At 37.8% G+C, this 71,527-nt stretch overlaps 6 protein-coding genes across 11 annotated transcripts; 3 read left to right on the top strand and 3 right to left on the bottom strand.

Annotated features, from left to right (window-relative positions):
* Window positions 1–2,941: 2,941 nt before the first annotated feature.
* LOC108871217 (uncharacterized mitochondrial protein AtMg00310-like) lies at window positions 2,942–3,580 on the bottom strand. The gene has a single exon (XM_018657428.1). The coding sequence runs from the start codon at window positions 3,578–3,580 to the stop codon at window positions 2,942–2,944; it is 639 nt and encodes a 212-aa protein (XP_018512944.1).
* A 2,636-nt stretch (window positions 3,581–6,216) lies between these two features.
* LOC103862709 lies at window positions 6,217–7,266 on the bottom strand. The gene has a single exon (XM_009140384.1). The coding sequence runs from the start codon at window positions 7,264–7,266 to the stop codon at window positions 6,217–6,219; it is 1,050 nt and encodes a 349-aa protein (XP_009138632.1).
* Window positions 7,267–20,543: 13,277 nt separating this feature from the next.
* On the bottom strand, window positions 20,544–22,160 carry LOC117132677. Its single transcript, XM_033287490.1, has 2 exons — window positions 21,666–22,160; window positions 20,544–21,368 (listed from the first exon to the last, which is right to left on the bottom strand). The coding sequence occupies exons 1-2, from the start codon at window positions 22,158–22,160 to the stop codon at window positions 20,544–20,546; spliced, it is 1,320 nt and encodes a 439-aa protein (XP_033143381.1).
* A 9,342-nt stretch (window positions 22,161–31,502) lies between these two features.
* On the top strand, window positions 31,503–41,589 carry LOC108871216 (protein ALP1-like). Its single transcript, XM_033286098.1, has one exon. The coding sequence runs from the start codon at window positions 36,022–36,024 to the stop codon at window positions 37,231–37,233; it is 1,212 nt and encodes a 403-aa protein (XP_033141989.1). The 5' UTR covers window positions 31,503–36,021; the 3' UTR covers window positions 37,234–41,589.
* A 110-nt stretch (window positions 41,590–41,699) lies between these two features.
* LOC103862636 (dynamin-2B) lies at window positions 41,700–49,305 on the top strand. Of its 2 annotated transcripts, none has more exons than XM_009140326.3 (22): window positions 41,700–42,068; window positions 42,438–42,488; window positions 42,596–42,716; window positions 42,830–42,922; window positions 43,240–43,301; window positions 43,464–43,581; window positions 43,716–44,052; window positions 44,452–44,599; window positions 44,930–45,031; window positions 45,121–45,240; window positions 45,497–45,580; window positions 45,659–45,786; window positions 46,154–46,238; window positions 46,347–46,497; window positions 46,870–46,946; window positions 47,191–47,247; window positions 47,516–47,660; window positions 47,752–47,891; window positions 48,171–48,284; window positions 48,395–48,462; window positions 48,553–48,716; window positions 48,811–49,305. In XM_009140326.3, the coding sequence occupies exons 1-22, from the start codon at window positions 41,928–41,930 to the stop codon at window positions 49,053–49,055; spliced, it is 2,751 nt and encodes a 916-aa protein (XP_009138574.1). In that variant the 5' UTR covers window positions 41,700–41,927; the 3' UTR covers window positions 49,056–49,305. The 2 variants fall into 2 exon arrangements, with proteins under 2 accessions (XP_009138574.1, XP_009138573.1); XM_009140325.3 differs by having other exon boundaries at window positions 48,553–48,722.
* Window positions 49,306–54,292: 4,987 nt separating this feature from the next.
* LOC103862634 (UDP-D-xylose:L-fucose alpha-1,3-D-xylosyltransferase 3-like) lies at window positions 54,293–70,148 on the top strand. 5 transcript variants are annotated; one of them, XM_033286102.1, is made up of 7 exons: window positions 54,293–56,747; window positions 57,042–57,113; window positions 57,240–59,530; window positions 66,462–66,623; window positions 66,696–66,914; window positions 67,374–67,582; window positions 67,671–70,148. In XM_033286102.1, the coding sequence occupies exons 3-7, from the start codon at window positions 59,075–59,077 to the stop codon at window positions 67,777–67,779; spliced, it is 1,155 nt and encodes a 384-aa protein (XP_033141993.1). In that variant the 5' UTR covers window positions 54,293–56,747; window positions 57,042–57,113; window positions 57,240–59,074; the 3' UTR covers window positions 67,780–70,148. The 5 variants fall into 5 exon arrangements, with proteins under 5 accessions (XP_033141993.1, XP_033141990.1, XP_033141992.1 ...); XM_033286101.1 differs by having other exon boundaries at window positions 54,295–56,747; window positions 57,249–59,530; XM_033286099.1 differs by having other exon boundaries at window positions 54,294–56,747; window positions 57,042–59,530.
* Window positions 70,149–71,527: the final 1,379 nt, after the last annotated feature.

Genomic DNA, 71,527 nt, shown 5'->3' with positions numbered 1-71,527 from the left:
AGGAAATCAATATATATTTTAAGTATTTTAGGTATTATAAGTATCATTTAGCTATTTTCAACATGTACTTATAGGCTAACACTTTGTATACATTTCCAAGTATTTTGGAAAGCTTAAAAACGTCTTATATATTTTGTATATACTTTTAGATATCAAATTTAAAAAAATAATTAATATATTTAAGTATATAAATCTTGTTCGGATATATTCGGATACCTAAAATACTACGGTTTGGATCCGGTGAGGTTCCAGTTCTCTAGATACAAAATTTTTGAACCCATTCGGATATCTCACGAGTTTTGGTTAAAGTTCAGTACTTTTCTTTGGATCGACATTGGTTCGGTTATTTTGGAATCAGATTTTTTCCCAATCCTATATTTTGATTGTGAAAAGAATTTATATGAAAATTATGATGTTCATATTCATTTTGGGTATGCATCAATTTTTAAACCAAAACACATTTTACTATTTATGTGGCCTATATAGTTAATCATTAAAAATACTTCTAGGCCCATTTAATAAAAATAATGGGATGACCTTAAAAAACGTTACCATTTTAGATTGTCTATCGAAACTTCCAAATATTCTATGTCGGTGTTGTGACGAATATAAAGGAGGTTAGGGTTTGGAAAGCAAATTTATTGTGCAATCAATGTCTCATTAGGTGATTTCAATAACTTCTAAATAAATATGTATCGTTCTTGTAAGATTTTTGAGCAATATTAATTAATAAAATCTTACACTTTCTAGAGTAATCAACTTTTCTCAATTAATATATAATAGATTACAGTAATCACATAAATCAAAATAGTACCTATTTTTTATTTACAATATATTTATGGGTAACAAATCAAAATAATAATTTTATTTATTCTATATGGTATATAATTATATTTCAAAGATATTGACATAAATATATCAGAATAATCATTTTATTTATTTTATATGGTATATTATTATTTTTTAAAGATATTGACATAAATATATAGTATATTTTAATATAAATATTTATTATTGAGACTTCCTACTCATATGGTTTTATTAACATTTGTATATTTGATGTAACAAAAAAAATTTCAACCATTAATCTCAAAATTTTCGATGTGGTATTTTTTGATGCAAATTTTAAAATTAAAATATTAAGATCTCAATACTCTTTGAATGCAAATTTCAAAATTAACATATATATGTATTTTTAAATGGTACATAGTTTAATTTAAATTGTATTAAAAATATATATATTATTTAATATGAATATCTATTAAATAAAAATTCCTATTAATACGATTGTAGGACCATTTGTATCTTGTTATAATTTGATAATTAAGCCATTGATCACAAAAATTTTAAAGGGATTTTAACAGTTTTTTCAATTTAAAGTCGTTTTAAAAAATTAAAAATATAACATATAATAAAAATCTATTTTTTATTATATGTTTAATGTGATTGTTAAATTTTTTTAGTAATATAAAATTAAACAAAAATGAAGAAGGATGCAATCAAATCTTTATTATTCATAATCATTAAATGTCATATATATGTTAATCATATTAGGTAATTTTTATTTAAAGAAAAAATACACAATTCTTATATTTTGGGTTAATATAATGTTCTCTAGTAATTGAATTTTGAACCAACATTTTTTCAATTGATTCTTAAGTTTTTTTTTTGTCATTGAATAAAATTCAGGAGAGAAGTATCACAATCGGAATTGGCCAAAACCATGCCAACAACCTAAAATAAAGAAACAAAGTGGAGACCAATAGGCCCCATAAAGTACCCAAACAGTTGGGAGAAAAAGATAACAAAACCATGCCTTCACACCCAAGAAAGAGTGTTCCTGATAGGGATACTAGCACGGGCTCAAGCCATTGACGCCTCCTTGGAAAGTAAAACAGATAACCACTGTGGACCCCCCGTAGCGATGTAAGACTGCAGACGCTGGTCCCTTGTAATACTATTAGCAATCGCAGAAGCTGCCTGGTTACAAGTATCAGGGACCAGAAGAATACCACTCTTAGCCAAGGAGTATACATTTTTAAACACCTCATAGCACAAACCGTACAAAGCAGGGACCTCAAGAGGGTTGTTAAGAACACCTGCAGCTTCCAAAGAGGAAAATTCAAACACAACATTCTTCAATTTAAGGTCAACAACTGCTGCAGACGCCCACTCCATGGCCAACAATGAAGCTCGAATATTTGAGACAACCCCACTAAAGGATCTCCTGCTATGATATCAAACTTTACCCCTGGAATTCCAAATGATCCAACTTGCTCCACTAACCGATGAAGAGCCATTCCAAGATGCCCCAATGCTACATTTCAAACTCAAACCTTGAGGTTTAGACCATACTTCTGTTGATTCTGGGTCTATTGCCGAGGTATTTAAACACTCTGGAAGATATCCATGCAAATTTAACCAAACAGTAGCCTCCTCTCTAGCCTTCCTCACCACCTCCAGAGCTATCGGTTGAACTTGTTCAAAACAAAATTTATTCCTTGCCTTCCATATATGCCACAACAACCAAGGAAATGACAACCGCAACAAAACACCAATGTTCTGTTTTTGACTGCAAACTATAAGGTGATGAATGTTCAAAAACACAGAATTTGACGACCAGCCTGCAGGAGGAGTTGGGAACTGTGATAACTCCCAGGTATCTCTTGCTAATGGACACTGGAAAAGCATATGACACACTGTCTCAGGACCCTGATGACACACAGGACACACAGCCTCCACTGGAATGCCTCTGGAAACGAGTTGCAGTTTCACCGCTAGAGCTCCATTCATCACACGCCACAAAAAATGCCGAAGTTTAGGATACGTTTTAGACTGCCAGAGCTTGGACCACAATTGTTTTTCAATGGGAGGAATAGCGATATGAGTTCCCGACCTGATATTGCTGAGGGTATCAAGGAATTTATAACCACTCCTAGAATCATAGCGCACATTCTTTGACAAAAGAATCATCTCTAGACTGGACAATCTTCGTATTCAGTACCAAATCAACATCTACCTCTGCAATCAACTGCCGAACCAAATCAGCATTCCAAGAACTAGTATGCCGATCAATTAGATCATTCACTGACAGTGTAAGGTCCACCACTGCATCTTGGCGATACATAGGAGGCCTAGGCGTAGAATCCAGCAACCAGTTATCTAGCCACACTCTAGTGTTTCTCCCATCCCCAATCTTATTGAACGTGCCATCTTTCAGAAGTTCTCGACCATGCATAATACTACGCCATGGGAAAGAAGGACGAGCACCCATGCTACACTCAAGAAACTCTGACTGCTTAAAGTAACGGTGCTTTAGGAGATGAGCCAGTAGAGAATTAGGAGATGACCATATCCGCCAAGCTTGCTTAGCCAGAAGGGATTGATTAAATTTCTCAATGTCTTTGAATCCCAACCCACCAAGTTCTTTCTCTGTACAGAGTTTTTTCCATGCAACCCAAGATATTTTCTTCTTGTTGTTTCCACTGCTCCACCAAAAGTCAGTCATTGCACTTGTGAGCTTCTCACACACATCTTTAGGGAGCTTGAAACAAGGCATAGCAAAAACTGGAAGGGCCATAGCCACTGATTTCAACATTATTTATTTCCCTCCTTGAGAAAGCGAATTAGAGAACCGGCCTTGTAGACGACCATGAAGTTTTTCCCGAATAAAGCTCAGAAGTTTCCTCTTTGAACCGCTAAAACATTCAGGAAGTCCAAGGCACGAACCTTCGCCAACCTCATTTTCAATACCAAGGACATTTTTGATATCTGTCTTCAAATCCTCCGGGATTAGAGATCCGAAAATCAATGAAGATTTCAATTGGTTAACGCGTTGGCCCGACGCTTAACCATATAACCTTATACATTCCAAGATTTCCTTAGCCTCCTCAGCGTTAGCTTTACACAGAAGCAAACTGTCATCAGCAAACAACAGATGATGCACCGATGGACCAGATTATGTTAACTTGATGCCACGAAGACGACCCGCGGCTTCAGACGAATTGAGACAGTTTACCAATGCCTCCGCACACAAGATAAAGAGGAAGGGGGAGAGCGGATGTCCCTGTCTTATTCCTCTCTCAGGTTTGATGTGACCGTGAGAGTTACCATTCAGTAAAACAGAGAAGGATACGGAGCTTACACAAGCCATAATCCACCGGATCCAGATTCTGTCAAACCTCATACGCTCCAGTAAAACCTCCAGAAAGTTCCACTCAACCCGATCATAAGCTTTCGACATGTCGGTTTTGATTGCCATCCATTCCTCCGCCACTTTCGTATGTGTACGCAGACCGTGAATCATCTCGTGTGCGATGATAATGTTATCAGATATGATGCGTCCAGAGACAAAAGCTTCATGTGTTTCTGATATAATCTCCGGCAGGATCGTTTTCAAACGATTACACAAAATCTTTGATATAATTTTGTACTGCACTGAACACAGACTGATTGACCTCATGTCTTGCATACGCGATGGATTTGCAATTTTTGGCAGAAGACTGATCTGTGTGTGATTCCAACCCTCAGGCATGATCGAGGAGCGAAAGAATTCTCAGATTTCAGTAGAGAGACCAGGACCAACGATATGCCATAACCTCTGATAAAAGATTCCAGTCAGACCATCTTCACTCGACGCACTACTTCCTTTCACATCAAAAGCAGCTTTCCTGATCTCATCATTAGTCACCGGACCAGTTAGATGTTGATTCATCTCGTTCGTCACTCTGTTTTGGAACCCATCAAACAGAGACTCCAGATCACTAGGGTTCGAGCTAGTAAACAAATCTCTGAAGAACTCCACAGCTAAGTTTCCTTTAGCTCCTTCCGAAAATTGCTCTTGGCTGTGTTCATCAAGGAGCATTAAGATCCTGTTTTGGATCCTTCTTCCCTTAACAGAATTATGAAAGTATTTTGTGTTGCGGTCCCCAGCCTTAAGCCACTCCTCTCGACACTTCTGTCTCCAAAACAGCTCTTCATCACGCAAAGCCTCAGCTAACTCCTGCTTCAGACGAACCATGGAGGCATAAGAGGGACATACTTTCGATATCTCTGCCTCTAAAAAAGCTCGCAACCGAGTGATACGATTCCTAGAATTCATATCTGACCTCCTTTTCCAACCCATCATAGATCGACGACACCGACGTATACGCTCCATAGTGCAACTATTGTCCCCTGAACCTCCTTCCCAACTCATCCTAACCATGTCCTCAAACCCTTCTCTAGACATCATACGCTTATCAAAGAAGAATCTTCCCTTCGAAGGGTTATCTCTTTCCAGCGAGAAGCATACCCTAATAGGTCGATGATCAGAGGCCCAAAGGTCTAGGACTCCAAATTAGCTCTAGGAAATAATGATAACCATTCACTATTCCCAAAACATCTATCTAACCGACACTGCACCCAACCAAGCTCACGCTTACCAGCCCAAGAGAGACAGTTCCCTGTGTATCGCAACTCTCGCAATTTGCAGTTCTGAACCATATTTCTGAAATTCCAAAAGGAAGATTCTTCTCGAACAGCACCTCCACTTTAATCATCATTTGAAAGCAACTCATTGAAATCTCAAACTAGGACCCACGCTTCATCTCTACTTTGACCAAGACTCTCCAAACGATCCCAAACCAGCAGTCACTGGATCACCATACACGCACGACATGAAGTACGAGATCGACCCAAAAGAGATCTTGAGATCAATTATTATTTTGTCACTAGATAACACCGTGACCGGATAAGAGTTCTTCCACAATAAAGCTAACCCACCACTTAAGCCCTCTGGCTCAACTGTAATCACATGATCATAACCCAACTGTTTCTTTAATCCAAGAATGTACTCTGACTTCTGTTTCGTCCATCAAAAATATAAAATCCAGGTAGTGCTTCCTACGAAGGGCCCGGAGAAAACGAATTGTCTCAACGCTTCCTGCACCTTGACAGTTCCAAGAGAGTATGCTCATTGGGGAGCCAGCGGCTTCAATACGGAAGCCACCGATGGAGTTGAGAGTTTCTTGTTTTTGAATTTTGAAATGTTTGTAGAGGAAACCACTTTCCTCTTTGGGTGAAGGGACTGATCTGCTCTTTTTGGTTATGGCTGAGAGACTCCAGTGATTAACCCTTTCCCTGAGTTCCTTCTTTTCCAGGATGAAGGATATCTCCTCTGCGACCTGCTTGCTAAAACATTCCCATGGACTGGGATGGAAATTTTGAGGCAGAGGACTATGTTTCATCATCACCCTTGTCAACTCTGTTCCCCACTGGGACACATCCTATCTTAGCCGACGTACCACAGTGTTGCGCTTCCAGAAGCTCAGTGTAGGAGAAAACATGCCCTTTCCCTTTATCAAGCTCTATTGTGATACGTGTCATATGAACAGAAGAGGACACTCTGTTCTCTTCAATACCTTGTTTAACATGCTCAATTCGAGCTAAGCGCTCCGTCGGGTCGGAATGAGAGATATAGAGCATGGCCATTTTGCGGTCCTCCTTCGAGAGCTTAGGAAATAATATCGGAAATCCAGGAGGGCCATCACCAGGTTCAGAGACGATCGGACCAAGTTGTAGTCTCGGAGTGTCCAGATTCTTCTGTTCTCTGAGTCCCCCTCTCTTCAACATAGGACACTTAATCTTTTCATGAGTAAGCCTCAAGCAATGAAAGCACCGTTTGTGTATTTTCTCATACTCAAACTCAATGGTGACCGTCCCACCTTCCGGAATATTGAGTTTGCGATATGCTTTCGCTGGTTTGTTGGTGTCAAAGTGCACCAGGGCACGAATGTAGTCCTTAGTGTGAGACACCTTCGGATCATATGCTATCACCTCAACTCTACCGACCTCAGAAGCCAGTTTGTTCATCGTCTCTGTTGTGAAGAAGATCGACGGTATGTGACGGATACGAATCCAAATATCCATAGATTGCAAGAAATCTTGTGGTGGATTTGGAGTCCATCGTTCCAAAGCCATAGCCCAGTAATTATAGGACCAAGGCCTATCTTTCAGCACCTTTAGCAAGTCTTCCTCTCGCTGAAACACAAACTGAAAACGATCACGAGATAGGGCTATACCCCGCACTCTGCCGTCCACTCTCCAAGCTGTAGGCATATACTCTATCATTCTTGCCACAGATTGACAGTCCGGATTTAGCAAACGCCCCAACAAGCTCAATTGGTTTTCATCAATCACTCGGAATCTTGGACTATCTGGCAAGGTCAGCGGTTCTTCTTCTTCAAGTGACATCGCTTGAATCACTTTCTGCAACAGATCGGCCATACTCTCTCGACAGTTGAAGCTTCCGGCGGCGGAGACAAAAACGATACGCGTGTTCTTAGGTAAAAGATCTAGCGTAATTGTTGTGAAACTTCCATTAATAACACATAAATCAATCACAATTTTTTGGGACATCATTAGAAATAGAAAGAATTTGGGCACAAGGAAAGAAAATTGGAAATTTCCAGTCACGAAAGAAAAAAAAGAGCTTAAAGAAGGAAAGAAAATAATGAAATAAGGAAAAACCAGATCGTCACACTAGCCGGTCAATAAAGTCCACTCACCGTGAGGGAAATAAAAATAATAAGAGAAAAGGCAATAAGCCACCACACAAAGGATCGCCGGAAATCTCCCTAATTAGAGAGGAAACGAGGGCATCTAAAGCTTTCAGTAAGCTAAATTGACATCCTAATTAAGTGACACCTAATCATGATCACTTTTTTAATTAGTACAAACTTAAAATTACAATTTTTTAAATGATCTTCAATTAATATATATGAGATTTTCTCTGGGAAAACCTAGTTCTTAGTTCAGCAAAGACAAAGTTTTTGTCAAAATCCAGAAGAAATCTATAATTGTAACTAATAAAAACATAACTACAATAAAATATAAATAAATAAAAAACCCTGAAATAAAAGCAGCAAAAATCAGATTTGATTGAAATATGCTTAACAAAATGGACGGTGTTGGTTATAAAACTTTAGTGCCGGCTTCTTGGAAAGTGAAAGAAAAGGTAAAATAACACTCATAAAAGAACAAACAAAACCAATTTCACTAAAGAAGTTCTAGGATTCCGATCCCAAGTTATATCACCAGATTTCGAAATAATCTGTCAGAGACCCTATCGACTGGAGTCACTTACACAAGCCTCAAATGAAACCTTTGTTTGTTGATACAGATTGATTTAAGGGTTAATTTATGAAATAAAAGAGAAAGGGAAACTAGTTTTGTACAGAAATGGTAAGAGAGAATTTTTTTTTTTTTGACATGAAACGGCTGATCTATTACTCAAGTTCGGCTGATCTACTATCATTGTGGCCTCGCCAGGTCATACAATACTGGGGTATGTTCCATATTCTTAATTTCTGCTGGTCCTTTCCTTTTAGATCTTTGGTTATAATGTTCCCAACGATCCTTCGCCTTGGTTTACGAGGGAAGTGTTGTAGATTTTGACTGAGCGTATATGTATTTTCTTTTAGTTTCACCAATCTCCTTGTGTGGAGCTTTAGTTTCAGGAGATAACATGTTATCTGCCCGCTTAGTTTCTTAATCTTTTGAGAAGTTTGTGTTGTATATTTGGTATTCCTATTGTAAGTTCAGGCTGAAGTCTTTAGTGAAAGTATAGTTCAATGAAAAAAAAATATAAACATACATAGTATGGTTTTACAATCATAACACTTGAGACAAGCCTTAAGAGGAATACACTGGGCGAAATGGGAAAAAGTTTGTCTACCAAAAGAAGAGGGCGGAATTGGCTTCCGTTTAATCCATGAGTTTAATCTAGCATTATTGGCAAAGCAATTATGGAGATTAGTTCAGTACCCTGATTCACTGGTTGCCCGAGTCTTGATGGGCAGATATTATAGGATGACCTTTCCAGTGGGAGAAATCTTTGCAAGTAGTCCACCATATGTGTGGACAAGCATTTACGCCGCAAGGAAGCTTTTACTTCTGGGGATCAGACAGAAGATTCATTCTGGTTATGAAGTCAAGGTGTGGGAGGATCCGTGGATTCCAACGATACCTGCTAGACCAGCTACACCTGTAGCACCTGTGATGCACCCGAATATGAGAGTGAGTGATCTCATTAACCAGGATTTGAAGGAATGGGACGTAGGGTTACTGGAGGCTTATGTCCACTCCGCTGACATATCTCTTATACGTAGTATGGCCATAAGCTCTACTCATCGCCGTGATACCTTCTGCTGGAACTACACGAAGAATGGCCAGTATACAGTTAAATATGGGTATTGGGTTGCTCAAAACCTGTTGAAGCCAGAAGAGGAAAAAGAAATATTGGAACCAAGTATCACTACACTTCAGGCCTTTGCTTGGAAGTTAAAAGCGCCAAGGAAGATGTGCCATCTTATATGGCAATTGATAACGGGTCAGGTGGCACTAACGAGGAACCTAGTAAGGCGGAATATGAGTTGTGATAATTATTGCCCAAGGTGTGGAGAATTAGAAGAATCTGTAACACATGCAATATTTGAATGCCCTCCAGCACTCCAAGTATGGTCCCTATCAACAACTCCTACAAGCCCATGTATATTTCCAGTGGCAAGCGTCTACATGAACATGGACTATCTATTCTGGAGGAAGAATATGGTCTATTTGGAAGGCTCGTAATGATAAACTTTTCAGGAGAATAGACAGAGACCCATTGAAACTAGTTCGATACGCAGAAAGTGAATGTCAAGCCTGGTTTAATGCAAACGACATAATACCACCAGTAGTTCAGGTCAGCAATAATGAGGAAAGCCAAGCCTTAAGCTTGGGTAATATTTGTCTATTAGATGGATCTTGGACAGCTTCTGATCGCTTTAGTGGATGTGGATGGGTCTGGATAGATAGCGAGGAGAACACACAACTTATGGGAACACGAAATTTCACGAGATGTGAATCAGCATTGCATTCGGAGGTAGAAGCACTGCGATGGGCGACGGAGAATATGCTTCAACACTCGCCATGCCAGAGCTTTGGAACAGATTGCAAGGAGCTGATAGCAATGATAAAGGAACCCCAAGAGTGGCCAAGCTTCGCGACAGAATTGGAGAAGATAGAGACGCTGCAGATTTGCTTCCCGGACTTCAAAATCACCCATGTGCCACGAGTGCGCAACCAGTTTTCTGATTTTTTGGCTAAAACTGCTAGGACCTTTCGTAGAGAGTTACTTTTCATTGGTTGTTCTATTCCGGTCTGGTTACCCAGACTACCTCAAGCTTGAGTAATAGAATAGCTGTTCGACGTCAAAAAAAAAAAAACTTGAGACAAGCCTTATATTGAGCCAAACATTAGCTTAGAAAAGGAGAAAATTTATGGTCCAAAAGAAGAGTAAGAAAAAGGAAACACCAAGGAGTTGGAAGGTGGTACCCGCTACCACGACGACCTCGTTTACCTTTCTTTTGTATAGTGGTCCATTTCACTATATTCTTATATTTGTTTGATTGGCTTTCCATCTCTTGACATGTTGAGATTTACCCAAGCATCACTCATAACCCCATTTCCATCATTCCGCTCATTTGGTTGACAAGTTTAATTGTAAGAAGGGATGTGTTATGGTGAGGGCAAAAAGTACAAAATTAAGTTTCTCAAAGATGGTGAAAAAGTGTTGACTGGAAAGTATGCATCCGGTTTGTACTACTTGGAGGGAATTGTTCTTAACTGTGAAAGTCACTGAGCTGTTCTCAAAGTTAGTAACACGAAGAAGTGGCATTCTAGATTGGGACATAAAATTCAGAAAGGACTTGAATTACTTGTTAAAGAAGGTTTATCTAGAAGCCAAAGATGTTGACACACTAGGGTTATGTGAGAATTGTGTGTTTGAAGAGGCACACGAACGGAGTTTTAAGAAGGGAAACCATACTTCTAAGGAAACTTTCCAGTATGTCCATCCAAATCTTTGGGGAATTCTTTTTTTTGTCTGGTTAATTATGCTATTACAAATTATGAGAAACATTACATTGACAATATTACAACCGACAATTCTGCCTGCCTTATGAGGATTCACGTCTGACTGCATCACCCTGAATAGCCCTATAAGATCCATTCCTGACGGTACTCCTTGCGCCATGCTGAAGATCTCTTGTAAGCATTTTCTCTAATTTTCTGCATAATTCGCCTTCTCCAGAAATTGAAACCCAGACCTCTTCCTGTAGAAATTGCGTTATCTGGGGTTTGAACCCCAGACCTGGGTGTAGAAGCCTTTAAACTTTGACCACTAGGCCACTGTGCTTCCACATCTTTGGAGAACTCTATATGTGGTTTCAAATTTGGCAGAGAAGCAATATTTCATCACTTCTATTGATGATTACTCAAGAAAACTCTGGATCTACTTCCCATTAACTAACACGAGACGCTTGATAAGTTCAAGGAATGGAAAGCAGAAGTTGAGACTCAGAATGGGAAAAAAACTTGAATGTTTGAGAACTGATAACATATTGGAGTATTGCAACAAGAGGTTTAACGAGTTCTGTAAAGGTGCTGGTGTTAAGAGGCATCAAACATGTGTCTACACACCGCAACATAAAGGGGTTTCAAAGAGTGCATTGGGCTATCATGGAAAGGGTCAGATGTATGTCAACTGAAAGTGGAACGGAGGAGAAGTTTTGGGCAGTGGTTGCTTCAACTGTTGTGTACTTGATCACCAGATCTCCTAGTTTTGATATTGAGTACAAGCTGTAAGAGGAATTGTGGTCATCATCTAAGCCATGGTTAAAGCATTTAAAAGGTTTTGATATGCTGGTTATGTTCACATGGTTAATGCGAAGACAAGTCTGAGAGAAGTTAAGGGTTTCTTCGTTTGTTATCCTCAGGGAACAAAGGGGTTTAGAATATGGATGCAAGAAGAAGGGAACTGTACGATTAGCAGAAATGTGATTTTCCATGAGGTAGAAGTGTACAAGGATTCTCTAAAGGATGTTGTTCAACCAGATCAGAGTGAATTTTCTAGCGTTTACAAAGGGAAGTCTGTTTTGAAAGAGAAGAAGAAGTGTGTGTCATTCAGTCCTAATTTTATTCAGGGTCCCTCTAAAGGGATTCATGATTCAGAGGCTTCGACTTCAGGTGATTTAGTCTAGACATAGGGTTCAGTTTCAGGTGGAGCAATGTCAGATTTATAGGATGAGTCGGCTGGTCTGGAAGAGGAAGCCGAACATGATCTAGATCACTAAATATTGGCTAGAGACATGAGACTCAAAGAGACAAAACTACCATTTAAATATGATGATATCGATGTAGTAGCTTATGTCTATCTGCCGCAAGCGGCAGTGATATTTATGAACCTAAGTCTTATCATGAGGCTATGGGATCTAAGGAAAGAGATCAGTGGGGTTCAGCCAGTGAAGAAGAGATGGATTCACTTAACTGATATTAAACGTGGGAAATTGTGGAAAGACCTGCTAAGAAGAGAGTGATTGATTGTAAGTGCGTTTACAAAAGAAAACCATGCATCCCATGTGTTGAGGATCCACAGTTTACAGCTAAATTGGTCGCCAAATGCTTATTACAGGTTGAAGGGATTGACTACAATGAAATGTGTTTTCCGGTTGTAAAGCATGTCTCGATCAGGTTCATCTTGTCACTGGTGGTTAAGGAAAACCTATATCTAGAGCAGCTAGATGTGAAGACGGCTTTCTTAAATGGAACTCAAGATGAAGAAATTGATATGGAACAACCAGAGGGATCCAAGGTTAAATGGAAGGAGGATATGTTTTATCTGCTGAAGAAATATCTTTACGGTCTTAAGCAGTCGCCAAGGAAGTGGAATAAGAGATTCAATGGGTTCATGAAGGAACATGGATTCAGGAAGTTCCTATTATGGATCCTAAAATCCACACTAAGTATTTGGTAATGTTTGAATTAAAAAACTAGGGAAGAAAAAAGAAGGTATGAATAATATCCTCAGAATAAGAAAAAAGTCCATTTATGTCAACCAGAATCAGATTAATTCAAACACTACCAAATACTAAGTGTAGATTTTAGATGGATTCCGGTTGACATAAATGGACTTTTATTGATTAGATGTGGTTGAATACAATTATGGAAATGAGATTAAGATACAACTAAGATCGATTACGAAAAATGGAATAAAATAAGAGAGCTCAAGGTCGAGGTCGATGAATGTGGTGTAATTTTCTAGGGTTTTTCATGTCTGCTCTCTACTTCAGTGTCCTCTCTTCTTAATGATATGCCCTCTACGAAGGTTCCTCAACGATCTCTAGATACTCAGGATCTTGCTCTCGTCGTGTTGACCTTGTCGTCCTCTTGCTAATGGCCTTTCTTGACCGGTCTTTTCTTAGATCGAAATGCTGACTTCGCCATCCGCAATTCTCCTAAATCAAGTTTAGTCAAAGTAAAATGCTAATGAACTTGGGTCGTCGGTTTTTTACCTCTAGTGATTATTGGGTCCAGCGATTGTCCCCCAGCCGTTTTAGTATGGTCAAGAATCTAAAAGTGCGAAAGCTCTAGCCTCCAACGTTCCCTCAAGTAACTAATTTGACTTCGCGGGTGATTTTGGAAAAGAAGACGCCACTTGCCTACATCTGACACGGTCTGTCGACCACTTCTGAATCGTCCGAATAGGATCAAAAGTTCATGGGAGATCATGATTACACTACCTTGAAAACGTTTTTAGAGCAGTTAAATATATTATCAACTTCGGACTGTCTTCATTCTCGTTTCACTTTTGATATGCTTAAATTAACCTTCAAGCTACTGTTGGTGTCAAAATAAGTAACGACGAAATTAATGTCGGAAAGTTCTGAGAAGACTTTCTAAAAAGAAAAGAAAAATACGAAAATTAAAACTTTGTATTTTTAAGACTATTACAAGGCAATCTCCTCGCAAAGGATCATTCAAACCATCGAACGAAAAATTCCCGAGCATCAGAACAACCAAACCAGCATCGTCCGACCCATCAGAGAAGTTGGATTAGCCAAGGACAACTCGCCCTATGGCGAGTTCGACCGACCAATCCAACTTATCGCTGGGTGAGTTGAATCAACCAATCTAACTCGCCGTTGAGCGAGTTGGATGAACCACTTCCAACTTGCTCAACGGCGAGTTGGATAACCAAGTCCAACTCGCCGTGGGCGAGTTGGATCAGTCCCTTCCAAGTTTGCCTTTGCGGAGTCGGATCAGTCCAGAACCAGGCATTCTCATCTCCAGAACTCCCCCTTTTCGGTATTGGTCAAATTGTCTCTTGTTTCACCTCTATCGAAGTTGCCGTTGAAACTTTATGAAAAAAACGACAAAGACTTATTTTCTCGTATAAGTTCGGATCGTTCATATAAAGACGATAACAGTTAAAACTTAACACCATGGTTATCCCAATTATATGATTGATATGGACTATCTCGTGAAACCAGCGTCGTATTGAAGGTTACTATTTCGAAAAGAAATCGTAAAAGTGTTTTCGTTGAAAAACGGCCCAAAGGGTCTAAAACGCGGCAAACGCTCACTTATAATTTTTTGCGAAAAATTGGCCCAAAGTCATTATGACGGTTTATCGAATATTTGCTTGAAGAGATAAATGTAAAGTTCGAAGATAAATGTCAAGTTAGAAGATAAATGTCAAGTTCGATGATAAATGTAAAATTTCAAGGGATAATCATGAAGATCGGAAAAAATAGAATATTTCCGCAAAAGGATAGACTCGACCCAGGAGCAGAAAAGGAAGGCCTGAACCGACCGAGAAGGAGTATATAAGGGATGCAAAGGCGAGAGGCGCAAGAGAAAGAATTTTGTACACATAGAAAACTTAGAACTTAGGGTAATTTAGGCAATTATCGATTTTATTATCGAGCTGCGACTCAACTTGGTTACGAAGCCTTAGGTCGTTAGAACTATAGAACTCGAAGACAGCTCTTGTGGCCAAGGCTCTTACCTGTTGTAAAACGCTCCTACCCAGATTCGAATAAGATCTTCTTTGCTCTCTTTTCGATTCATCAATTTTATACTTAACATGTTTCTCGTGTTCTGATTGCTTGGCATGTAATTTAGCAGATATCTGGGACCTCTGTAAAATTTAGGATTTCCTATCTTTTCTAATTTAACAAAAATCGATGGCGTGAATTTTGGTTCCCACAGTTTGACGCTAGAAGGAGGTGGGCGGGTATGGATCAAATCTAACTCTCAGCAACAAACGTTCGATCAGACGTGGCAACAGACGACCAACAAGCTCGTGTTGATAGAGATATTATCGAAAAGACAACGTTGGCACCACTCCAGCAGCGAACGTATTCGAGGTTAACACTAATGCTAACACCGCAGGGGAGGAGATGTTCACCGCCTTAAAAAAAAGCTAGTAAACCGAGGGTGTTTGTATGTATTTCTTGAGGATTTAGAGATGATAATGAAGAAATAGGCTTGAAGAGACTTTTATTAGATAGAGCGAACAAAATTACAAGGTCTTGTTCAGGAAGGTACGTGCCTTGGACCTACTTCCATGTAGACTGGCGTATTCTTGACTCCTTCACTGGGAATTCCCGTTTCTTACAACTTGTCGAGGGGTGCAGCCTTGGAGACTTAGAGAGGCACGGATCCTGAGTTTCCCCGGGAGTTTGTAAGGGGTAAAAGGCCTTAATTTCCTTTAGAGATATATCATGGTTTGTTGCCGGGAAAAGCGGTAGTAAGGCGGTCGGAGCTTGCTTTTTTGTGGAGCTATTGGATTTCACCTCCATGTAAGGTGGGTAGCCGGAGCCCCGAACCTGGATCCGGGACCTGGGATCTGGGACCTGGAAGCTAGAACCCAGAACCCAGAGATGAATAGTAGCTGGAACGTGTGTTCTCCAGCTTCTTTTACTCTCCTTTGCTCTAATTGGACCCAAGAATCAGAAGGCCAGCATGTCTTGATGTAGAGTTCGCGTTTTTCTTCGGCTCCTTTGCAGGATCCAGAGAAGCAGTGTTCCCGGCGCTTGGGCAGGGATCCTTTCGCGGAACAACTCCAATGGAAGTTGATGAGTACTAAAAGGCGTTCTATCCACCCAGCTATTAGGCTTATCTAGGATTCCACTACCACTTAGATTCTAAAGCCTAAAGAGGAAGGTGGTTCTCCGGTTACCTATTAGTGGTTATTAGGGTATTTTTGCGTAGGCTCTTTTAGAGTACCACGGAATGATGGACAAGTTGATTTACTGGGTAGGTTTAAGAGTGTTTCGTGAGGATTTAGAGAGATTGAGGAGTATATAGACTTGAAGAGATCTTTATTACATAGAACAAGCAAGGATTACAAGTATATTCGTATGAACCCTAACCCTAGCGGCCTAAGTATAATCTCCAAGTCAAAAGGTCTCTGTCCCTTGCTTGAGGGCTGTTGTCACTCTTATATAGTCGTCTAGAAGTCGGTTTCATTAGGTTAAACTCTTCCATATTCGAAAATATGGAAGGTTCTCCTTGTCGGAAATTTTCCATTTCTTGGAAGGGAGTAGGGTCCAGGGACCGAGCCCAGGGTTCCCTCTGAGGGGGGACCCGGGGAACCCGTTTAGTAGGGATCCGAGGATCTAAGTCCTGCCTGGAGGCTGGGAGAAATAATACCGGGATATTTTTCTCTAACAGTTTACCCCTTATTTCTCGATTTTGTCATCGAAGTCGGGGAATAACATGTGCACTCAAGTCAACCGGGGTTGCTTATTCTCAGCAGGCTCCCTTTAGGCAGGACTTTGTTCCGCTAGTCTTGTTAGCCTAGGTTCCACTCAATTCGGAACTCATTCTGAACCCAGGTAAGGACCGGTTCCTTCGTGTTCAGTTGATGTCAGATAGTAGTTTTTTCTGCCTTTCTGGAAATGGTGAGCCGGAGCTTGGTCGTGTAATCCACACGTGGGTCGGAGCAGATTTTCACTTCAAAGTCCGTTAGATCGTGGAGGAGAGCGGAAGTGTGGCATCTTTCCTTTTTTTTTCAGTCCGGTCGCAAGGAATTCTTCTGAAGATTTGGAAAGATCCGACTTCCTTTTTCCAGGCTCCAAGAAAGGAAAGATCTAGGCGTATATTTAGGATTTATGATGCGTAGAGCTTTATTCATCATCAGCTTGAGAAGATGAACTCTGTTCTCCCTACTTCGTTCGTGGGCGGTCGCGTAAGGCCTTGCCGTCTGTTTGCTGATCCACTCTCATCGCCTATTGCTTCCTTTGGAACGGCTTCCGAAACAGGTAGTGAGGCGATCCCAATGGCGCCTTTGAAGCAACGCGAACGCTTTACTCTTGACGACGGCCCGCGCTCCAAGATTCGTGAGGGAGGCTTGAAGGCGATACGGAAAAAGTAAGGGATCCATTCCTCGGTGCATATGAGGAGTCCTTCCGAGTTCGAACGCGTGCATGATGGAGGACCGGGAGGGATAGCTATCTATGAGGCATATTTAGTAGCCGGCTTCCGGGGGATTGTTCCTTCGCTGGTGGCTGAAGTGTCTTCGTTTTTCGGCTTTTGCCCTTCTCAGCTTACTCCCTTGTCCTAGAAGATTTTGATGTCAATCCAGGTACTCAGGGAGCTTCATGGTCTTGAGACCGGGATTCACGAGGTGCTATATTCCTATCGCTTTTCCCCTTGGAGGATCGTGCCTGGGTTTTACCACCTTCAACCTCGTGATGGTGCTCCTTTAGTTGAGGAACCTCGAAGAGGTATCCGGAGTAATTCTTCATTCGAGAATAATTGTAGTCGATACGTGTTTATGAAGATCCAGGAACACTTCCATTACCCTACTTTCTGGCGTACTGTTGGTGAGTCTTGCTTCATGCACTTTTTCCCTTTGGTAGTCGATCTGTTGATAGTCGGTTTTGTTTTCAGATGTATCTCGTCCGATATCTTTTCTTGGGGAAATGGTGGCGAAGAAAATGTTGATGATTCCTACGCTTTTGTGGGGTACACTTTTTGATGAGCAAAGAGGTCCTGCGCCATAGTCTTCTCTGGGGTAAACCTTTACTCCTTAATCCCTTTTCAGTGCATCCTCCCTTTAGTAAAATCTCATCTCTTATTCTTCAGGTAATATTGGGAGGCTTCCTGCTTCAGTTCTCTATGATGAATATCAGCAGGCTGGGACACAAAGAAGGCGTCCTTTCTATGCGCCTCCACCCCGTTTGACTAAGATGGCGCCGTTAGATATGGGAGCTGGGACATTCCCCCCTGGGAATATGATCGGAGATGTGCCGCTAGTGGGTATTCAGCAAAGGCTTCTTAACGAGCTATTTCCCTTCGTAACCGGGTGAGTGATATGGCTGCTCAGCGCGACTTGCTGATTCATCAGGTGAGAGCTTCGAGTAGGTGGGAGCTTATGAAGGAATGGCTAGAAAGAAGGACGGAGCATTGGGACCCTTCGGAAGAGTACCGCCAGTATTTATTTTGGTCTGCAGAGCCGACATGTCTTGCCGATGCTTCCTTACGAGTCGGTCATGAGTCTGCTGTGGAGTCTCGGGTTTCAGCTGGTCCGCTATTCTAGATTCTTTGAAATTGTTTTCCTTCATTATCTTCTTGTTGATTTTCTGGATTTTCTTTGGAATAAAGACTTTTATATCAAACTTTTTTGCAAAGCTTGTTTCTTTCGGGTTCGGAGTTTGAATCCGAAGATTCCCTTCTTCTTCTTTTTTTCTCTATATGGTGCTTTTGTTTGCATGTTTCTTCTCTCGGAAGATTGTAGGTTGCTCAGATGACCTCCGTGTCTTGAATTGTCTTTGAAGAACTGGAGAGTTGGGCGTTGATCCGACTGTTCGGTAGCCTTGAGCCTTTCTAGGCCTTTCAGATTTTTTTTTGGAGGATTCATGGATCCTAGGCGTTTGGGTTCCTTAGAACCTCTGGACTTTAAGATGATCGAACCTCATAGGTCTCGTAGGATTGAATCTCTTTTGGGGACCCTGGGATCGCTTAGAGAGTATAAATAGTGTTGGGACCCGGAAGCCCTTCTTAGGGTACCCATGGGTTCCAGACCCTGAGGTCCGGAATTGGACTCGTAGTCCCCGGACCCTGAAATCTTTTCTATAAAACCCGTAGGTTTCTTGACCCTGAGGTCTTGGATTTAGACTTGTGATCTTTGGACCCTAAGGTCTTCTTAAAGATTGATATAACCGGCGGGTTTCGTCTTTGTATTGGAGTTGGGCCCGAGCTTTATAAAGAACTTGGAGGTGTACCTTTTCCAGGTCCTGAAGAAATTTGTTCAAGACCCGGAGACTTCATGGGGACCCGAAAGTTCTCGATAACCCTGGGCATTCGGTTTGTATTTTAAAGGGACCGTATGTTGCCATCCTAGGTGAGGCCTCTACCGGTATCTGTGGGGATTTCATATTCTACTGCTCAGAATCTAGTCAATATCGAGTTCCCGTGCTGCACTCTGCTTTCTGCAGAAAGCCACTATCAGTCTTAGAGGGTGATGGTGTGGGTGAAAACCCAAGTGCCAGACTTACGCTGTTTTCCACGTCTGGAGAAAACATGATATTTTTAAGGTGCTCCCGGACTTTTGCACTTGCTCAATGGCAATTATACCTCGTGTCCTCTGTATTAATTTAGCACTTAGCGTTTTAACACATGTACCTTTAACTTTTTTGGTATTTTAGTTTGGGACCCCGATATGCATGAGGCTATACAGGGGTTTTAGGTAGTATTGACGGCATACTCGGGCTTGCGCAGACCCATTCCTACCTTATGTCTCATACCTGTTTTTTTTTGCGTGGTCGTGCCACTTATCATACCCGTAGGTTTTTGCGTGGTCATGCCACTTACTGTCAAGGGTTGGCCAGGATCGGAGGTCTCTTGGACCTGATCCAGCTCGTTTGCCCCTTTAAGTATTATGGGATTCATACTACTCTTTTATAGTCAAAACTATCTTTATTATATAGGCTTTGTCCGGAGACGTTCAGCGTACATAGGAGTAGAAAAACATAATGCTTAAAATAATAAATAATAGGAATATGATCTAGTGATTGCTACTAGAAATGATAAATCCTAAGGTGCAGGGCGTTTCAACAGTTTGGTTGTATTTTACCTTGGATATCTTGCAGCCTGTATGCGCCTGCTCCTCGTACCTCGATTATCTTGTAGGGTCCTTCCCATGCGGGAGACAGTTTTCCAGTTGTTTTTTCTGGTCGTTGAAGAACCCAGTCTCCTTGCTGAAAGGTTCTGGTTCTGACTTTCTTGTTGTAGGTTTTGGCTACTTCTTGTTGATATGCCCAATTTCTTAGCCGAGTGGCTTCTCTCTTTTCGTCGAGTAGGTTGAGGCTCAGCGACATTAGCTCGTGGTTCTCCTCCTGAGAGGTGGTTCCTAAGATCGTGGTCTTCACGTGCATTTCGGTTGGGATTATTGCCTCTGCCCCGTATACCAGGGCATATGGTGTTTCCTGGGTTGCCGCCTTTGGAATGGTTCGGTAGGCCCAAATAACTCAGTGTAGTTATTCTGCCCAATTCCACAGTGATCCTTCCAGACGCTTCCTTAGCATGTTTACCACGGTTTTGTTTGTGGACTCCGCTTGTCCGTTGGACTGGGGATGTCGGGGTGTAGCAAAAGAGAGTTTCATGCCCCAGTCTTTGCAGAATTCTTTGAAATTATGACTTGTGAACTGGGGGCCGTTGTCTGTGACGATTTCTTATGGAACCCCGAACCGTGTGATCACATGCGTCCATATGAACTTTCTGATCTTGAGGTCGGTTATTCTGCTGAGTGCCTCTGCTTCGACCCATTCTGAGAAGTAATCTGTTACCATTAGGATGAAGACTTTCTGCCCCGGCGCTGTGGAGAACTTTTCTACTATGTTCATGCCCCATTTCTTTAAGGGCCATGGCGAACTTATGGACTTGAGGTTTTCCGGAGGTAGCCTAGGGATTGGGGCGTGTCTTTGGCATCTGTCGCAGAGTCTAGACTTCTTGTTAGCTTCTTCCGCCATTGTTGGCCAATAATAGCCTGCTCTCTTAGTTCTCAGCACCAGGCTCCTCCCGCTGGAATGAGATCCGCAATCTCCTTCATGTAGTTCGACCAGGATTCTAGCTGCTTCACGGGGTGTAACGCACCTTAGGTATGGACCGGCAAATGACCTCCGATACAATACTCCCTGAGATAGACAATATCTAGCGGCCTGTTTCTTGATTTTCTTGCTTTCATTGCGATTTTCGGAGAGGATATCGTCTTTGAGGTACCAAACTATGGGGGTCATCCAGGTTTCTTCTTCCTCGATGGCAGAGACCTCTTCGTTCAGCGGTTCTAGGGTGGCCGACCATTGCAACACTAATACTGGGATGCTCATCTGAGTCTGCGTCTGGAGGGCCGACCCTAGGTTAGCCAGAGCGTCGGCCTGTGAATTCTGCTCCCTGGGGATCTGCGTGAGTTTACAGCTTTTAAACTTGCTTATGAGGCGCTGAGCGACTGCCAGATATTGGATCATGCTGTCGTCTTTGGCTTGATATTCTCCTTGTACCTGGTTGATAATTAGATAGGAGTCACTGTAGGCTTCGATATTTTTGGCACCTAGCTGGTGGGCGAGCGATAGTCCTGCAATCAAGGCCTCGTACTCACTTTCATTGTTTGTTCATGTTGGCGATGTGAGCACGATCCCCACTCCTGCTCCTCGAATGTTGCTGGAGCCGTCTACATGCAAGACCCATTCTCCTTCCTCGTCGGCCTCTTTCTAGAGGCGTACCTTCTGTTCGAGAGCCGGAAGTAAATCTGGAGAGAACTCAGCTACAAAGTCCGCTAGGACCTAGGATTTTATTGCCGTGGCCGGCCTGAAGATCACGTCGTATTCCCCTAGCTCGACTGCCCATTTTGCTAGTCTTCCGGAGACCTCGGGCTTATGTAGAACCAACTTTATAGGGAACGAGGTGACGACCACAATCGGATGAGCTTGCAAATAGGGTCGTAGTTTCCGAGCGGCGACCATCAAAGCTAGGGCCAGCTTCTCTAGATGACAGTAGCGAGTTTCCGCGTCTAGGAAGGCTTTGCTTATGTAGTAAATTGGTAGCTGCTTGGTCCCCTCTTCCCGGACCAGGACGGCGTTGACTGCATGCTCTGAGACAACAAGGTACAACAACAAGACTTTGCCATGCAAGGGTTTGGATAAGAGGGGAGGCGTGGAAAGATAGGTTTTGAGCTCCTCGAGGGCCGATTCACACTTCTCGGTCCATTCAAAATCTTTTGGCTTCTTAAGGGTTTCAAAGAAGGCATGGGATTTGTCGGAGAGCCTGGAGATGAATCTGCTTAAGGCTGCCATCCTGCCGGTCAGTTTCTGTACTTCCTTCACATTTTTTAGGGAAGAGATGGAATGGATAGCCCTGATCTGGTCCGGATTGGCTTCTATGCCCCGGTGGGTTACAAGTTACCCTAGGAACTTTCCGGAGCTGACGCCGAACGAGCACTTGGTTGGGTTGAGTTTCATGTTATACTTGCGAAGGGTAGAGAAGGCTTGTTGTAGGTGCGAGATATGGTCTTCCGCCTCTAGAGATTTCACTAGCATATCGTCGATGTAGACCTCCATGGTTTCTCCTATTTGGTCTGCGAACATCATATTTACCAGCCTTTGATACGTTGATCCGGCGTTCTTCAATCCGAAGGGCATGACCTTGTAGCAATAGATTACTCGGGATGTCATGAAAGAGGTCTTCTCTTGATCTTCGGGATGCATAAGTATTTGGTTGTAGCCAGAGAAAGCATCCATGAAACTCATTAGCTGGTGCCCCGTCGTGGCGTCGACCAGCTTGTCGATATGTGGTAGAGGGAAAGTGTGACACCCCCGATCTGGTCTAAGTATAAGTTGACTCGACCAGCCGTGCAACAATCAAACAAGAACATGCACAGCCGATCACTCGTAACTGAAACCAAACCGAGAAGCCACAATGTGTACATAAACGACTAACCCGAAGTTCCCGAAATAAATCCAGGTACCTTAGGCCAACCGCCTAAGTACACATATCCTATTAGGTACAACCCGAGGCTTTACAACCTTAAGAGTAATACCCAATAGTTGGTTCGTCCGGACAAGGACTAATATCATTTGGAACCCGTACTTTAAAAACATTCTTTATACACTATATACTTATTCATTTAAAAGAATCTTACAAAATCTTATAGATTAACCTCGAGGTTTTCGGTCAACAAACCTTATACATAAAGTATATCAAAACGACTGCAAGGATAATAAAACTACCGCTGGCTAATGCCGTTCCTTCCCGTCCTAGAGTAAAGGTCTCCCACCTACTGGTTACCTGCATATCAAATGAGTCATGAGTAACTAGTTTACTCAGTGAGTCTAATCCCACACCCAAACACATATCAATAGTATCCCGAGCAAGCGACACCATTTGAATGCAGTGGAATTATATTCCATAATTAATATAATTATAAGGCCTCTCAATCCATCCATGTGAATCTATCTTAAACATCACCTCCACGATACCCGCCAATCACTCACTCTTAATATATATATATATGCTAAACCCGGAAAACCACCAAGGCTAACCGAGCCTAACGGGGAATAAATATAACCATCATCTCCATCAGATATTCCAAGATAGAACATCCAATGCTGCATGCAGTTACACGGCCTCCAGGGTGCGACCCCATCATCGTGTCTTCATGACCTTGATCCATATCGCAGGACCAATTCACGGTAATGCGGGACTTTCGGGAGAGTGAGTATACAATAAGACTTCACATGATTCACACTGATTAATAGAATACTTATAGATTAGTACTTGAGAACAAGTACTAAGGCTCGGGATAACCTCAAAGAATTATTCTTATTAATTCTTAAGTATTTAAACTAGATAAATACTTCATATATAAATATAGATCAAGGGATAATACTTAATCAATCAACCATAATTACTCCTTAATTAATTCATGATTAATCCTCAATTAATCAATGATTATCCCTTAATTAATTCATGATTAATCCTTAATTAATCAACCATATTCAATATGCAATCATGCATACTCATTCATAATTCATTCATCATCTATCTAGACTCACCTTTAAATCCATGAGATTGGCTAAAGAAGACTAGACTCGAGCTCAAGCTAATCACACTTCACTTCTGGATCACTCTCGGTTCAAAACCATCACAAGGATCCGGCTTATCCGAATACTCTCCTTGGCCATCTGAATTCAAAACATTAGTCTGGTTCAAGAAGAAACTCAACTCAGTTCATAACATTTCAGTTCAATTCTCTCATATCAGTTCGGTTCAAGACAGATTGATACCATGTTCAGCTCGGTTCAAGCTTTAACAATTTAACTCGGTTCATATCAGCTTAGTTCATGCTCAGCTAACTCCGGTTCTAATCAGTTCCCAACAGCTTAGCTCGGTTATACTCAGACGACATCAGTTCAAGACAATTTCAGACCATAGACAGCTCGGCTCAGATCAGATCAGAACATACTCAGCTCAATTCAGTTCTAAACAAGATAAAATCAGTTCGGTTTAATTCCCATAATTCTTATCAGTTCGTCTACTGGTTCTATGAGACTGATTAAATCATAAACCAACCAAGACTGAAGAGAACAAGACCTTAGACAACTGATCCTGACAGGTTAACCAACATACAACAATTGGTTCTCATCAAAACATGGCTGAATCAAGAAGCTGAAGCTTACCGGTTTTACTCAACTAATTAAACTTGACTGGTTGTCTCTCTTCAAGCTAACCACGAATTAACCTGATAAACACCACAAGAATCCATGGTTGGATTTATTCAGAATTTATCTCCAGTGTAGGCAAATCAACAAAACTTCTCACAGAAACTGATCCACAACCATCTTACCGATCAAAATCAAAGGCTGAAGAATATGGGTAATTCTAAACTCTTGGACACCAAACCTTCAGCTCTTAACCACACCAGAACACACTGGATAAAGTCACAGGATGGTGAGAAAGGTTTGTCCATGCTCAATTCTCTTCTCTGAATTTTTTCTGAATTTTTCAACTAGTTTTTCTCACAAATTTTTCTCTCTTCTTTCTCTCTGAATTTTTCTCTGGTTTTTCTTGCAGGTTATGAACGTCCAGAGGAGAGAAGATGGTGTTTTATAACATAATAAGTTGCTTCAGGTGAGGGTTTACTTAAACCAAAGCAAGTTGCTGTCCTTTCCCTCCTTTGAAGAAAGATTATTTTGTTTTTATTAAACAAGCAACCAGCTTGTGACTTTCATGTGACTTTAGTGAAGCAAGCAAGCAGGTAGGTGCAGCTCATGTGACTGATTTACTGAGAAAGCAATAGGAATAGCTGGTGAAATTATTAGACTGGTCGGAATTTAGTTAAGAAACTTAACGACAATTTCAGACAGTTTTCGACTAAAATTTCTCATCCTTCGAATCTCGTCTTGCTTTCAACTAAGCTTGCCTAGCTTAAATAAAATTCGACCAACATTATTAACACTCTACCAGAACTATCAATGAGAGGCCTTTCGACCACAAGACAGTCCCGTCGAGGTATTAATTCACCGGGTCGACTTTATTTTTAAATCTGATCGACCAACTCCAAACTGGTCGAGCGGAGTTTTTCTCGACCAAAAATTAACTGGCTCGTGAGGGTTATTACATTCTTCCCCCCTTAAAAGAATTCGTCCCCGAATTCTCAAAAAATATCTATACAAACTTTTACTGAACACTGGAGTCTCTGCAAGAAGTTTAAGATAACAAACTCTGAAATTATCCTCATCTGCCCGTGTCAAAACAACTGATGGTTCCCCAAATACTTGAACTTTTACAAATTTTTCCTTTTCTCCAATCTTCTGATATGGTGCTCACCTATCCGCAAAGGACCTTTAGGATAGGCTAAATAGGGTTACAAGTTTTCTGGTCTCAGCAGTTCTATCATATTGGGTCTGATATAAGATTACGCAAAATTGGCTCACCAATAGCATAACTAAAAGAAGTTCTGGGCAACAGATAACCATTTCAACTCTGAACAACTCGGTACATACCAAATAACAGATTTGCGGATTTCCCCAACTTTTCTAAAACAATTCTTTCTTTTCTGAGCAAACACTTTCACGATAACCAATTCTTCATCGCACATAACTTTCATATACTGCGGTCTACATACTTCTTTTGACATCGTTGAATCTCTGAATACCATTACTTCTGAAACCTTTCTATCTGCTTTCCTCCAGTTCAATAACATGGAAATATGGAACGTCAGGTGATGTGCCATACGTGAAGGTAACATCTTCAGTCTTGGTCAATGTCAACTTGATTAACCGTGCAACAATCAAACAAGAACATGCACGATCAATCACGCTAACATGATTCAGACCAAAGGTGCCACTCTCAAATACACACACACACACTTATTCCAGGAATGATTTCCCTTACAGTATTCCATACCCTTCTTATCTATCTTAGATACTCTTCAAAAACTTCTGAACGACTCAATCTCACTGAAGTTTCGCATATCCAAGTCTTGTTCTATTACTTTCTGATTTCCTTCTTCTGTCTAGTAACTGAGGAATCAACAAGTCCGCCTATACCAAACTTGATTTACCAACGAATTACTCTTGTATGATGACTTTATACTTTCTCTGTTAATACATCTTCTGATCTCTTAACAACTTGAGCATTCCCATATGCCTTATGGTTATACCTTTTTCGTTGCACTCTTCAATCTTCCTTGGAATTTACTTCACATCTGCTTAATTTTAGGTTGAATTTGGGTTCCTTCTCCCACATCTCCACTTTATGAACTTGTACATGACACAGTCCTCATACTATTCTTCGAAATTCTCTTCACCCAGTTCCTTCTATGAATTCCTTAGATTATCATCCTTCAACTGAGTTCCTCAAATACGAATGAATAAGCCATCTTGATTTTCTACTTGCAATCTTGAAGGTTATCTATTCTCTCCAGACTGATATGAGCGAGGCTCCAACACTTAGTAGAATACGACTGCAGGCCAACGGTAACTGGTCTTCTCTCAAAGACTTCCTTCCTCAACAACATCCTAATTCAGCTCGATAACTAGATAGCCAATCTCACTCTAGATAGAAACAAACCGCTCTAATGGAAGTACTAAGGAATGGGGATGGAATACAAAGGCATACCATAACTCTAAATGGCAGCCAGTACTTCCACGAATAAGAACAGTGTACCCGAATTCACTAAAGTGAATCCTTCCTAAAACAATGACACTACCCGAGAACTACATCTATGTGTTGTTCCCGCATCAAATACAATATGGGCGGAAAATTCCGTCCATAGGCAAGGTCTCATACGACACCTTGATCACTTCTTCACTTATTTATTTAATCATTCATAAATTTTTAAAATGCACACAACACGCAATGGGATAAGAAGCAAACCTGTGATTGGACCTTTTCAGAGGTTTTGACGGTCCAGGCAACTATAAAGTGTAGGCTCTACCCAAATAGCCAAACACTTAGTTAGTGACTAATGGTAAGGAAAGCAAACAAGTTTAACAAGCGGTACCCTAGGTATAGGTAAAAAGATCGGGTAACTTCATGAGCCATGGTAGGATAACCTCTGTACTCATTACTGGCACCACCGAAGCGCGAATGACATAAGCGATCGAGGATTTTATATACTTGAACAATCATCACCTTACTCTCCTTGCTAGCCAAAACCAAAACAACTCAGGGTCCTCGGTCTTGATCTGATGAAACGTCCAACAAAAATTATCTCCATCGACTTTCTTGATTCATTACTTGAAACTGACCTTCTATCTGAATAGGTTGATAGTTAAATAATCTGCATGACTTGGTAAACTTCTTCAGTAAAAACGACTTCTATAGAAATCATGTGATCCTCCACCAACTCCTCATAGCTCTTAAGCTTTATAGTTTAGGTTACTCTGAGATTAATGGCTAAGTCACAATAGTACATCTTCATGATCTTTAGCTCATCCTCCAAACCATAAGGATGAATCAGATTAACTTGACTTCGAAATCTTGGCGGAAACATCTCACTGTGCGAACTCCATATCGGTCCCATGTTTTGGGTAGAAAACACTCCATCTTGAACTCTTGAAAGAAATCCGCCTAACTTGGACTAACATTTCCCAAATGATGCTTGACGCTTAATCACCAACTTACTGTATCATTCTTGATGATGTATGGTTCCATATCCTTCTTGCAATCTTCTGAACAATGGGCCACGTTAGTTGTTCTGCTCCTAGTGTTGCATTCGAAATCTTCCTCTATACAAAATCTACATCGAATGGTTTAGTACTTGTCGGTGTTGTCCCAACTTCTTTATCTTGTTCACAAACTTCAAGATGTCTTGTTGCAAAGGAATGGTGCTGGTGCGTCCATCGTCTTGTATTACTGCTGAACTATCTCCGCCACCAACGTTAAGCTTGAAACAAGTGCTGAATCAATCAGGCTTGTTCGTCTCTGGTTCTGGTACGTTTGGGCATAAGCTGGATTGAAATGAGCAGCCGAAAGAATAAGTCATATGAAGTCGGATATTTTAAACCGGATCATCACCAACAACTCAACTTTGACTTCAATAAAACACGGGCCGAAGATGTAATTGATGTGTCAACTCTGTCTCATATGTCTTTGAATATCGATATCCACACTAGAAATTATAGGAACCGCAGGAAAGCATGATGATACCAACTCCGAGCATAATGGTAGCAAACCCGAGCACGTTGTTAGCTCACCCGAGCATGATGATAATGGATTGAAGCATGACCAGATTGAACCAAAACATGACGATAACAAACCGAATTATGACGGTAGAAAGCTCAATCATGACTGTAGGAATCTCGATCTTGACAGGATCAAAATTGGTAAGTACACTCCACTCTGTCGAGCTTGTCTTGATGCATCTCGTATGAAAGATAACAGTAAGGTAACTACCCACGACTATCTATCCTAAGATGAAGGAACCAGCCAGCACATCCTAATTATCCTTGCGACTCATTTTGACTCGAAAAACGTTTGAAACAAGTCCCATTCAAGCATCGTATAACCATGCTCTGATACCACCTTTGTGACACCCCCGATCTGGTCTAAGTATAAGTTGACTCGACCAGCCGTGCAACAATCAAACAAGAACATGCACAGCCGATCACTCGTAACTGAAACCAAACCGAGAAGCCACAATGTGTACATAAACGACTAACCCGAAGTTCCCGAAATAAATCCAGGTACCTTAGGCCAACCGCCTAAGTACACATATCCTATTAGGTACAACCCGAGGCTTTACAACCTTAAGAGTAATACCCAATAGTTGGTTCGTCCGGACAAGGACTAATATCATTTGGAACCCGTACTTTAAAAACATTCTTTATACACTATATACTTATTCATTTAAAAGAATCTTACAAAATCTTATAGATTAACCTCGAGGTTTTCGGTCAACAAACCTTATACATAAAGTATATCAAAACGACTGCAAGGATAATAAAACTACCGCTGGCTAATGCCGTTCCTTCCCGTCCTAGAGTAAAGGTCTCCCACCTACTGGTTACCTGCATATCAAATGAGTCATGAGTAACTAGTTTACTCAGTGAGTCTAATCCCACACCCAAACACATATCAATAGTATCCCGAGCAAGCGACACCATTTGAATGCAGTGGAATTATATTCCATAATTAATATAATTATAAGGCCTCTCAATCCATCCATGTGAATCTATCTTAAACATCACCTCCACGATACCCGCCAATCACTCACTCTTAATATATATATATATGCTAAACCCGGAAAACCACCAAGGCTAACCGAGCCTAACGGGGAATAAATATAACCATCATCTCCATCAGATATTCCAAGATAGAACATCCAATGCTGCATGCAGTTACACGGCCTCCAGGGTGCGACCCCATCATCGTGTCTTCATGACCTTGATCCATATCGCAGGACCAATTCACGGTAATGCGGGACTTTCGGGAGAGTGAGTATACAATAAGACTTCACATGATTCACACTGATTAATAGAATACTTATAGATTAGTACTTGAGAACAAGTACTAAGGCTCGGGATAACCTCAAAGAATTATTCTTATTAATTCTTAAGTATTTAAACTAGATAAATACTTCATATATAAATATAGATCAAGGGATAATACTTAATCAATCAACCATAATTACTCCTTAATTAATTCATGATTAATCCTCAATTAATCAATGATTATCCCTTAATTAATTCATGATTAATCCTTAATTAATCAACCATATTCAATATGCAATCATGCATACTCATTCATAATTCATTCATCATCTATCTAGACTCACCTTTAAATCCATGAGATTGGCTAAAGAAGACTAGACTCGAGCTCAAGCTAATCACACTTCACTTCTGGATCACTCTCGGTTCAAACCATCACAAGGATCCGGCTTATCCGAATACTCTCCTTGGCCATCTGAATTCAAAACATTAGTCTGGTTCAAGAAGAAACTCAACTCAGTTCATAACATTTCAGTTCAATTCTCTCATATCAGTTCGGTTCAAGACAGATTGATACCATGTTCAGCTCGGTTCAAGCTTTAACAATTTAACTCGGTTCATATCAGCTTAGTTCATGCTCAGCTAACTCCGGTTCTAATCAGTTCCCAACAGCTTAGCTCGGTTATACTCAGACGACATCAGTTCAAGACAATTTCAGACCATAGACAGCTCGGCTCAGATCAGATCAGAACATACTCAGCTCAATTCAGTTCTAAACAAGATAAAATCAGTTCGGTTTAATTCCCATAATTCTTATCAGTTCGTCTACTGGTTCTATGAGACTGATTAAATCATAAACCAACCAAGACTGAAGAGAACAAGACCTTAGACAACTGATCCTGACAGGTTAACCAACATACAACAATTGGTTCTCATCAAAACATGGCTGAATCAAGAAGCTGAAGCTTACCGGTTTTACTCAACTAATTAAACTTGACTGGTTGTCTCTCTTCAAGCTAACCACGAATTAACCTGATAAACACCACAAGAATCCATGGTTGGATTTATTCAGAATTTATCTCCAGTGTAGGCAAATCAACAAAACTTCTCACAGAAACTGATCCACAACCATCTTACCGATCAAAATCAAAGGCTGAAGAATATGGGTAATTCTAAACTCTTGGACACCAAACCTTCAGCTCTTAACCACACCAGAACACACTGGATAAAGTCACAGGATGGTGAGAAAGGTTTGTCCATGCTCAATTCTCTTCTCTGAATTTTTTCTGAATTTTTCAACTAGTTTTTCTCACAAATTTTTCTCTCTTCTTTCTCTCTGAATTTTTCTCTGGTTTTTCTTGCAGGTTATGAACGTCCAGAGGAGAGAAGATGGTGTTTTATAACATAAGAAGTTGCTTCAGGTGAGGGTTTACTTAAACCAAAGCAAGTTGCTGTCCTTTCCCTCCTTTGAAGAAAGATTATTTTGTTTTTATTAAACAAGCAACCAGCTTGTGACTTTCATGTGAATTTAGTGAAGCAAGCAAGAAGGTAGGTGCAGCTCATGTGACTGATTTACTGAGAAAGCAATAAGAATAGCTGGTGAAAGTATTAGACTGGTCGGAATTTAGTTAAGAAACTTAACGACAATTTCAGACAGTTTTCGACTAAAATTTCTCATCCTTCGAATCTCGTCTTGCTTTCAACTAAGCTTGCCTAGCTTAAATAAAATTCGACCAACATTATTAACACTCTACCAGAACTATCAATGAGAGGCCTTTCGACCACAAGACAGTCCCGTCGAGGTATTAATTCACCGGGTCGGCTTTATTTTTAAATCTGATCGACCAACTCCAAACTGGTCGAGCGGAGTTTTTCTCGACCAAAAATTAACTGGCTCGTGAGGGTTATTACAGAAAGGATCCTTTGGGCAAGACTTGTTAACATCTGTAAAGTTGATGTGTACTCGTCACTTTCCGTTTTTCTTCTTCACCACGACGACGTTAGCCAGCCACTCGGGATACTTGACCTCTCGGATGAACCCCGCGTTTAGTAGATTCTTGACTTCTTCGTTGATTATGACGTCCCTTTCTGGAGCAAACTTTCTCCGTTTCTGTCTTACAGGCTGGTGCAAGGGGTCCACTCGCAGCTGGTGCATGATAACCTCGGGATCGATCCACGGCATGTCTAAGTGTGACCATGTGAAACACTCAGAATTGGACCGGAGGAAGTCTACCAGTCTTCTTCTTAATCCTTCGGAGAGCTTGGACCCGATCTTGAGGTTGCGAGTTAAGTCACCTTCTACTAGGGGTACGTCGTCCATATCCTCGACTTCTAGTTCTTCTGTATGCGGAGCTTGGGATTTGACTTACGGGGGCAATGTTGTTTTGGTTCGCTCTTTTAAGGAGATCTGATAGCAATAGCGAGCGGTTTCCTGATCTCCTCTGATTGTTCTAATGCCTTGAGAGGTAGGGAACTTTATCATCTGATGGAGAGTCGGGGGAACTGCTCTCATTCCATGAATCCATGCCCGGCCTAAGATCATATTATAAGAGGAGTGGTAGTCGACGACGAGAAGCCTAGTAAGGAGGCTGACTCCTTCAGCATAGATGGGGAGGAAGATTTCTCTGGTTGCTTGTTTTACTTCCCCGCTGAATGCTATCAGGGGGTCGCTTTGTGTATTAGGGTTCCTTCTTCTAACCCCAGACTTTGGTCCCCGCTTGGAAGATGATGTTACTGGAGCTACCGCTATCTACCAGTATCCTTTTGACCAGGCAGTTTGCTACCGGAAGTGTGACGACGAGATCATCGTGATGAGGTAACATGACTTTCTCTCGTTCTTCGGCTGTGAAACTTATCTCGTTGGTCTGAGAGGATTCCTGTTTGATTTTCGTTGAATTGCTCCCAGTACTCCTGGTGTTTTCCGGGGTGGATGAGTGACTTGCACTGCACGTCTCTAATCCTCCGGATATGACATAAGTCGTTTCCTCTTGCGAGTGTGGTAGGAAGGACTCAGCTTCGATAGGATTATCTGCTCGACTCCGATGGTTAGTAGATAATCCAAGGGGCTTGGCTCCTCCTTGAACAGCTTTGGGTGGATTGGAGCACTCATCCATCACCATCATCATGTAGTTATATTACTCCCCTCCTTCTAGCGCCAAACTGTTAGGGGATTTTTGTGTAGGCTCTTTTAGAGTACCACGGAACGATGGACAAGTTGATTTGTGCTCAGCACTACGGAGTGATAGGAAGAAGGAGACTGGTCGTCGTGATACTTTCTCCTGCTTCGGTCGTGGATAAGCCAGGAGATCCTGCTCTGAGGGTAGTGCCATACGGGTATGAGCTGGTATATGTCGTCAATGCCTTAGTAGCAGTAAGAAAGGTCTGCTGTTAGGCAGGAACTGCCTGTCTGTAGTGAAGATCGCAGGGACTTATGGGTCTGCAATTGATGGTCCCGACTCCAGGGTCGGTCCTTGGATGCCTCCTGATCTGTAGTTAATGGTTCCGACCAGCACGGGCGGTCCCTGAGCGTCTAGGGGTGGAACCATGGAAGGTGTTTGGATTTATAGCTGCACCCTTCAATGGGGATTGCCTACATACCTTTCAATGAGGGATCAAGCCGTTCCTAGTTCATGTATGTGGAGGCACGGAGCCTAGATGGGCGCGTAGCCTGATGGAGTCGCGTAGCCTTAATGGAGGCACGTGGCCTAGGGAGCACGTAGCTCTGTAGGTTGTTGGAGTCATCCGTTCTAGGGGGCACATAGCCCGAACAGATGGTAAACCTGTCGATATGCTGCAGTGAGCATGGAGCGTCGATGTGCTTCAGTGAGCATGGATGGACCTTGTTGATGAGCTGGAGATCGTGGCCTTAGCCAGTCAGTAGAGTTGTAGACGTGCTGCAGGGAGCATATATCTTCCCTTGGTCGATAGTAACTGTCGGGATCAGCCTCTCCTAGGCTTGTCCGAGAAGAAGGTCTTCTATGTGTAGAATCTTGCCTTGGCAGCTGTAGAATTGGTGAGCTCTGGTTATGGACGTCTTGGCCTCCTTCTCGTTAGGTTTAGAAACCTATATTTATAGAAGAGGTCGTGCTTCCCTTCTTAGGATTTGGAAATATTCATTATATCCTTAGATAATAGAATATTTCCATTTTCTTAAAGGAGGTCGTATGTATTGGAATACTTCATCTTTCTCTTAGGGTCCAACTGGTGACACCAATTGAGGAAAAAAATTGCAGGGAATACTATGTTCATCTCAGTTCCCGTCTTTTGTTACCAGTTAAAGAGAAATTTTGTCACTTGTAGGAATTAGAAATTCCCCCACGTTCCTTTTCTTATGAGGAATATAATGTAAATATATTCCATGTCAAATTAGATAAGGAATCAAAAGGAAAACTATAAAAATGGTAAAAAAAAATAAATTAATATGTTAATGTACCAAATAAATTTATAGAAAACTGACATTTTAAACCAACTTCTCAATGTACGTAGGTTTGTCTACTTCTATATAATATTAGTTCATCAAGCTTTTTCTTCATATAACCCTAATACATCTAGAAACAAGAGAAGCAGGTAAACTATACTTTTAAGATTATTTATTATGTGTATAAGAAAAAACACACGCACTGATCAGTGTTGGTTAATAATAAAACTTGTTTCATGTGTTTATATTATAGCTATCATGTCAACTCCAAGAAATCAAAATGGAGCACGTCGTGGACGTAAGTCAAACAATGAGGCAAGAACCACAATCGATGGTGAAACCAGTCGTGAAGGCCAGGTAATTATGTTATATAATTTTTTTCTGCAGTAATCAACTGTATAAATGAGATATTTTAAGTTAACAACTAGAAATATGTACTTTAGTATCTGTGGAAAGACAAAAACTGTCAAGTTATGCTTGAACTTGTCATTGCGGAATTAAGAGCAGGAGACTACCATAGTAGAATGCCCGATGCTGCTGCTAAGAAAAGAATTGAGAACAAATACTTTGAGTTGGTGGGAGAAAAGATTTGTTGGGATCCAGAAATAACTAACAAAATTGGTTACCTGCGTAAACTATGGAGTATCAATAGTCAACTGATAAAACGCACTGGAGTTGCAGTTGATCAATCTACTGGACAGATAGATATGATGCAAACTTGGTGGGCTGATCGGATTGCAGTAAGTCTTTATGCATATACAATTAACTATGTTCTTATTAAAAATCTAGTAACCTACATTTTTATGGTTATCTCTGTAGGAATATGGAAATAAAGGAAAATTTGTTAGCGTGTTGCAAAAAAAAACCGTTGCCGTTCAAAGATTTGCTAGACCAAATTTTTGGTGAACATGATGTTGAGCAAGATGAACGTTATTCTCCGCATATGCTTGGCCAACATATCCAGCGGATTCAGCCTTCTTAGCCTAGCAATGATGACACGGTATTTGACCAAATGCAAGAAGATCAAAGTGTCGAACAAATTGCAGATGTGACTAACGATCAAGGATCCCAACCGCCAACTCGAAGAACATCAGCCCGTCGCCCTCCAAGAAGAAGAAGTAGTTTTGAAACACAGGTTGAGAGTGGATTTCAACGTGTAATAGATACTCGGCAAGATATTTTGGATGAACTACGGTCACGAAAAGTTCAAAAGCTATCATATGGTGATGCGACGGCTGTTCTAGAAAAACTACCAATTGAACAACTTGGAGTGTTTTGGTGGGCAGCAAATAAGTTGTTGAAGAATGAAGTAGATGTCCGTGAAGCATTTATAAAAATGGAGAGTCAAGATATTAAGATCAGATATTTGGAGAGTTTAGTTGGCATAGATAGATACGGCAATCCATGCACTCATGTTGATCTGCTAATGACAAGTCAGAACCTCTTTCAGAATGTTGGAATGACTGGAACTAGTTCAATGGGAACCGAAACTGTTAGAACTGATTTCATGGGCTTACTTGGGATGCACTCTTCTGAGTTAGAAGAATCAACAGAAAATGCAGCACGTGTAGTCCATATACATGATGATGGAAGTGATGCTGAAAAGCTTGTTTAAGTTTTCTGAGATTTATATTTTGGTGTTTGATATTTATATGGATTTTATTTATTTTTATTTATAAAAGCATGAATTTTTTCTAAGGATTATATCAATAATAAGTTTTATAAATATATATGTAGGATCTTCGTATTATATATTTACTTTCTCGTGGAACTGAAAACCTAGAAGAAGATGAGTTAGTGGAGCTTATGTTATTGGAAGAAGAAGAATTTATGCAAAGGTACATGCATCTTATATTAAAGTATTACAAAAACAACTTTTGCAAGAATCCAATGAACAACGTGTGGGGAAAGGGTTGGAAAATAATACGGGAACAAATCTACAGCAATGAAATCTCGTGCCGTACTCTTATTCGTATGAGCTCAGAAGCGTTTATCCGTTTATATGAAGTCCTTGAGAAAAAGTATGGGTTACAAGAGTCGCTTAATATTAAAGTTGATGAGAGTGTTGCAATTTTTCTTGTTCTCTGTGGTCAAAATGACACTCAACATGACATCGGTTTAAGATTCGGTCATGCCCAGGAGACTATAGGTAGAAAGTTTCATCATGTTCTGGGGGCAATGGTAAAATTGGCAGTTGACTACTTACGGCCAAGAACTGCTTCTGAGTTTGAAGCAATATCTAATAGTTTACAAGGAGATAAACGATATTGGCCATATTTTAATGGATCTATCGGGGCTCTTGATGGAACACATGTACCTGTAATGGTGACTCCAGGTCGTGATGCATTACGATTTGTGAACCGGAAAGGAACGGCAAGTCTAAATGTTCTAGGAGTATGTGATCACGATATGCTTTTTACGTATTGTTTTGTTGGAATGGCAGGATCAACACATGACTCTAGAGTGCTAGATACCGCTATGCGCGATGATCCGTTGTTTCCTAAACCTCCTGGAGAAAAATATTATCTTGTAGATTCTGGTTATGCAAATAGACGTGGTTATTTAGCTCCATACCGAAAAGAAAGAAAAGAAGGTACTCGATATCATCTTCAAGACTTTATAAATTGCGAGCCTCCAAGAAATAGTAAGGAAATGTTCAATAGATGGCATGCATCATTATGTTCAGTTATTGAACGTACGTTTGGTGTATGGAAGAAAAAGTGGATGGTTTTAAATGAATTCCCAAGGTACGACATCTCCACACAGAGGAACGTTATATTTGCAACAATGGGGCTTCACAATTTTATTAGGTGGAACAAAATTAAAGATGTTGATTTTGAGGAAGCGACTATGGAGAACAGTGGTGTGCATATGCATCAAAGTGAGAACGATTCAGATGATGAAAATGATGTACGAGGAAATGAAGAAACATCAACGGCAGTTTATATGAAGATTGTTCGAGATCAGATTGCTACACAACTGTGGTCAGATAAAAGACTTGGCTCCCGTCGAGTATAGGTCAGTGTGTGTTTTTCTCTTTATTATTATATACAAATTCTTGGATATATCTATATCTCTTAAAAAGCACAAATATATACTTTCAGTAACACAAGTTTTTGTTTTGTAGTTATGAGCTACATGCATTGTGGCAATTGAAATGGACGTGGCAACATGAAGCGTAGACCAAAAAACTTGCTTACATTCTTTAGTATTTTTTAGAGTTAATTATCTAATTATTTATTGTTTGAAATTTTGTTCCTTGTTTTGGTTACCATTCACTGATAATTTGTTACATTCCTTCTCTACAATTTTTCGTTCTAATTAATTCCATATCATTCCTTTAGATTCTTTTCCCTATGATTCCTTTCATTTTTAAAGTGGTCACCAGTTAGACCTTTAGATTTAGGGATAATCCTTCTTGTCCAAGCTGGTTACCTGATAAATGGAAGATTTCCATTTATCTTAAGGCAGGAGAAATCACTTGGCCTGGAAGACGGAGGAATGTCCCAGACTCGGGTACAGGGACCTGGGACCCAGAGGCAGGAACCCAGACCCTAGGGGCAGTGACCTGTAAGACGGAAGCTGGAATAATCTTTTCATGGAATATTTTTCCCCAACAGAAAGCAAGACCCTCTTCCCTAGCCTTAACCAAAAAGGCAACAAGATGCCTGAGAAAGTTCAGGAGAAGCTGAGAAAGCGATAGCCCAAGCTCCGCCAAGATCTCAAGTATCGCTTCCGGGATCGGGAAGATAAGACCACAGGAGTGAAAAAAAGGAAAGATAGGCTCCGTAGTAGCCCTCTCTCACGGTTTGAGGGGTCTCATTCATACCGGCCAAATCAAGGACGACAGAACGATCAACTCCATAAACCTCGTAAAGGTTCTCGAGATCATCTGCGGTAGTAGTTGGATGAGGAAAATTGAGAGACGAACGCATCTTTAGCTCGAAGAATAGAAAGATTCAGAGCAAGAGAGAAAGAGATTTGATATTGGAAACGGAGATAAGACTAAAAGAAAAACCTCCCACGTATATATATATATATATATATAAGCCATCTTAACGACTATATCATTGTTATAAAGTAAAGCAACTATAACCTAGTCTACGCCCTAGCGGCGGCTAAAGTAGCCGTTACCAATTAAAGAAAACGCGCCGATAAACGGCTCTTTTCAAAAACGATCGTTAAAACCGAGCCCGAACGATTTCAATTATCCAACCATAAAATCCAGACCGAAGGATAACCGCCTCTTTTTCCTTTCGATCAAATCAAAAGAGGCTGCGAGACAAATGTTGGACCCAATTTTGGTCAAGACCAAAATGGGCCACGATCAAAGGAATGGGCTGAGACAGGCCGAGGCCTACAACGAGAATCGAGCTCGAAGAAGGAGTCGCAAAGATCGCAAAACAAGAAGCTGAGATCGCGGAGCTACCCCAGGGATCTCGGAGTTGACTTACTATAAAGGAAGAAGAAGAAACACGGAAGATGACACGTTGAAAACCCTAAAGAGAGCTACACATTCACATCAATCTTGTTGTCTTCCCACTTTTAGATTCTCTCTTTATCAACCTGGTTTGTATCACTCGATCTAGTTCAATTCATTGTATTCGATCCATGTTATCAATAAAGTCTATTTTCGCCTACCGGAAACTACTTAACATCGTTGTGTTCTAAAGATATCGTTGCCCACATCATTTGTCTTCCCTAAATCAACCCCGATCACTATCAAATACTTTGTGTAGATTTTAGGTTCTACAGGCACTTCTCTTCCTTATGGCATAAACTAGAACAGAGTGAACAAAAGCCAAAGAGCTTCTCCTACCTCAGTGATATCACAGCTTCCTCACCATCGTAGAACTCACCTCCGTTAAAATCCACAGTGGTCTCAAAGCATAGCTGTTGAAAAGTATCCACCACCACTTGGACTCTTGAATGATCAAGGTCCACTGATACCGTTTGCCCAAGAGCATCACTAATGCTTTCAAAGGTAAGAAACGTCTTGAACTCCATCGGAACTCCAAGAACTCGAACCCAAAACATTATTTATGATGGAAATAACTGAGACTTCTTCGGTTGCCAGCGTTCAAGAGCCAACATCCAGTAGTTGAAATGATAGGGTTGCAGCTTCAGAACCGCTTCGATCTCTTCCTCCTTCTCAAAATCAAACTGGAATTTCCCAAGCCCTAGATCTGTCCCCACCACTCGATCCTCCAGCTTCCAGATCTTTGGAATATTTTGAATAAGCGCCTTCATGTCTTGCTCTGGTGGATTCATGCATTTTCCAATTAAAGTTTTGCAATAAGTTTTGATGAGAGCCGAGTTGTCGAAGTGCGGCACTGATATCTTCAGCCTTTTCCTAGTACCCTCTCCATCCTTCAAATCCCCACCATTTCCCAGCAACTGGCTCTGCGTCATGGAAAGCCAAATGAGATAAATATCTTTTTCTTTGTTGTGGATAATTGCAAAGAAGCTTAACAATATGATACAACAAAGAAGAAAACTGAAGAGTATTTTATACTGATTCCATATTCTCCTCTCTCTCCAACCCCCATTATTTCCCTCGTTAATGCCAAATATCTCAAAATTAATCACGAGATTATATCGCATTTCCCGACTTTTCCATGAGATCCTCTTATTAAAACCATCGAAAATCACCAATCTCCATATATCAATCAAATCAAATCCGTGAATGATTCCTCCGTTGTCCTTATAACAGATTAGATTCCTTATAATTGAGTGATCACAGATAATACCTGAGTAGTCATGCGATTTCATCGATATGATTGCCAATATCGAGATCCATTTCGCAGATATCCTTGATTTCCATAAAAACCATTGAATCCAAATTCCTGTACCCGATCTACAACATCGGAGATTTGAAAAAGATCCCCTGATTGAAGTTTCCTTTTTCTTTTTTCATGATTTTCATTTCCTAACCCAACTTCGCCGCCGATTCCTGGATCCCACCGGTGAGAAGGCATCGAGAGCGTAGAACCTAGATCGCCGTTTGTGTAGCCATCGAAAGCGTTTTTTTTTTGTTGCCTATCTCTTTATTACAATATTGAAAATATCCATTTAGTGGTGGTGAAGATGAATAACGGTAGAATGAAAGTGGTAAATATGAAATTTTCCCTTTTATTTTTTTAATTTTGTACTGAATTTTGTTTTTGTGTTTTTTGAATTTTTTTTATCAAGTTTTAAAATGTATTTTGAATTTTTATCTAATTTATTTTTTTATACTAATTAAAAATATATATTTAAACGAATAAACCATCATGTCACCTATTTTGACTAGTAAGAGTACCAGTCACAGTTTTGATGTGTTAAACAAATAAATTAGTTTCAATATTTAATATCTTACTGAAACAAATTTAAGTGTTTTAAGTGTTAGCAATAGAGTTTTTTTTTTGGCGTCAAAAGGCTATTCTATTACTCAAACTTGAGGTGGTCTGGGTAACCAAACCGGAATAGAACAACCAATAAAAAGTAACTCCCTATGAAAGGATCTTGCAGTCTTAGCTAAAAAATCTGAAATCTGATTGCACGCCCGTGGAACATGAATGATGCTGAAGTCCAGGAAGCATATCTGTAATGTCTCTATCCTCTCCAATTCTGTCGCAAAGCTTGGCCAATAGAGTTAATATCTTACTGAAACAAATTTCAGTGTTTTAAGTGTTAGCAATAGAGTTATGATTTAAATTGCAATTGTCCCTTTACATTTACACTAGTATTATCTCCCGTGCATTGCACGGGAAAGAAGTTTGATGTTATATCTTGCAACAATTCAATATAAACCCAAACTGTAAATTATTGATCGTATTTTCAAAATAAAATAAATCATTACACATGCAAACAAATTGAGAGAAGGCATATCTCTTGCACAGAGAAAATTAAAATACCAATCTTTTTGTTTTTTTTTTTCCTTCGTCCATCTGCTTTTGTTTTCTTTGGTCAATTCGTTTGTATTATTTTCACTGAAAATAAAAATATAAACATGCAAATAAAAAATAGGAAGACTAACCTCATCAGATTAGGTCTTGCTCTAGAAAGTAGACATGAATCTTTATCGTTTCCCCTACCATCCGAGTTTCTTTATCACATTTGTTACCTTCTGGTTATCAACAAATTTTTCTCTGTTTTTTTCTTGTGGTGCTTCTAAAGTTAGAAGTCTTGTGCATATGCTCCCATAGGAATCTCTCTAACTCTCGTTCCCTGAATAATCACAAGCACAATAAATAAAACATATATATTTCAGCGATAATAGATTTAGTCCATTTTGAAATGTTACCGACATATTTTGATCGCGTCACTTTTTCATTTTGCAAAATGTAGCTTCTGCTAATATCTAAAAGAGGAAAAAGGTTATAAGAAGAGTAGGAGAAAAAGAGTATATAAGGGATTTGTGCTTTAGTATATAAGGGATTTGTGTAAAATTCAGTTTTTCCTTTTTTTTTTTTGTTGAAATTTGAAACATTTGTAAATTAATAATAATTAATAACGAATAAAAGAGTTTGGGTGTTGTATGAGTCGTCTTCGCTCATTCTCACCCCGACGAAAAGGCACATCTTAGCTTAGCACCGTCGCGACCGAATTTGAAATTCCGGTGATCTTTAACGCCGGAAAATTCAGCGCCCTGTGTAGTCATCCATTTCGGATCTAGTGGCTTTTCTTCGTGTAGATCTCGTACTATTGAATCCGATAATTCGAGCTCTATTATGGAGGCGATCGATGAGTTGTCTCAGCTTTCGGATTCAATGAGACAAGCGGCGGCGCTGCTCGCTGACGAAGATCCCGAGGAGAGCTCTTCTTCTAGACGCCCGGCTACTTCTCTCAACGTTGTTGCCCTAGGAAATGTGGTGGGGGTTTCCTTTCTCTTCGATGTGTGTTTGTATTTAGTTAGTGTAGATTTTGGATTCCGTATGGTGGATCTCAATGAGGTTTGTTGAAATATATTTATACCTGTAATCTAGGAGTTTAGTAGGATGCATTCTTGGTTCGTAGCTTGTTTTGCTGTGGTTGTCTTCATCATGAATTGTTTGATTCTATGAGGTTAATACCTGGAAGGAATAAGGTTGATGTGTTTGATATTTGAAAATGTGAGAGTTTCACTTGCACAAAGTATGAGCTTTGCTTGTCAGATTGATTTCTCTGTTGTCACTTGTCTGCTGGAAGATGTCACTGGAACCTATAAGGGTTAAGTTTTCTCGCTTTGCTTGCTGGAACAGGGAGCTGGGAAGTCCGCAGTTTTGAATAGCTTAATTGGACATCCAGTTCTGGTAACTTGTATACAGAGTGTGCGGGAGTTTTTTTTTTTAAGCTAATGCAATTTCTTTAAGCTAACCCCCTTCTTCTGTCTCTGTTTGGGACCTACTACGATGGACAGCCGACGGGTGAGAATGGTGCTACACGGGCTCCTATCATCATTGACCTCAGTAGGGAGGAATCTCTGAGCAGCAAGGCAATAATCTTGCAAATTGACAATAAATCTCAACAAGTTTCTGCAAGTAAGGCTCCCTATATGCACCTATGTAATTTGGAAATGATTTGTAATTTTATTTCTGCATGTAGGATACAGTGTATGTAATGTTTTCGTTTGTTCTGCATGGATGTTATGTAGGTGCCCTAAGACATTCTCTACAGGATAGGCTTAGCAAAGGAGCCACAGGGAGGGGTCGTGATGAAATATACCTAAAGCTTCGTACAAGCACTGGTAAGTCCTTTCTTACTTAGACAATCATAATTCTGAAGCCGCATTTTTTGGTCAATTTAGCATTCATATTATCGAAGCTAAGTTTTGGGTATCTGAATATGTCCCTGACATCAGTGAACGACTCAGCTGTAATGTGTTGCCACCACTAACTAAAATGCACATTAGCAGCTTCACTTTTTTTTTTTGGGGTAGAATCTAAGCTAAGTTGGGGATATCGGATTATATGTATGAACAAAGGCTATGAAGCACTACATATCAATTGCTTCCTTACTGTTTTCTTTAATCATCATGACATATTTGTCCCCTTTAAATTGCAGCTCCACCACTGAAATTGATTGATTTGCCTGGACTGGACCAGAGAATTGTTGATGACGCAATGGTAAGATTATGAACTGCATGATGCTTTGTCATTCCCCTGGTCCACCTGTCAACCATACACATTTTCAACATTTTTATTCGACATTTTCTGGCTGAAAGGGAAACATAGATTCATTTTCTTATTTTTATTTCTTGTAATTTGTTCCTTTACTCTCTTGGCAAGATTGGTGAACATGCACAGCACAACGATGCCATACTGTTGGTTATTGTGCCTGCTAGCCAGGCGTCTGAGATTTCTTCCTGTCGAGCCCTGAAGACCGCAAAGGAGTATGATCCAGACAGTGAGTGCTTAAAATTTTCATTATTGAAACCCTTCATTACATTTTTGAAGTATTGCGATTGGCCGTACTAAACCATTGGATTTTCTTAAAATTTACTAGAACAAAAAAATATTCACATATTTCCCTGTTTATAGGCACTAGGACCGTAGGAATTATCAGCAAAATTGACCAGGCAGCAGAGAACCCAAAAGCGCTTGCAGCAGTTCAGGCTCTTCTTTCAAACCAGGGACCTCCGAAAACAACTGATATTCCATGGGTTGCACTTATTGGTCAATCTGTCTCAATCGCATCAGCGCAGTCTGGAGGCAGTGAGAATTCTTTAGAAACTGCTTGGCGTGCTGAGACTGAAAGCCTCAAATCCATTTTAACTGGTGCTCCACAAAACAAACTTGGCAGAATTGCCCTGGTGGACACTCTTGCTAGCCAGATTCGTAGCAGAATGAAGCTCAGGCTACCAAATATCTTGTCTGGGTATTTTCTCGCTCTATATGTTTGCTTTAAGATGCTATATTTGCAAATGAAAATGGATTGCTTGTTTTGCATATTTTCTATACTTGTACTTTAGGGAAGACATGCAGTTTGCTGCATGAAAGCCTACCCGCTTCTTAATCTTTGAAGTGGAAGTAGTCTTTAGGTTTAGTTACTTGATCTTTCAAGCTCCCATCCTTATTAGCGCACTTCTCATGATATGTACTAGAAAGCTTTTTCCCAATATGTGCTGGTCTATGCTTATCCTCTGTGAATCTGATATGTTTCTTCCATCTCCCGTGTCATACTGTCTTTTGTTTTAGTTTTCTGGATGATTATTCAGAGACATAATTCTGGTTCTTTTGAAACCTCTGAACATTCAAATTCTGTGCTTACATGCAGACTCCAGGGTAAGTCTCAAGTAGTGCAAGACGAATTAGCAAGGCTTGGCGAACAACTAGTTAGTAGTGTTGAAGGTACAAGGGCTATAGCTTTGGAGCTTTGCCGTGAGTTTGAGGACAAATTTCTTCTCCACTTGGCTGGTGGTGAAGTGAGTATTTTCCTACATAAGCTGAATAATACTATAGTCTGGAAACTTCAAATAAGCACCCTGATTGCCTAGTAAAATATCTGATTACCGTTTTCGTTGTGCTACTTGTAACGGAAAAGGTTTAGTGCTGTTTTAATGTAGAGAGGATAAAAAACTTCAAGACGATTGCCTTAATATCAGCTGGAATTTAATGAAATTAATATTGGATTTGCATACTCTTTTCACTGAACAAGTTTTTGAATTGCATATCTTGTGATTGTGTCTTTCATGTGGTGAAGCCGCTTTTGGAGCTCTGTAAATTATTGTTGTTTTTAACAAAATTTTGTGCAGGGAAGTGGTTGGAAAGTTGTTGCAAGTTTTGAAGGCAATTTCCCCAACCGTATAAAGCAGCTTCCATTGGATAGATATTTTGACTTGAATAATGTTAAAAGGGTGGGTTTCTGGATTTTTTTTGCCTCAAATCATATGAACAAATAAAAATTTAGATGGGAGTTTGACAGTTGATTTCCTAACCGTTTCAGATTGTATTAGAGGCAGATGGTTATCAACCTTATCTTATATCTCCGGAGAAAGGGTTGAGATCGTTGATAAAGATTGTTCTTGAGTTAGCTAAAGACCCAGCACGACTATGCGTTGATGAGGTGTGTCGATGTTAGTATTTATAGTTTATCTAGTGTTGCTTCCTCTACCTTCAGCTGCATAGGATTGAAATGCCTAAATTACTAATTGGGAACATTGGCCATTGCTTGTTACTCATGGTCTGTTCAACACATTACTATAATATTTTAGTTGTCACGATCTAGATTTATTGGAGTCCTACTCAGTCTTATTGGCAATACTGTCAAGTTTCATTTTTATTTTCATAACTGGTTGCTTACCGTCTGAACTTTTGATTAGGTTCACCGAGTGCTTGTTGACATAGTTTCAGCTTCCGCGAATGCCACACCTGGTCTTGGGAGATATCCTCCTTTTAAGAGAGAGGTATTAGAGCTTTTCACTGCTAAATAGCATTTTCATCTTCATAATCGCATTCTTTTTCTTAATATGCTTATGAACCAGGTCGTTGCTATAGCAAGTGCCGCACTTGATGGATTCAAGAATGAAGCTAAGAAGATGGTAGTTGCACTAGTTGATATGGAGCGTGCGTTTGTTCCACCTCAGCACTTCATCCGCCTCGTACAAAGAAGGTAACATCAGCTTTCCTGTCTTTTTTTTTCGGCTCTGTCATTTCGAGTGGCTTTAGCTCATCGAACTGGTTAATTTAATTTATTTACTTTATGACAGTTTTAAACATGTCGAATGGATCTACTTTTTTGGGTGTCCTGCTTTTTTTGTTTTTGTATGTTTGCCTGTAAATTAAACATTTATGTTTCTACATGCCTTCACTACAGTTACATATTCACCTTTCTTAGTAGTCCCATAGCTGCAGAATTTGCCGCACAAGTCCTGATATTTATAATATACTCATTAGCACATGCTTTTATTGTTTTCGTTTTTGATGCATATCTCATTATTGTTACGTCCTCTGGCTGCACGGTTTACTATCGTTATCAGAATGGAAAGGCAACGTCGTGAGGACGAGCTTAAAGGTCGTTCATCTAAAAAGGGACAAGATGCAGAGCAATCTCTCCTAAACAGGGTTTGCCTTTATCTCATAATAGATCTGGATTTTTCACACTGGATATTGCTTTCAAGTTTTTTATATAAATTAATGATGTAACAATTCTCGTTTCTCCTTGCAAACCAGGCATCTAGTCCTCAGCCAGATGGGTCCTCAACTGGTGGTAGCTTGAAATCATTGAAAGACAAATTTCTTCCGCAAGATAAAGACAAAGATAAAGAAACGCCAGAGGTCTCTGGTCTAAAGACTGCGGGACCTGAGGGGGAGATAACAGCAGGTCTTTACTTTAATATAATTCTTCACAGTGGCTTTCTAACGTAGTTCTTTTTGCTCCGACCTTGCATTTGTTGCTGCTAAGCTTATCTTCAGCTCAATTGCGTGATTTCAGCTCAATTGCGTGATTTCTTCGTCTTTTCTATTTCCTAACTGCCAGTTAAGCTTTGGACTGGTGTAGGATCGGCTTTTCTTGAATTTACTTGTTGATAAATCACCAGCTTTCAAGTTTTTCTTTCAGTTGACGATATCTTTTTTTTTTCTTTTTTTTGCCTGCGACTTTAGCGTGAAGTAGTGCAAGATGCACTTTCATGGTTTTAGTTTGTTATAAAACCAGCTTCCATGGTCTTCAACTTAACTTTACTCTGTTGCGCAGGGTACTTGATGAAGAAAAGTGCAAAGACAAATGGCTGGAGTAGGCGATGGTTTGTCTTGAATGAAAAGACTGGAAAGGTTAGCGTTTATAACAAATATCCTTCATGCTATTCAAATATTTGCAAAAGAGACTGTGTGCATTTTAATTTTAACTGTTATGCTAGCAGTATATAATCATTTACACAGAAAACGTTTTCTTTACGTTAGTGCTGATGACAAAATATAGATGCTCCATAATTAACATTGTACTTTTCTTTTACTTAGAACAATTTAGTTATGATTGTTGCTGAAGTGATCTGCCTTTGCATTTATCTTTCCTCAGCTTGGTTATACGAAAAAGCAAGAAGAAAGGAACTTCCGTGGCACTGTAACTTTGGAGGTATCATTCTCTTCCAGTATTTACTTTTCGTTGGTCGAAGTTGTATCTGCAATTAAAAGATTAATAATAGGGTTTCGTATTAAATGGTCCTCTGCCACCTGTTGATGAATTATGTTTACCTGTAATTGTGAAGCCTACTCTGCAAAACGTTTAATTACCGTTACCACTGAGAAAACCTGGATGCTTCAAAAATAACGTTTAGCTTTCGCAATTTTATCAAGATTCACAATACGTACATTTTTGTCTCATGAAACGCTGTTATGTTCAGGAATGCAGTATTGAAGAAATTTCTGATGATGAAGGAGAGAAATCAAAGAGCTCGAAAGATAAGAAATCAAATGGACCAGATTCAAAAGGACCAGGCCTTGTATTTAAGATAACATGCAGAGTTCCATATAAGACTGTACTTAAAGGTATGTCGAGCTATTATAAAAGTTAGCTGCTTGACCCTCTTCTTTTGTGCTGTATGTATGAGCAAGTCTTAAAAAAACTATTAATTTGCAGCGCACAATGCACTGATTCTGAAGGCTGAGAGCATGGTCGATAAGAATGAATGGATTAATAAGCTGCAAAAGGTTATCCAAGCCCGAGGAGGCCAAGTAGGTGGCGCTTCCATGAGACAAAGTCTTTCAGAAGGTTCACTTGTAAGTCAGACGAGGACAACATCCCTCTTGTTCAGTGAATTTTTTTTATCTTGTATCGGTTAGCTGATCTTAATCCAGTACCAATATCATGATGATACAGTCTTTAGTGTTAGTTTCCCTATATGGCTTGAAACGCTCAATGTTGAATGAGTATAAACTGACGTCTCTGTGGGTCATACTTGAAAGAGGGTTAACCATTTTACCCGTAGACTTGGTTTAAATGATGTGGTGATAAAATACGGTTTTGCTTTGGTTGTCCGCATTTCGTTTCTTGTTCAGGATAAGATGGTTAGAAAACCGGTTGACCCGGAAGAGGAATTGCGGTGGATGTCCCAAGAAGTACGGGGTTACGTTGAAGCTGTTCTCAATAGCCTTGCCGCAAATGTTCCAAAGGTAGACTAGACTAATTAGCATTCTTGAAAAATGAAAGATTTCCCATGTATATCTTCTCCCTTTTTATTACTCGGATCACATTACTTAAACCCATTTGTTGCTTTCAACAGGCCGTTGTTCTTTGTCAAGTGGAGAAATCAAAGGAAGACATGCTGAACCAGCTCTATAGTTCTATAAGGTTTCATATCTTTTATCCGATAAGTCGTAGTGTAACTCAATACGACTGTGATGGGGTGCTTATTTGTCTCTCTCTTGCATTGATCTGCAGCGCGATAGGTAATGAGAGGATTGAATCTTTGATTCAAGAGGATCAGAACGTCAAAAGAAAAAGAGACCGTTACCAGAAGCAGTCATCTCTTCTTTCAAAGCTCACAAGGCAGCTTAGCATTCACGATAACCGAGCAGCTGCTGCTTCAAGCTGGTCTGACAGCGGTACTGGTATAAATATATATTAATAAATACACATATGGTCTCTCAATATTGTGCTAGCATGTAACCTTATTTTTCTTGTGTTGTATTATTGCAGAAAGCAGCCCGAGAACCAATGGAGGGTCTGCTGGGGAGGATTGGATGAATGCGTTTAACGCTGCTGCTAGTGGACCGGACTCATTAAAGAGGTATGGATCTGGTGGTCACAGCCGACGGTACAGTGATCCAGCTCAGAATGGTGAGGATGATTCTTCTGGGTCTGGTGGTAGCAACCGTCGCACCACACCAAACAGGCTCCCACCGGCACCACCACAGTCTGGTGGGTCATCTTACAGGTATTAGTAGAACCTGTTTCACAGGTATGTTATCACAAACACATTCTTTTGTTTTCCTTCTTGGGATTGGTCCCCATTTCTGGGACTAGCTTTTTTCTTATGTCTTCATTAGCTCATATATAAAAAAGAGCAATTATGATGATATGAATATGATGATGATAATGTCCTTGCGTGTGTTTGTAGATAAATATATTTTTAGAGGTACATTTGGTCATGTTTTTCTTTTTGTCTTCAAGATAAGCGTTTTGTTTTCTTAACATCTAATCTTGGGAAAAGCTAAGTGTAAATTTCTCATATTTAGCAAAGCTTTTATTTTTGATGGAATTATGAAGTACAAAGACAATAAGAATTTTTAATTTCGTGGGTGAAATGAACATAGTGTAGTTAGAGAATTTGTTAAATAAAAACTCTGCTTACTCTCCCGTCACTGATTTTGTCAACAAAATTTTTAAGCAACATAAAATTTTATTAGTATAATAAAATTATTTTGAACTGGAAAAAAAGCTCTTCTTAACTAGTTTTTCAACGTTTTAAATCTGTAATTTAACAAAGAAAAAAATACCAAAATAGCAATAAATCAAGTTTTTGTTCTCAAACTAGCACTTAAAGTCAAAAGTTACAAAAATAGCACTCAAGGGGTGGGGTTTAGGATTTAGAATTTAGGGTTTAAGGTTTAGAGTTTAGGTTTTAGGGTTTAGAGTTAAGAAGTGAGGTTTTGGGGATAAGATTTCAAATTTTGAAAAATAAAAAAAATTAAATTTTTCAAAAGATAAAATGCTATTTTGGTCATTTTAGTTTTTGAGTGCTATTTTTGTGATTTAAACTTAGAAATGTGCTATTTTGGAGATTTGCCCATTTACAAACCGTTAAGTGTTACTTTTTATCTACTGTATCGTTTATTTCAGTAGAAAACAGTTAAAATGAAATGTAATATGTTATTTGAGAGATTTATCAGTAAACTACATAAATTTTACATTTTTACATATTGGAAATTTACACTTTTTATTTAAGAAAATCTGATTTTTACTAACAGATCTAAGACATTGAAAAAAAAACAATTCAGTTTTATAAATAAGATTTAGAGTTCTTTTTATCTAAGATATAATGAAAAATAATTAAAAATATTAAACATTTAAAGTTTAAAAATATGTCTCAGACATTTATATTTCTGTATATTTTTGGTGTTATTATAAAAATGAAACGTTACTTTTTGTGCAAAAATTAATAAAAGAAATGAAACCCAACCTCAGTATGATCCTTATTACATTTGACATTCACCGAAACATTTGAAATCTTCTCATTAACATATTATGCAATAATGAAACATTTAGTGTGTGCTTTGTTATCAACTCTCTCTTTTTTTAAGATGGTATATGTATACAACAATCTAAGAGCATCTCCAAAAAGGAACTCTATTTTGAAGTTTTCAAAACTTTATATTTGAAGTTTCAATGTGTTCTTCTCCAAAAGTAAAACTTCAAACCTAACTTTAAAATTATTTATATTTTACACTATGGTCCTTATATTTGTCATAGTTGATGTAAATTCATAAAACTTTTATAAATAACTTGTACATATATATAAATATTACAGAAATATTAATTAAAAAATCTTACACTAAAATATAAAATTATAAATAAAAGTACATAATTAAATATTAAACTGCAAGCAAATATTACATTATTCCATAAAATTATTTCCATAATGCTCACAAATATGATCAACTAGTGCATTTCGAAGTAAGAAATGATTCTCTTTATTTTTTATTTGTAGATTACGAGCCAAAAATTGTTGAAATCGGATATCCTCACAATATGGCTGCTGATAGTTTAATATCATCAAACGAAAAAATCCTTGATCTTTTAAACGAAAGTACAACAAGCAGGAAAAAATGTCATGAGATGATTGAATTACGACTGCAAAATGAAGCAAAAAAGTTAGCTTTTAAAGAAGTAAAAGAGGAAATTGCTAAAAAACTTAGATTCTATTAATGATGTTAATATTCGTGAATACATTCGATCTGAACAAGAAAGAATCATACGAAAATGCTTCAAGAGCAACAACAACAATCATCTTCGGTTACACAAAATTTGTTTGGACAATATTTTGGAGATTTTGGAGGTTCCAGAGCAAATTTACCATACTATTAGTGTTGTTATAATATTTAAATTTGAGTAATAATTATGTCTTCATGTGTCTTTTTAATAAGTTTTTATTATGGGTTTTTGTAATATTCTTGTTGTTTAATTCTAGTTTTAAAATATTATAAATCTTGTTTTAAATTTTTTTATTTAATTTCATGTGTAAAACTCCAATTTATAAAACAAATTTGAAATATTTATGAGATATAAAAGTTTTAAGGATTAAAACAATAAACAAAAATATATTTAAGAATTAGAAATATGATGTATAATTGTAAGGACCAAAATGCAAATAAAAAGATGAAACTTCAAATTTGAAGTTTTGAAAAGTGAAACTCTATATTTGGAGTTTCACTCTTCAAAACTTCAAATTTGAAGTTTTGAAGTTCCTTTTTGGAGAGCAAAAAATTCTATATTTGGAGTTATAGAGTTTCTTTTGGAGATGCTCTAAGCTGCACCAAAAAAGAGCTTCGTCTCCTAGATGCACTACCAGATATTCCATAACATAAAAAATAAAAAATGAAAGTGAAAAAATCTTCTCCAAATTACAATTCTTCACAACAATATTTTCTTTCAATATGGCTACATCTTTGTTGTGTAATATCATGGATGAAATATCCCAGAATAAGTGTCCCATCTCTTAAGAAGTAACATGAATTTAGTAGACGGATAAATGGCGAAAAGTTATTATATTTATTCACCTGAGATTGCAATGTGGAAAGTTTTTGGAAGTAGTTCCTTAAATAGAAAAAGAAGAAAACAGTACATGATTAAGTGACAATAATGGCTTTTTAGAAGAGCCACCAGAGACGTGATCAGGGATGAAAGGTGCAATGAGATGAGAGAACAAAGCGATAAAAAGAGATAAAATGAAATCAACAAACTGTGGAATCATCCTCGATCTATGAAAAAAAAAGCATAGACGTCAGATCACCAAGACGAGTAGAGACTATTGACAGCAAACCAGCGACGAGAAAAATAACATCAATGACAACTAAACTCTAACCCAACCTAATGAGATGTAGTTTCTAACCTTAGCCAAAACCTGAGGAAAAAAAGGACAAATATTGACCGTAATAACATACAACGCTGTAAGAAACAACCGCACAATATGGAACTAATATGTTTGATCTATAACAAATACAAGATAATCTCACATAAAAGAAGGTGAGGAAAAAACAAAAGCACAAAGGTGAGTTTTTTCCCAGTGATGGTGAGAAGCACTTCACACCAGAGAGGTAAACGAAATACATAGATGGTGATGGCTCAAAGTCAAAAGATGGGAAAGAGTGAAAAAAACATCTAAAAAGAGGAATGTGAAAAGTTAAAATACATTTTTGACGCCGTTAATCTTAGAATCAACAAATGCCTAAAGACAAAGTTATTGAAATTCAATATGTTTTACATCAGAAACTCACTTCACCACTAACAAACAGTATTATACATACAACAACACATTATTAAAAAGATAAACACATAATATATTAACATATTACCTACTATTACATAACATAATAAAACATCAAATAATGATCTTCGCAAATATAGTGACCACATAATCACATCATCAGAAAATCATATTTAAGAACAAGAGCAGGAGGTGAGTCTTTTTCCGGTAGTGGTGAGAAGCACCACACATTAGAAAGATAAACAAAAAAATAGAGATAGTGACGGCTTAAGGTCAAAATATGGAAAGAAAAAAAAACATCTTAAAAGTTATAATGTTCAATAATATGAAAAAAAAGATACAATTTTGACGTTGAAACCATTAATCTTAAAATTGACAAATGCCTAAATGCAAAATTATTGAAATTCAATATGCTTTTACATTATATGTTCAATTCACTACTAATAAGTACAATACACACAACAACACATTACTAGAAAAAAAACACAAAATACATTAACTTATTACCTACTACTACATATAATACACTAAAAAGTAAAAACACTAAAAACGACTACTAAATTTTGAAGAGTACCTATTAGGAAATTTTATAACTTTTCAATCATTGCAAAAGTTATTTTTTCTCTTCAATAGATAATTGAAATAAAGGAAAATGTTTTGTTTACCACATTCATACTATCACTTTTTATATTTACCACCACTAAGTGAACATTTTCAGAAATACATTTTTCATTAAGTGGCAAAAGACTCTTATGCTCTTATTCTTTATATATATATAAAATAAATATATAAATACATAAAAAATCTAAATTTTTTTTTTTTTTTTATGCTATTTCGAAATTCAAGCCCTAAACTCTAAAACACAACTTTAAACCCTAATCCATCAATCCTAAACCCTATATTATTTTTTGAAATACAAACCCTAAACCATCAATCCTAAATCCTATTTTTTTTTTTGAAATACGAACCCTTAAACCCTGAAACATCATCTCTAAACCCTAAACCCTGAAACATCAACTATAAATCCTACACCCTAAACCTTCAACTATAAACCTAAAACATCAACTCTAAACCCTAAACCCTAAACTTCCAACTCTAAACCCTAAACCATCTAACACCAAACCCTAAACTATCAACACTAAACCCCACACCGTAAAAAGTTAACTCTAAACCCTAAACCCTAAAAAATTAACCATAAACCCTAAAGCATCAAATCGAAACTTAAACCTTCAACTCGAAACCCTAAAACATCAACTCTAAACTCTAAACTTCAACACTAAACCCTAAAAAGTAAACTCGAAACCCTAAGCCCTAAACAATTAACCCTAAACCCTAAAACATCAACTTTAAACCCTAAGTTCTAAACCCTAAAACCATAGAGTTGATGTTTTAGAGTTTAGATTTGAAGGTTTATGGTTTTACGTTTTAGGGTTTACGTTTAAGGTTTAGGGTTTACGTTTAGGGTTTAGAGTTGATGTTTTAGGGTTTAGATTTGAAAGTTTAGGTTTTTAGGGTTTAGGGTTCGGATTTCAGAAAAATATAGGGTTTAGAGTTTACGTTTAGGTTTTAGAGTTGATGTTTTAGGGTTTTGATTTGAAGGTTTAGGGTTTAGAGTTGATGTTTCAGGGATTAGGGTTTAGAGTTGATGTTTTATGGTTTAGGGTTTAGAGTTGATGATTTAGAGTTTATGTTTTAAGTTTAGATTTAGGGTTTAGGGTTTAGTGTTGATGTTTTAGGGTTTAGATTTGAATGTTTAGGGTTTAGGGTTTTGAGTTGATGTTTCAGGGTTTAGGGTTGACGTTTCATGGTTTAGGGTTTAGAGTTGATGATTTAAGTTTAGAGTTGATGTTTTAAGTTTAGATTATTTAACCTTATGTTGTTTTTTGTCAAAGTTAATCAAAATGTTTTAAATGTCTTTTAGTCTTCATTAAAGATGATGATAAAAGTGGTTACTATAAACATGAAAAGTGATAACTTGAAAATGGTATTTTTGGCAATTTCTCTTGAAATAACGGGTCCGACATTGTTTCTTTTTTTGACATGAGACGGCTATTGTATTAGTTAAACTTGAGGTGTATAGGCAATCAAACTAGAATAGAACATCCAACAAAATAAAGTTTCTTATGGAAAGATCTTACAGTTCTAACTAGAGAATCTGAAATTGCATTTTGTCATCAAGGAATGTAAGAGCATCATTATCCAGGATTTCTTAGGGCGGGGTTCTTACGGGAATATAATAAACTGTTTCTTAAATTAAAAATTAAGAAACAGTTTATTATATTCTCCTAAAAACTCTGCCCTAAGAAACCCTGAATAATGATGCTATAAGATATCTTGAATTCTTGGAATCACCTTTGAAGAGTCTTTATTTCTTCTAGCTCTATTGAGAAGTTTGGCAATGCATGAGGTTCTTTAATCACAGCATGTACGTTGCAGTCTATTCCAAAATTCTGGCAAATTGAATGACATAACATATTTTTCATTGCCCAAATCAATGCTTTCTAATTCTGAATGCAAAATTGTCTCATGTCGTCTTATATTTTGTTTCTCCGTTAATTAGATTTGTGGAGAGATGTCTTTCAAAACTCATCCGCATCCACTGAACTTAGAGGTGGGAAGCTCATGATCCATCTACCAAACATATGTCCTCCATCATGTGTGGCGTTACAATGTCCTCTACCATATGCGTATTTGTGTTCTCTTGATATGCTTTTTCTTCTGCATATGGTCTTTCTTCAGTAAATTTACATATCGTTTATTATTCTCCAGAAATTTTACCCCTGTCTATGATTGATTCTCAAACCTTGTCGAAACTTCTCCGTGACATACATAATAACTATTCTTGAATATGCCTTGAAAAAAATGGTGATATATACCGTTCTTTCTTGCATCATGTTGCTTTCGGTTTTGACATCGTGCACACGGACATAACAATGTTTACCTCTTTTAAAAGAATTTTGATTACAAGCAAATGTAATAAATTCCTTACAACTTTTCATAAACTCTTCTGAAACAATTTGGATCGAATCAATGTGTAGATCCATCCATTCTATAAATCAAAAATTATAAGACTGTTTTCACTCGTTTTGTTGAAAGAACGTATGCTATCTTAAGTTGTAAAGAAAGTGAAACCATTTGTATTTATTTATAGTCAAATCATAGTCGCGTATATATCTTTGTTTTTGCCAAAATTGCAGAAACCTTTCATCTTTTCGTTGCAGTCAATAATGTAGTTATCGTGGATTATGGCATATTTTCCTTTTGTCTCTTTAACCCATGTCTAGCTCATTAAATATAATCTCCCTGATGGGATATGTTTCATCTGAACTCGGTACGTACGAGATCAACGCACAAATTCAGTTGTGAATTACTTTAAAGACATTTATTGATAAAAGATGACCATAGAGAGAAAACGATGAAACCGTAAATATATGATGAACTCGGCAAGAAAGCCAATCAAACTTCTGCGGGATTGTGAATATACTTACTTACGAAAATCTTTGGGACCAGTTCGTGGCAGAAACAAAGATATATACGGAACTATGGTATGTGCTTAATTCATTACGAATTCAATATTTTAGTAAATAGTGCTGTTCGTTTGGTTGACGCAGCTTCCTGCGGCTGCGTCTACGTCAATCTTTTTCATAAAGCTAGTTCGTTTGATTGACGCGGATAGCTGCGTCTGGACGCTGCGTCTAAACGTTTTGTCCGGCGTCGATAAAATTTGAACGCCAATAAAATCAGCGGCCAAGACTTAAACTCTGCGTTTATAAACTAATTTACCCTTGTGCCCTTACAATATTTCAATATTTAAAAAATGACCTAAACCTAATTTGACGCATACGCAGCTCCATCTCATGGGAAGACGCAGCTCCATCTCATCTCGTTTCACGCATCGACTCTATCATCTCCATCTTCTCCGGCTCGAGCTCTCTCCTCTCCATCTCCGACGCAGACCTCGAGATTTCTCATCTCCGACTCGAACCCTCCCTTCTCCGACTCGAGCCCTCTCTTCTCTGACGCAGACCACGAGCTCTCTCATCTCCTCCGATTTGGGTTTCAAGTATTGTTGAGACAAGAAGAAGCTGTTTTTGTGTTTCATGAGTTTTTGAGAATGGGTTTTGGATCTGATGGGGATCCAAGAGAATGGGTTTGTTCTGTTGTAATCTTTTGTGTCTTGAATACTTTTTGTAATAGACTGATAGGATTTGTGTTGTTTTTGTGTACAATTAAGCTGATTCTCTAGATTAAGCAAATGTCTTTGTTCATTTTATGTGTTGATTTGTGTTGATTTTGATTCTGTTATCAGTGTCTTGCTACTGTTTTTGAAGTTTATGGGGACTGAATATTAATGTTACTTGAAGTTCTGAATCCAGAATACTTGGTATTCCTCGTATATAATCTGAAGTTGAAGGTTCTAAGCTTTTGTTTTGTTCTGTTCTAGCTGAAGAGGTTGCCACTTGCTACTGAGTTAAGTGGAAAAGAGCTATAAATGAGACATACTTTGTTGTTGAAGGTACATATTGTAGTCTTGTTGTTGCTAGAATAGTATTGTAGGGAACTGCTTTCTCTGATCAATAGTACTCATGTATCTGTTTGATTTGTGTACATCTATTGCTCTTGTTTCTGATGTACTTGTAAGGTTTTTCAGAAGTTTGGCATCGCTGTTAACACCAAACGCAGGCGTTTACAACTTGTGAACGAGCTTTGGACATGACTCAGGTTGTGGAAAGTGCAGATGTTTGGTCTGGCCTTCATGCATCATTCCTTGTTGACATCTCAGAAACCGTATGGTTGGAGAAAAAGCATGCCTACAGTTTTCTAACCATCTTGTAGAAGTGTGTATATCTTCTTTTGTGTCTTTTCTTTTTCATTTGTTTGTCTTTTGATTTTGAAGAAGACAGCCAAACATTGTGTAACTGATGTATTTTTCAGTCGATAAATTTTTGTACCCATAAACATGTAAACATAATCTCAAACTGGCACATCTAATGAAATCTGTTCACCAAAGTTACAGTCAAATAAAAAGAAAAGAGTTGCAGTCAAAATTCTGTTATGGAAAGCATCATTAGATAATATTGATGACTGATTTGTATATATATGAGGAGAATATCCACTTATAACTTTGATATATTATTTCTGTTTAATTTATTTAAAATGTTTTAGTTAATAACTTAGTTTTTCTTTGCTTATAACTTAGATTATCATTTCTACTTGATATTAAAATATTTGTTTTATTATTTAAGATTTGATGTATTATTTAACTTTTGTTTAATGATAAATATTTTGAAGTATTATTTTTATTTTAACTTAGCTTATAATTTATGATTTTTTTTTTTTTGACAGCAAGAAATTTACAGACTCATCTTGACTCTGTAAATTTACTGACTAATGTTATCATAAAATATTATAATTTATGATAAAAAAATATTTTTATATTCGTATATTTGACCAAAAATTTATATACCAAGTAAACATAATATTTTAATGGATGTAAATATATTTAAATTATATTTTTTATTTAAAATACAATTTTACAAATTTTTTAAAATAAAATATGAAAAAATAAAAATGGCCGTAGCGTCTATCAAACGAACAACCCAAAAATATGTTTCCTGCGTCGGCGTCAGCTTCAACTTCCTACGTCTTCTAAACAAACAATAATCTGCGTCGGCGTCGGCGTCTACGAAACGAACAACAACTATTTTCATTGACGCTGACGCCGAAAACTGCGTCCACCAAACGAACAGTACTAATGTTCTCATTGTTTACCGTTCAAATAAATAATTTTCTGTTGTCCCGTTTTGTGAGATTACCATTTAGTTAATCTCAAGTTTTATTTTAATCTTTCAATAATTTGTTTTCTCTGGTTATCAAGAAACGGTACACATAAATTACAATTACTTAGATGCAGTAAACTGAAAATTAATTTTAATCTCAAGATAACAAGAAGAAAACAGAGATACAGACAAGCAAACTTTTTCACTAAAATATTTAATTCGTAATGAATTAAGCACGTAACACAGACGTACCAAAAACTAACTGGATTTGTTTTTTTTTTTATTTGTTTATCGTGATGAGTCATCTTCTGTTCATGCAAACCATTGGAACACACGCTCGTGGTTAATGTATTCATTTCTTGGATTGTTGAACTCTGAAGTAGGAAGAATTTTCTGCCAATCCCCACTCCATTTTCGCCTTATTGTAATGTTTTATCTACACATATAAATGCACGCAACACTAAACATCAAACCCACATAATAATGTATATTGCTTATAAAATAACACATGTATAATACTGTAGGTTATCACTGATTTTGGTGTACGTTCTTAAATTAATAAATTAATAAGAATGGAGATTGAGTATCTCTACACGTTGTTGCTGACTTTTTTGTTTCTTATATTTTCCAATTTTCAAAACCGATCCCAACTTCTGAAAATTTTCTCACCAGTTTTGTTTCATCTCCGGTTACAACAATGGCGCAGCAGCAACAACGCCCAATCTCAAACCGTCCCATTTCATTTCTAAACCGCAACGGTCTTTTCCTCCTCCTTCTAGCTCTCTTGGTATTCCTCGGCGTATACTTACCATTATCAGAGTCTCCGTTATTCATGTTTCAGAACAGAACCTCTTCTTCTTCTCCTCCTTCTCCTTCTTTTGTGGTCTCTGACTGGCGCTATTATTCTCTTGCCCAAGCAGCCAAGTTTGTGGCCAAGAACGGGACAGTGATCGTTTGTGCAGTTAGTTATCCTTTCTTGCCTTTTCTTAATAACTGGTTGATTAGCATTTCTAGACAGAAGCATCATGAAAAAGTTCTAGTGATCGCTGAAGATTACGCTCTTCTGTACAAAGTCAACGAGAAGTGGCCAGGTCATGCCGTTCTCATTCCTCCGGCATTGGATCCAAAAGCCGCACATCATTTTGGTTCCCAGGTACGCCGAGATGTTTCACCTTTTCGTATGCAATGTCTAGAGCTTGAACTCAGGATCATAAATTTGTTAAATGGTTTTCATCCCCTTTTTGATTGAATTTCTTAATGATATTTGCATACCCTTTGTTTAAGATATTATACCAAATTTTTTTTTTAATTTAAAAAATTTACCTGAAATCAAAACTCTAATCGTAAACCAAAAACTTAAAAACAATATCCACAATACCGGAAACATATTCGGAATATCCAAATATACCTAATAAACACATATTTATGATCGGATCTAGGGTAGGACCCGGACTCAAACAAAGACATGCGGGTCAAAAAAAAACCCAATAGGTTATCTTTTTTTTTTTTGTCATCACCCAATAGGTTATCTTCTCCGGACCTGAACTAAACCTATAATTTTGGGTCGGTTCGTTTTGTTTTTTTGATCTGGATATAATTCTCATGTCGAAAAGAAACTTACGTAAAAGTGTACATATAAAATCTCAAATAAACTAATTTGTAGATTATATAGCTGTTAAAAATTATGTTTTTCGATATAATAAAACTTTGTATTATAATATAATCCAACAACTCCGCGCTAGTAGCTACTTATTTATTATCAGCTCTCTTTTTTACCATGCGGTACTGATTCCCTTGCAGTTACAACTTTAACCTCAATGACATTACCCATAACCAGAACCAAAAGAAAAACAAACAAAATGGAATCGAAATCGAACGGAAAATTGTTTGGGTACCCATATTTTTATAATATAGCTTATATACATATAAATATCAGGTACTTATACTTTTAAAACACTCAAATAATTTAAAAATATTATTTACAAACCGAAATGCAAACAAAAAAGAATCCCCAGAATACTTTTATCCAATATAATTAAAAAAATATACAAAAATTTATTCGGAAACCCAACAAAATCTGATATTTAATCCCAAAAACCTATTTTTTAATTTTTTTAAACTCGAATTAACCTATAAGCCAAAATCAAGTTCCAAATTTACCTAGAATATTAGTCGGTTTCTAATTTTGTTACCCAAACCAAACCGAAAACCAAATAACTGAACCAAAATGATTTTTTCTAAATAGCTGAACGCATCTTAAACCTCTAAACCCAAAGAACCGAATCAGAACCGAATTGAAAACCGAATATGCAAGGCTAACTATTATATACACACCAAAATGATTGATTTACTTAGAAACTTCTCTGGTTAGAAGAGATTAGAAAATATTTGGCCATCTTAAATCTTTTACTGAAGAAGATCCAAGATATATTTCTTGAAATAATAATATATATTAGGTAATATTAAAACAAAATACATGTTGATATATAATTTTAATTAATATGACGTGCAAACTTATCCATCAAACTTTTATGATGAATTTCTGAATCCTAATCTTATAAATTGACACAATCAACAATCCATTCAACACCTTTTATAAAATATTCAATCATCTATATACCTTTTCTAAAATAGTGTAATACCTCATATAGCTTTTTATTTTTTTTCTCTAGAACGTTTTTAATTTTTGTTGAAATGTAATTATTAATCAAAAAAAAAAAAAAATTGCAATGCTCCAGATGATCAATTGTATGAAAGAAATAAAACAGAGGAAGCTGGGGAAAAAACTTATGCAAGAAACAATTTGAAAGTTAAAAGAAGTTTTTTTTACCATGACTTATCATGATGTATTCTATTTTGGTAGTATTATTTTTTACTTTTGAATATTATATTTTAAAATAATATATAAACCGCAACTTGGCCTTTTCAAACTCGGAAACCATATTTAGAAACCAAAGGCTTTTTTTTATATTTAAGAAAAACGATTGCTACTACACTAACAAATATTGCACCATATGACCAAAGATCTGGACAAAAATGATTTATTAAAAACTATACGAAGTATATGAATCACATTAAAAGATCAATGAACTATTGGGTGTTATGATGCTAACAACATTAATATAATTCCGATAGCTATTAAAGTGTGTTGGACTTATAAGCCAGCAATATCTCATAAGATGCTTAACATATTTTAATATGTTATTTCATGTTTTTGGTGTATAACATTGAATTTTTTGAATGCTTAATATATGTGTGTCCATTTTTTATGATCATTTGAATATGTGTTATGATCCGTTTCTCAAACAAAAAAATTATTGAGTGATGTCAAATTTCAGATCTGACACATTTCCGATATCAAAATTTTATTTATTGTATTAACAACATAATACATATTATTTCACGGATTGAGATTCATTAGATTCAATACAATACTTTTTTCAGATGTATGACTATGTAGTGGTTTATTGTTCTTGTAGGTAGAAATCATTTTTTCTATATCTACTCTATTTAAATATAGTCCTATTTTATCGACAAGTTTTTGGACTATCAAATTAGTTATAACAGTCCAACTAAAATTGAATTTTTTAATAATATAAGTTCAAAAATATAAGTATATAGCCAATCAAATTTTTTTAAGTTTTAACCTAATATTTGATTGTTTTCGAATCATCCTAGATTTTCTCAATTAAAATAAGATAATAATAGTTATATAAAAAAATAAAAAGATTATATCTTTTTTTTTGACATCAACACAAACAGACTCATACTGACTATGTGAACCATCCCGGTAATTTTGCATCCATGTGAACGACAAAAGACGGTTGTCTCCTACCACTGCGTGCTAGATTAGCTGCCCTTAAATTCTTCGTCCGAAGTACATGAACGATTTCTGAGTTGAGAAAGCTTGCTCTCAAGATCTTAATATCCTCCAGGTAGCTGTCAAAAGTTGTTCATTCTTTTGGTTCCAAAACCATCTTCACCAATTGATAACAATCCGTCGCAAACGTAACCCGAAACTGCCGTAAGTTCCTCATACATTCCATTGCCCAAATTAGTGCTTCCACTTCCGTGTGTAAAGGTGAAAGACTTGCACTTACATTCCTTGCTCCTAACAGTCCATCAAAACCACTAGGGTGATGTACCATCCTTGACCTGAAAAAAATATCGTTATCTTTCCAGGATCCATCCGTGAATGACCATCGTTCTGGAATTACAGGTATGGTCATATCCTGTGTTTGAGGAGCTCTCCGCTGAGTGTTTATCACTTGTGACTCTGTCCAAAGTGTTGATTCTGTTTCCGCTATCTATAGTGTTTCTCTTGGATCAACTTCCACATTACTAAAGACTTTATTATTCCTTCCTTTACAGATGTACCATAAAATCCATGCAAATTGATGGTCTTCCATTTTCGGGATAACACTCTAAAAAAGATGATCCATATTTGCGAAAAGAGACCTAGTAGGAAAAATATCGGGATTTGATGGTATCTTTGAAAGCACCCATACTTGACATGCTGGAGGACATTCACAACATACATGATTTATGGACTCCACATCGACCACAACATATATCCCTCTTGCTTTCAGATTTTTCTTGACAGCTATACACCCCGTAACAATTTGCAAAGAAAATGCTTTATCTTTGGAGGGCATCACACCTTCCAACAGAACACTCTTAAAATATCCACAGTTGGCCCATGAAAATCCTGTGGCTTTTCCTTGTCTGGATAGACTCATTTTACTTGATATCCCGATTTGACCGTGTATTTCCCATTGTTGGTAAAATATCATCCATTCCTGTCCACCAATTTATGTTTGCTCAGTGGGATACTTTCAATAATTTTAACATCATGGGGATCCACCAAAGCCCTAATTGCCTGTAAATTCCAAGTTCGGGATTCCAGAATAATCAGAGAATCCACAGTGAGGTCCGGGTAATGGTGTTGTAGATTTTTGTTTGCTGGTCTCGAGCGAGTGGTTGTGAGCCAAGGGTCATTCCATACAGAGATAGATTAACATGTTCCCACCCTTTTGATTAGTCATTTGTTAACCAGAGATCTAGCAGATACAATACTCCTCCAGCCATATGACGGAAAGTATGAACGGATCAGTTCCAGCAGTGATGCATTTCTATAGTACCGTCCTTTGAATACTCTAGCAAATAAAGTATTTGGTTTCTCTATTAGACGCCACAGTTGTTTTCCAAGCATTGATTTATTTAAATCAGCAAGGTCTTTGAATCCTAATCCTCCATCATCCTTATTTACATATCATTTATCCCATGACTTCCAGTGCATACCTTATGTACTTTTCCCCGGACTTCACCAAAACTGGTGATACTGCATTAGTCAATTTTTTCGCTATTGCCTTTAGTATTCTGTAACAAGACATCACATGATTTGGTAGGGACGTAACCACCAATTTTATAATCACCTCATTTCCTCCTTTAGTGAAAAATTTAAAAATCCAATCCATTGACCCTATTGTTCAAGCGATCATGTACAATGCTAAAGACTTGTATTTTGGATTTTCCAAAGCTTTGTGGTAATCTCAAATATGTCCTCATTCCACCTACATTCTGAATACCCAGAATATTCCTCAAATCTTGTCGAATACATTCCTCAATCTTATATCCAAAATGGATTGAAGACTTCTGAAAATTAATATCTTGATCTGATATCATTTTGTTTTTCTTTAAGATCCTAAGAATTGAACCCGCACAGATATGAAGTTCAAGAACTAGTATATATTAAGATTTGAAATCTACTTATATAAATATCTTATATAATTATCAATATTTATAACAAAAAAGGAAAATTACCAAAAATACAATTTTCAAAGTACCACTTTTAATGTTTACACTAATTATTTTTACCTTCATCTTTAATAAAGGGTAAAAGACATTTATAACATTTTGATTAACTTTGACAAAAAAACATATGGTTAACTAATCTAAACTTAAAACATCAACTCTAAACCCAAAATCATCAACTATAAACCATAAACCATCAAACATCAACTCTAAACCCTAAACCCCAAGACATCAACTCTAAACCCTAAACCCAAAACCTACAAATATAAACCCTAAAACATCAAGTCTAAACCCTAAACCCCAAATCTAAACTTAAAACATCAACTATAAACCCTAAATCATCAATTCTAAACCCTAAACAAGGAAACATCAACTCTAAACCCTAAATCAGGAAACATTAACTCTAAACCCTAAACCCTAAACTTTCAAATCTAAACCTAAAAACATCAACTCTAAACCCTAAACCCTAAACTTTCAAATCTAAACCCTAAAACATCAACTCTAAACCTTAAACCCTAAACCCTATATTTTTCTGAAATCCAAACCCTAAACCCTAAAATTCTAAACCATCAACTCAAACCCTAAAAAATCAACTCTAAACCCTAAACCCTAAAACCTTAAACCTTCAGATCTAAACCCTAAGACATCAACTCTAGGGTTTTAGGGTTTAGAGTTTAACATTTAGGGTTTAGGGTTTAGAGTTGATGTTTTAGGGTTAATTTTTTAGGGTTTAGGGCTTAGTGTTTAGTTTATAAGGTTTAGGATTTGGTGTTGATAGTTTAAGGTTTAGTGTTGATGATTTAGAGTTTAGAGTTGAAGTTTAGGGTTTAGAGTTGATGTTTCATGTCTTAGTGTTGAAGGTTTAGGGTTTAGGGTTTAGAGTTGATGTTTTGGGGTTTAGGGTTTAGAGTTGATGTTTCTGGGTTTAGGGTTCGTATTTCAAAAACAAATAGGGTTTAGGATTGATGGTTTAGGGTTTAGGGTTCGTATTTCAAAAAATAGGGTTTAGGATTGATGGTTTAAGGTTTAGAGTTGAGTTTTAGGATTTCAGGTTTGAATTTCGAAATAGCATAATTCGAAAAAAGGTTTAAATTATTTTTTTATTCAGATTTTTATTTATTTAAAATTTTATTTATTATGTATATAAAGAATAAAGGCATAAGAGTCTTTTGCCATTTAATAAAAAATATATTTTTGAAAATGTCCCTTTAGTGATGGTAAAAATGAAAAGTGGTAGCATAAAAATGGTAAACATGTAATTTCCCCACAAAAAAAGTCAGATTTCTTATATCCATATCAAATGTATGTGTAATAATATATATTTAAATATTCTAAATTCTCTATGTTAATAAAATGATAATATCTCTATACCAAGAATCATACTTTAGAAATATATATTTAATTCAAATATGTTTTTTTTTTGTAATATATATTTATAGTTATGTAACAATATGTATATCTTATAATCTAAAATGAAAACTGCAATTCATAATTATCTTTTGTTATGTATTGTTATATAAAATATTCAAATTAAAAAATTTATATTGTTAAATAAAATTACTCTAATATATTTTATCCCAAATTTTTTAAACTATGAAAGTAATTTTTTATAAAAATACTTTATAAACTTATATCAACAAGATTACATATAAATTTTTCATCATTTAAATTAGAAATATAAAAATCTACACTTTAGTGTAATTTATAAACTGTAAATATATTTTTTAGTTAGAAACCATCATATGAGTATTAAATGTTCTTAAAATATTAAATTTATTCCAATTTTTTTAAAAAAATTGTTAGAACTTTTTAACGAATTCTTCAAAACAGTTAATATATCTCACACATTTAAAAATAGGTCCAGAAATACAATTTAAAATATTTATTCATATAAATAGTATATAACTGTCAGAGAAAAATCTTTGAAACTAATAATAGAAAATAGAATCGTGAATTTATATTCAAATCAAATAAAATTTAAAGTCAAAATTAGTAAAGATGCTTTACTAGTTTTATACACTTAAATAATTAATTTTTCGATTTTGTAAGAAGAACATAACCCATGTTGAATTAAAATAATTTATTTTCATAAAAATTTGAAAAACATATCTCGCGTTTTAACGCGGATAGTATCCTAGTTTAAATTTATTTGTCCGAATAACATGTTTGATGGGCTTATACCAAGACCAGCTCTACCCATTGATAATCTACAGAAATAACGTGTATGTGAATCATTCCACCTTCTAACAAATTTCATTATCTCTGATTAGGGTTTCTACAACCTTACTTCTCGAAGACCACAACATCTCTTGGACATTTTGGAGCTAGGTTACAATGTTATGTACAATGATGTTGATATGGTCTGGCTACAAGATCCATTTAAGTATTTACAGGGAGGCCACGACGTATACTTCATGGATGACATGACAGCGGTACGCAATTGCAGCTTTTGCATGTTAGAGTATTTATTTATCCTTAGTATTGGTTGATTTTGGTGCTGCCAGATTAAGCCTTTAAATCACTCTCATGGTTTACCAACGAGCCGGAACGGAGTGACTTATGTATGTAGCTGCATGATTTTCCTGCGTTGCACTAGTGGTGCAAAGCTTCTATTGAAGAAATGGGTTGAAGAAATTCGAACTCAGCCTTGGTCTAACACCGAAGCAAAGAAACCACATGATCAACCTGCTTTTAATCGGGCACTTCACAAAACAACTCATCAGGTATACAATTGCTTTCTCTATGTTCCACATTTACTTATTTGCCAAGATTCGTTTACCCAATTAATGATATTAAAGCTTTGAATCTTAAAAGAATGTGTTATGACTATTGGAAGTTAGAAGAAAGCCAAAGTGTGATAAGTGAACAAATTCACAATTGATATTAAGTTAGATGTCCATGAATTTAAAATATTATCATAATTAGTTTGTTAAGTCAAATCAGATTTTCTAAGTAAGATGTATTGTTGATTTTAGATGTGATTCAGTTCAAGATTTCCCATGAAATCCATCATCCTGATGGAACATATTAGAATCACACATAAAATTTATACTATTTTTTGGTACTTCGAGATTTCTAATTTTATCAACTCATGAATGTTCGATGACTTTGTTTGTTTCGATCTCAGTTAGTTTTTCACTACTTGTCCATTGTCAGCTCTTTTGTGATTTTATATTCTCCAGGTAGATGTCTACTTGCTTCCACAATCAGCTTTCCCGTCAGGAGGATTGTACTTTAAGAACAAGAAATGGGTTAATGAGACGAATGGGAAACATGTGATAGTTCACAATAATTATATTGTCGGCTACAACCAAAAGTTGAAACGCTTCCAAGATTTTGGTTTATGGCTAGTCGATGATTTTTCTCATGAGTCTCCACTGGGAAAATTAGAGTAAAAAACGATTGCACCAAAACATTTTTCCTCTATCTTTTCGTTGTTATCCTGAGGCTAACATGAAATAACGATTTTTGCTACTCAGGTCAGTCCAAGAGCAGAATACTGAAGAGAAGAAACAGAAGGAAAGAGAGAAAAAAACAAACAGAAAAAGGGGTCAAAAACACAACATCCTCATATACAACAAATATTAGATCTTAAAACTATTGCAAGGGGATGTATTCAGATACAGTTTTTTTTTTTTGCTATTACAATAAATCAACACCACAATATCACAAGTATCTATAGATAATGACACTCTTGCATTTTCAAGCTTTTGCAGGTTAACACATTAGTCAATAAAAAAAAATGAAAACCAATCAAAACAGTCTATTTTATACAATTCAGCATTTGGAGAAGACAAGTTATCTTTAACAAAATGACACTTCTAAATTTCAAAGCAAAAACCAATAAATTCCACCTTTCCAACTTTATCTCCATGTTAGAGATATGTATGTACCGGTACGAATGTAAGCATATTTTGATTTTCTGCTTTAGTGTATTTATTATTTGATTGGTTTTCATTTTTTGTAACTATCAACAGAGTGAATGGGAGAAGTCCAGACATCAGAGAAAAGAATGTCTAGTGGACGAGAAGATGATAAGGTAGTATTTGAAAATGGAAGCTTGTGTGTTTTATTACTGAAACAAGAGTTGCAGGGTGGAGATAACATATAAAAGACTGGTAAATGAAAACAAAAAAGCATTTGATTAAGTGTTTGAGAATTCGGATGGCCTACACGAGAATGCCAACCCAATTTGGAGGTTTTAAAACAAGAGAAAGTCAAAACATTATTGAAAGAAGAAGATGATTCAGTCGGCCATTCATAGACTCCTTTACTGGCCTGTCCGTTGAGCAGTGTTTCCCCCGTTCTGAGATCTTTCACCTGAAAATCAAAGGGACACATTTGAACCATGACATTGTTAGTTTTACATAGCTTGTTTACCGAAATGAGATTCTTCTTCATCGAAGGAACACACAGCACATTGTTTAAAACTAAGGATCTAGATGAAGAGGGAAGTTTAGTTGAACCAGTATGAGTGATCGGGAGTCCAGTGCCATTCCCAATCATGACGTTGTCGCCTCCTTCATAAGGTGTGTGGAGAGACATGTTGCTGAGATCTGATGCAATGTGATGTGAGGCTCCAAGCCAAGGCAACATAGACATGTCAGAAGGACTTGCGGCAGTGTAGTGAGCTTGAGGATTCCACTGAGGTGGTGGCATAGGTGGAGGAGCATGCCATTGCGACGTTTGCATTTGTGGTGCTCCTGGACGGTATTGCATGGTAGATGCAGAGGAGTAGTGTGGGCAGCGTCTTGCGCTGTGTCCTTGAACACCACAGATTTGGCATTTACAAAGATAGCCACGGCCTCTTCCTTGATGGCCTCCACGGGTTGGTGTTGTTCCACGGTATTGAGGTCTCTGGTTTTGCTGAAACGGACGACTCTGAGTTGCATTTGCTGTTATTTGAGCAGAGGAGTTAGTGGTCTCTTCTGTAGTTGCAAGAGAGTTTTCTCCGATGAGAAGTTTTTCATGGAGTTCTTCCAAGGTTATGGGAATGTCCCGTCCATTCACCATGTCAATGATTGCTTTGTAGTCGTCAGAGAGACCTTCAATGATGTAGTCAAGGAGATCTTCATGTTCAAGAAAAGCTCCCAACAGAGCCAGCTGATCGGCTTTAACTAAGATACCACGCATGTAGTCATTGATCGTTTGTGTTCCTTTGCTGCTTCTTTTCAAGCTCTGTTTGAGTTGCTTGATGTGTGCTCTTGATGGCTTGCCATAGGTATTGTGAAGAAGAGTCCATATTTCACGAGTTGTTGTTGCTCGAGGAACAACTGGTTGAATGTTGAGAGTCAGAGTTCCAAGGATGGAACTATAGAGAAGACGATCTTGTTGTTTCCATACTGTGAGCGCCGGATTTGGTGTTGTAACTCTGTTTGCATCTGTGACTGTCTCCGGAGGGGTTTGATCCGTATCGTCTACGAATACATGGAGTTCGTGTGCTTCAAGTAACGCTTTGACTTGAAGCCTCCAGGTTATGAAGTTTGTTGAGATAAGTTTGGTGATCCATTCATATTGAGCGAGATGAGCGACGTTTTCGTATCAGTAGGATTGAAAACAAGAGCCATTATGGCTGAGGCATTGTTTGTGTTTGCCATGTGTATCGAAAGAAGAAGAAAAAAAATTTAGAGATGGATCGTGTGCTCTGATACCATGTAAGATAGATTTCAAAGTGTATTCCATTGATATAGGATAACAACAATAGGTACAGATAATTATCTACCGTAATTATCTAATATAGGATATACAATAACATCTTCATCCTTTCATGCTTCTCTGCTCACTCTTTATAAGATTCACTTTCTCTTTTGGGTGCTCTATATGGACTTTTGATGGTACCTACGGGAATTTTTTTCTGTTTTAATGTTTTGTTATTATATTTGTTTTGTTCTAACCACAAACTGTTTTGCTATATTGTCTTTCTATCGGACCATCTCAAATAAGTGAAATTCTGTGTTTTAAGAAAAAAAACATTAGAATTTGTTCCCTCGACTCGTCTCTAGCTTGAGAACCAATCAGAGACGGTGCTCTGGTCAAGGTCATGACTCGTTAGGGTCACTACTACCTTTGTGGTAAACGGTGGTTTACCTCCGGGGAGAAACTCCGGAGTCACGACATTCCTCATAGATCCTTTTGGACGATGACGGCAAAGTGAAAGATAATTCCATTGAGGCAAAGTCATTTACTTTCAAAGGCAATGGCGTTGAAAAGCTGACTAAGAAATTGAAGGAAGAGAGAAACATCATAGATATTATTGTTTGTAATCGTGGTCCTTTGTGTAAAGGTGTAAAGAATGTCTTGCATATAACGTGAGTACATAGGAGCCTTATATACATGGCTATTAGCTAGGGTATTACAATTAGAGTTAATGACAATATATTGAGTATCCATATTTACATTGACTACTAAATCAATCATTGATATGATGATATCCTAATACGCCCCCTCAAGATGGAGGGGGTCTTGCCACTCCAATCTTGTCACGAAAAGAAATGAACACCGGTCTTGATAATGGTTTGGTGAGAACATCGGCAAGCTGATCTCGAGTAGACACATGAATAACGCGTAGTGTACCAGAACGGACTTGATTTCTGATGAAGTGATAATCTAGAGCCACATGTTTCATCCGAGAATGAAAAACAGGATTCACACACAAATATGTGGCTCCGACATTGTCACAATAGATTGTTGGAGGATGTCTGAGCTGTATACCTAGTTCATGGAGAAAGGACATGATCCATTTCAGCTCAGATGATGTGTTGGCAACGGACCTATACTCCGCTTCTGTGGAGGAGCGAGCAATAGTCTTCTGCTTTTTGGAGGACCAAGAAACTGGATGGTTTCCAATGTAAACGACGTAGCCGTTTGTAGAGACATAGTCATCATCATCGCCGGCCCAGTCAGCATCAGAAAAAGCATGTAAGGTTCGAGTGTTACCGCTTCGCAGTAGGATGCCATTATCTGCCGTGCCTGCCAAGTAACGCAGAGTCTGTTTAACAGCGTTCCAGTGGTCAGTAGTGGGAGCATGCATGAACTGGGAAAGGCGATTGACTGTGTAGGAGAGGTCTGGTCGTGTGAACACAAGGTATTGGAGACTTCCAACCACACTTCAATATTCATGAGGATCAGACAATCGTGTTCCAGAAGTAAGTACCAGCTTGGGTGAAGTGGCCATCGGCGTCGTCACGGGTTTGGCTCCCATCATCTTGGTGCATTCAAGAAGGCCTAATATGTAGCATCGTTGGCTGAGATGAAGACCATGAGGACCGCGCTTTGCTTCTATACCAAGAAATAGTGCAACTCCTCATGATCTTTGACTGAGAATCGAGTAGCAAGG

The sequence above is a fragment of the Brassica rapa genome, chromosome A03 (genome assembly GCF_000309985.2).
Source record: "Brassica rapa cultivar Chiifu-401-42 chromosome A03, CAAS_Brap_v3.01, whole genome shotgun sequence".
NCBI lineage: Eukaryota > Viridiplantae > Streptophyta > Magnoliopsida > Brassicales > Brassicaceae > Brassica > Brassica rapa.
This window is presented reverse-complemented; position numbering and strand designations above follow the sequence as displayed.

What these genes read in the sequence shown, in the direction of transcription:
- LOC108871216 (XM_033286098.1), top strand. Translation starts at nt 36,022, where the DNA reads ATGTTATTGGAAGAAGAAGAATTTATGCAAAGGTACATGCATCTTATA.
- LOC103862634 (XM_033286102.1), top strand. Translation starts at nt 59,075, where the DNA reads ATGGCGCAGCAGCAACAACGCCCAATCTCAAACCGTCCCATTTCATTT. An exon ending in CACATCATTTTGGTTCCCAG is followed by an intron (nt 59,531 to 66,461) that starts GTACGCCGAGAT and finishes ATCTCTGATTAG; the next exon opens with GGTTTCTACAACCTTACTTC. An exon ending in TTCACAAAACAACTCATCAG is followed by an intron (nt 66,915 to 67,373) that starts GTATACAATTGC and finishes TATATTCTCCAG; the next exon opens with GTAGATGTCTACTTGCTTCC.
- LOC103862709 (XM_009140384.1), bottom strand. Translation starts at nt 7,266, where the DNA reads ATGGCCGATCTGTTGCAGAAAGTGATTCAAGCGATGTCACTTGAAGAA.
- LOC117132677 (XM_033287490.1), bottom strand. Translation starts at nt 22,160, where the DNA reads ATGGCAGCCTTAAGCAGATTCATCTCCAGGCTCTCCGACAAATCCCAT. An exon ending in TGATCTTCAGGCCGGCCACG is followed by an intron (nt 21,369 to 21,665) that starts GCAATAAAATCC and finishes ATTATCAACCAG; the next exon opens with GTACAAGGAGAATATCAAGC.
- LOC108871217 (XM_018657428.1), bottom strand. Translation starts at nt 3,580, where the DNA reads ATGGCCCTTCCAGTTTTTGCTATGCCTTGTTTCAAGCTCCCTAAAGAT.
- LOC103862636 (XM_009140325.3), top strand. Translation starts at nt 41,928, where the DNA reads ATGGAGGCGATCGATGAGTTGTCTCAGCTTTCGGATTCAATGAGACAA. An exon ending in ATCTCAACAAGTTTCTGCAA is followed by an intron (nt 42,717 to 42,829) that starts GTAAGGCTCCCT and finishes GATGTTATGTAG; the next exon opens with GTGCCCTAAGACATTCTCTA. An exon ending in TTGCCGCAAATGTTCCAAAG is followed by an intron (nt 48,285 to 48,394) that starts GTAGACTAGACT and finishes TGCTTTCAACAG; the next exon opens with GCCGTTGTTCTTTGTCAAGT.